The 71,311-nt window shown below is 52.8% G+C and overlaps 2 pseudogenes; one reads left to right on the forward strand and one right to left on the reverse strand.

Annotated features, from left to right (window-relative positions):
• The first annotated feature begins 39,738 nt into the window (after positions 1-39,738).
• LOC144279290 (glutaminyl-peptide cyclotransferase-like protein) lies at positions 39,739-42,684 on the forward strand (annotated as a pseudogene).
• A 1,742-nt stretch (positions 42,685-44,426) lies between these two features.
• On the reverse strand, positions 44,427-46,518 carry LOC144278912 (peptidoglycan-recognition protein SC2-like; annotated as a pseudogene).
• Between the last annotated feature and the right edge of the window lie 24,793 nt (positions 46,519-71,311).

Here is a 71,311-nt window from a genome sequence, read left to right on the forward strand (position 1 = left end):
CCAGGTTGGATATGAAGAAACACTATTTCACTAGGAGGGTGGTGAAGCACTGGAAAGGGTTACCTAGGGAGGTGGGGAATCTTCATCCTTCGAGATTTTTAAGGTCAGGCTTGAGAAAGCCCTGGCTGGGATGATTTAGTTGGGGTTGGATTAGATACCTCCTGAGGTCTATGATTCTGTGAGGTGGAGTGGGCCATAGGCAGGGCTCCGGCCCAGCTGGATGGGGTCAGTCACATGCCTGGGTCTGTCCCTTCCCCCTGACTCCTAGGGTCTTAATTTCTCTCTCCTGATAACTCTGGGCACAACAATCCCAGGAAGCATTGAAAGTAGTTACCATGGCGATATTGCTGGTGTTGGTGAACCAGGTGACCCAGAAGGTGTTCTCCGCTCGCCACTCCCTGAAGACCTGCAGATACTCTGCACTCTGCTTTGCCAGCGTCGTGCCTGAACCAGGGAGGGGAAACAGACAGCAGGCAATATAAATCAGAGGTTAGCTTTGGAAACGGGAGTTTTGCAAGGAAGTTTAGAGACAAGTACATCTAAGAAACATACTGTAAATTCAGGCCAATAAACTCCCCCTCCCTCCCCAACAAAACTAAACAAACTAACCCCCCTGGAACAGTAAAAATAAACCAGGCAGAAGTGCAGCAGCAGTGTGAGGCTCTCCAGTTGATTGCACTGAACGCAGCATGTAGGATTCCCAGCCCTGTGGGCAGGTAGCACATCTGGGCATTTGGCCCAAGGAGCTACTACCCTCGGAGACCAGGAGGCCAGAGGATCTGAACTGGTGGAGCCAAGGGAGACAGCGAGGTACATAGAGGAGACTTTTAGGGATGCAGTAGAGTGGTCCCACCCCCAGTCTGACAGCCTCTGTGCTGCTGAGGAGGGTGAAAGTTTCTGGGAAGGAGAACATCGAGCTGGAGCAGAGGGAGATGATCCCATAGCTGGGACCCACCTGCCAGATGAAGTCAGGATATCCTCTCACACTGAGCCTGCCCTCCTGAGGCGGGAAGCCCAGTTACAAAGAAAAGCCAGGTAATAGTAATGGGGATTCAATCAATAGACATATAAGCAGTTGGGTTTGTGATGAGTGGGAGAACCGCATGGTAAATTGCCTGCCTGGTGCAAAGGTTGCAGCTCTCACGAGACATCCAAACAAACTTATGTGCAGTGCTGTGGTATGTAAGCTAATGTGTAAATCGGCCTCTGTACGAGATAGAGAATGTGACAGTGAATTTTGTAGAAGTCTCCAGATGTGATCCCTGACAAGCCTGACTTCAGTACCAGGCAAATTGTTGAAATGATAGGAAAGAACAGAATTATCAGACACATGGGTGAACACAATTTTTTGGGGCAGAGTCAACATGGCTTTTTGAAAGGGAAATCATGGCTCACCAATCTACTAGAATTCTCTGAAGGGGGTCAACAAGAATGTGGAGAAGGGTGATCCAGTGGATATACTGTACTTGGACTTTCAGAAAGCCTTTGACAGGGTCCCTCACCAAAGGCTCTTAACCAAAGTAAGCTGTCATGGGATAAGAGGGAAGGTTCTCTCATGGTTCAGTGGTTAAAAGATAGGAAGCAAACAACAGGGATAAATGGTCAGTTTTCACAGTGGAGAGAAGTAAAGAGCGGGGCACCCCAAGGATCTGTGTTGACAGCAGTCTAGTTCAACATAGTCATCAGTGATCCAGAAAAAGGGGTAACCAGTGAGGTAGCAAAATTTGCAGATGATACAAAATGACTCAAGATAGTTAAATCCAAAGCAGACTGCGAAGAGCTACAAAGGGATCTCACAAAACTGGGGAGGGGACTGGGCAACAAAATGGCAGATGACATTCAATATAGATAAATGCAAACTGGACACCACAATCTCAACTATACATACACAATTATGGGGTTTAAATTACCACTCAAGAAAGAGATTTTGGAGTCATCGTGAAGAGTTCTCCGAAAATATCCGCTCACCGTGCAGTGGCAGTTAAAAAAGCCAACAGAATGTTGGGATCCATTAGGAAAGGGAAGGAGTACTTGTGGCACCTTAGAGACTAACCAATTTATTTGAGCATGAGCTTTCGTGAGCTACAGCTCACTTCCATGCTCAAATAAATTGGTTAGTCTCTAAGGTGCCACAAGTACTCCTTTTCTTTTTGCGAATACAGACTAACACGGCTGTTACTCTGAAACCTGTCATTAGGAAAGGGATAGATAATAAACCAGAAAAATGTCATAATGCCTCGATACAAGTCCAATGTGCGCGCCCACACCTTGAATACCGCGTGTAGTTCTGGTCGCCCCATCTCAAAACAGATATACCAGAATTGTAAAATGTGCAGAGAAGGGCGACAAAAATGATTAGGGGTATGGAAGAGCTTCCATATGAGGAAAGATTAAAAAGACTGGGGGCAAGTCTACACTTAAACCACTCTATCGCCATAGCTGCACCGGCGCTGTAGCGTTGAAGAGAAGATGGTCCTCTGCCAACAAGCTCTTAATCCACCTCCCGGAGAGGCGCTAGTTATGTCAGTGGGAGGGGTGCTTCTGCCAACAGGGGTGTGGATTTTTCACAGCCCTGAGCAATGGAGTGATAACAATATAGCTCTGCAGTGTAGACCTGGGACCATTTAGTTTAGAAAAGAGCTGACTAAGGGGGGAGATGACAGAGGTCTATAAAATCATGACTGGTGAGGAGAAAGTGAATAGGAAAGTGTTATTTACCCCTGCACATAACACAGGAACTAGGGGTCACTTTCTGAAATTAATAGGCAGCAAGTTAAAAGCAAAGAAAAGAAGGTATCTCTGCACACAATGCACAGGCAACCTGTGGAAATTGTTGCCGTGGCATGTTGTGAAGCCTAAAAGTATAATTGGGTTCAAGATAATTAGGCCATGCAACCCCAGACTCTGCATGTCCCTAAACCTCTGACTACCAGAAGCTGGGACCGGATGAGAGGGGATGGATCACTCCAAATTTCCCTTTTCAGTTCATTCTCTCTGAAGCATGAGGCACTGGCCGTTATCAGAAGACACAATACTGGGCTAGATGAACTGATCTGAGTCAGTATGTCCATTCTTATGTGAGTTATGAAGAGTAGAATATGGACAGGGGAAGCTAAAGACATCAGGGGAAACTCCATGGCTTGAAGGACTATGGATAGTAAGGAGGCTTTTTTAAAAAAGTGTATTAGGAACAAAAGAAATCCTAGCAATGGTGTAGGCTCATTACTAGATGGAGACTGTTTAAAAGGATGCAGAAAAGGCAGAAGTGTTCACTAAATATGTTTCCCATGTTTGGAAACCCCATGTCAATGTATTTAGGAAGGACAAGGGTCTCCAGTGCTCTTACGTTTTTGCCACAGCATGAAGGCGTAGAGGTGGTGAAGTCCCTCCATAGCCGATCGGCAGATCTCCTGCTCCTGCTCAGCACAGTGCAGAGTGAGACAGCCCACCAGCTGGCCCAGGACTCTGAACTCCTCCACTCCCTGACGGAGAGAGGGAGCAAGGGGAGTCACTCGCCCCTGCAGGCCCAGTGCAGCATGTCCCCCAGCATTGCACTAGCAACGGTCTAGAACCGGGAGAGGCAGAGCCCAGTGCAGAGAGACTGGGGACAATGAGAGCAGGAGGAGCCATGGGACCCATCACCAGGGACTGAGGGAAGCTCAGCAGGGACGGGAAGTCTGGGTAGCAAAGTCAGCAAACGTTGCCCTCGAGTGGGGACCTGGGTAAGGAATGAACTAACGTCCAGTCTCCATCTCAAGGGCAAGCTCCTAATCCCAGCCCCTTCTCCCATCCCCCTCCCTCCACTGACCTCAGGTCCAGGAGCGTGAGGTCACCTTGGACTCCTCTTCTCTGCATTCCGCCTCTCTCACTCCATCCTGGAGCTCCCCACAACCCCCACTTTCTGCGCTGCACCCATCCTGCCGGCTCTCTCCTGCCGGCTCTCTCCTGCAGCCTTGTCCTCTAGCCTCCCCCTCCTGCCAGACCTTCCCTTGCCCCTCCTGCAGCCCCTGCGCTTGCTCCCTGCTCTTCCCCACGTCGCACCGAGCCCCTTGCCCTCCTCTCCTGGGCTCTGCACGGCCTCCCCTGACCCACTCCCCATTGCTCTGGCTCCTTTGGCCCCTCCCATCCCTTTCACTGTGTCCCCTCCCACCTCCCTCCTTCTCTTCTGCTGCCCCAGCCTCTGGGGGGCATATCATCCAAGCACCCCGCTTCAGCTGCCGGAGGGGAGGCCCTGCCACAGGGGGGATGGAGCAGCTGGAGCAGCTCAATGGCCCTGAGCACCCAGAGCAGGGGGTGTTCATCTGGCAGCCTGGCAGGAGCTGATGCCAAAGCGTCCCGGGGGCAACTGACAAAGGGGGTAAAGAGACACCTGGGTTCAGAGGGTGCTCTCAAGGCGATCCTGTGTAAATCCGCTGACCCTGCGGAGCAGACTTTGGTCCTAGGGGAACAGCGGGGAGAGTCCTTGGAGATAGAATTATGGGGCTCCACCCAAGGCCCACTGGAGTCAGAGGACAGACCCGTCCACATCAGGGCTCATTAGATTGGACTCCTACCGAGGATCTTGCTGAGTCACTATTCCAGGCCCGGGTTTTCCCTGCCAGGGAGCGCTGCACCGCAAGCCTGCTCAGTGCAGTTAGGAGACGGCCAGAGTCACAGGCTGCTCACCTTGAATTTGTGTTGACCGGAGATGAATTTGGTCAGCCAGGTGATTCTTCCCACTGCCCTCAGCCGCACATGCACCTCCTTGGATGCGGTCCAGGGGAGCAGGACCTGAGAGAAACAGATTGGGACAAATTGCGAAGGAGAAGGACCAAAAAATAGCACAAGCACATAGAGTGAAAATCAGAAAGGCTAAGGCAAAAATGAGTTCGAACTGGCAAGGGACATAAAAGGCAATCAGAAGCAGCTCTCTAAATGCATTAGGAGAAAGACAAAGGAAAGTGTGGGGCCACTACTCAGCAGGGAAGCAGAGCAAATAATGGATGATACAGACAAAGCCAAGGTGTTTAATGCCTTTTTTGCTTCAGTTTTCACTAAAAAGGTTAATGGCGACTAGATGATGACCACAATATTAACAACAAGGGGGAAGAAATACAGGCCAGAGTAGGGAGAGAACAGATAAAAGACAATTTAGGTCAGTTAGATGTATTCAAGTTGGCAGAGCCTCATGATATTCACACGAGATGGAGCTAGACAAAGCAATCTCTGAACCTTTAGGAGGGCTGAAAGTCCCAGAGGACTGGAGAAGGGCAGCCACAGAGCCTATCTTCAGAAAGGGGAACAAGGAGGCCCCATGGAATTATCCACCTGTCAGCCTATCTTTGGTACCCAGAAAGATTATTGAACAAATTATTAAAGAGTTTGTAAGAACCTAGAGGAGATAATAGGGTGATAAGGAATAGCACCATGGATTTGTCCACAACAAACCATGCCAAACAAATCTAACTTCCTTCTTTGACTGGGTTACTTGCCTAGTGGATGGAGGGAGGCAGTATATGATGATGTATATGAAGTTTCATAAGGCTTTTGACACAGTTCCACAAGACATTCTCATAAGCAAACTTAGCCAATATGATCCAGATGAGACTACTGTAAAGTGGGCACACAACTGATGGCAAGGCAATCCTCAAAGAGGAGTTATCACTGACTCGCTGGCAAACTAGGAGGGTGTCTGAAGTGGGGTCCCCCAGGGGTGTGCCTGGGTCCAGTACTGCTCAATATTTTCATGAAGAACTTGGTTAACAGAGAGGAGAGTATGCTTGTCAAGTTGGCGGATGACACCAAGCTGGGGAGAATTACAAGCACTTTGGAGGACAGATTAGAATTCAGAATGAGCTTGCCAAATTGGAGAGTTGGTCTGAAGTCAACAAGATGAAATTCAGTCAAAACCAATGTGCCGTAACGCACTTAGGAAGGAAAAATCCAATGCATAAAAACAAAGTGAGGGATAACCGGCTAGGTGGCAGGACTGCAGAAAAGGATCTGGGGGTTAGCGTGAATCTCACACTGAATAGGAATCAAGAGTGTGATGCTGTTGTGAAAGAGGGAAATGTCATTCTGAGGTGTATTAGCTTGGAGCACTGTGTCCAGTTCTTGGCACCCCGCTTTAAGAAAGATGTGAACAAACTGGGGCCCGTCCAGAGGACAGCGACAAAAATGATCAGAGGTTTAGAAAACCTGACCTATGAAGAAAGGGTGAACGACTTGGGCATGTTTCGTCTTGAGAAGACGGAGGGGGCACCTCCTAACACTCTTCCAATACGTTAAGGGCTATTTCACAGAGGATGGTGACTAATTGTTCTCCACGTCCTCTGAAGGTAGGACAAGAAGTAATGGGCTTAATCTGCAGCAAGGGAGATTGAGGTTAAATATTTGGAAAAAGTCTAAGGGTGGCTAGGCACTGGAACAGGTGACCTAGGGAAGTGGTGGACTCCCCATCATGGATGTTTTAAAAAAACAGGCTGAACAAACACTCCTCAGGGACGGTGGAGGAATGCTTGGCCCTGCCTCAGTGCAGGGGGTGGAGTAGATGACCTCTTGAGATCCCTTCCAGCCCTGCACTTCTGTGATTCCCTCTTCCCAAGCCCTGGGATCGAGAAGACCGAATATCTGCTGAGGACATTTCCCTCTTTTTGGAGCACAAACCACCCACAGAATCGACTTCCTGTGGCCCCAGAACTAGAACGTTGGGGGAATCTAGCTCTGGGCTCTGGCCAGTATAGGTGGGGCCCATGGTGAACACAAATGAATCCCGGGCTCAGATGAGGCTCAGTGGAGAACACGGCAGATCCCGCCCTCCTCCACCCCCATGCCATGCAGACGTTTTTCAGATATAGCGGGGGCACTTGGTCCTCCAGCCCAAGAACCTTTGTCTAGAATGTACTCTGAGGAGCAGAAGGCACGGGGGTGTCCCATGCTTGGGATTAAATGGAGCCTTGGTCCCAGAGCCCCACCCCAGCTACAGGACTCGTCCCCTTCCTGCCCCCATGCCTCCACACCTCCACGATGTTTTGCAGCACCACAAGGTTGCGCTTCTCATCCTCACACACCAAGGCCTTCAGCAGCTCATCCATGGTGTTCAGAGTCTGTGTGCAGAGCAGAGGAGAAACCACAGCAAGTGGCGTTACCCAGCCAGGCGATGAACCAATGCCCTGGCGTGTGACACGTCCCAGGCCATGGCAGCCCCTGCTATTCCAGCTCACCTACTCACTTGTACCCGCAGGGGACCTACTGCAAACTCCTCCTGGCAACAGGACCCCACCCGCTTTTGCTGTCCCCAGGGAGGCCACTGCACACAGTCTAAAGCATTAGAAGAGTCAGGAAGGACTCCGCATTTGAGGGGGAGGGGAGATTTCCAGCCAAGCTTCACTTCCCCTGGCCTGTGTGCATCTCAAGCAGCCGATCGATCTCAGGCCTGTGCCCCCAGCCATGCACTGGGGATGAATGTGCTTGTGAAGGGAGTGTCTGTTCCCCACTAATTGCCGGTCCTGAGCTGAAGCGCTGCCAAGGAGCTGTGATCATTACACTCTTATGCCAGCGCCAGGTAACCCAGGGGGCAGGGACACAAGTGACTTGCAGGATTCCCCCTCGGTTTGGGGCGGCTCCTCATGGCTAGTTTGGGGCTTACGTTGTTGTAGAGAGCAGCCTCCACGCCCTGGTTGGTCTCTGCTGGAGGCAGGGAGAAGACGCTGGAGAAGCAGACGGTGAGCAGGCTGGATAGCTCCATTCCCCGCAGCAGTGGCTTCACTTTGCTAAGAGAAGAGACATGCGTGGATTGGAGGGCTGAGGCGAGACTGATGCACTGATGTTGGCCTCAGGCTCCCAGGACATGATGGGCAGGCTTCTGGGAAGCTGAGAGCAGGGCGCCAGCGGCACTGAGAGAGAGCCCCCCATGGCGCAGGCTGTGCCACGTGCCAGGGCTCAGCCTGCCCAGCCTCTGAGCCACAGGGAGTCGCTGAGCTGCCGGTGGATGCAGCTGGCACAGCTGGCGGCGACTCCGGTGGCTCCGCTCCGGCAGTGCCCAACTGCCCCTCTCCCCCCGGAGCCATCGCCTGCGGGTCCCAGAGGGGACCGGTCCAACCCCCTCGCTCCCTCCCCCACATCTTCACACGGCCACTTGGAGAGGTTGCCAGGCACCGAAGGATCCTCCACCACCAACCCATGGGTGCCACTTGCCCGGGGGAATCAGAAGACGGGGGAGGAGCAGAGGGGGCAATGCCCTGGAGAACTGGCCATGCCAAGAGGCTGGCGTGTCTGGCTGCACACAGCACTAGCTGGGGCTGGGTGGGCAGGCCGGGTACCTCAGCTCCATGATGGCGAGCATCGCTTGCTGACGCACCCCGCTGGTCAGGGAGTCGACGGACTCAAGATCAATCAGCTCCTGGGGAGACAATGTGGGGAAGTGCCAGCCGGGCTCCGAGCTCCCGTAAGGCTCCGACTGGGGAGCAAAGCGCAGGGCCTGCAACACGTGGCCTCGGCAGACAGGTCGTCCTACTGTGGGCTTGATGGTGTGCAGGGCTCCAGCTGGGGAGCGCAGTGCAGGGCCTGTGGTCAGTGCCCCAGTGTCATGCACCAGTGCACTGCAAAGGCTCCATCAGCATTAGCACCCAGGGACTCCACCTGAGATCAGGCTCCTTGTTCCACGTGCTGCACACACACGGTGAGAGCCAGTCCCTGCCCCAGAGAACTCACGAGCTAACTGGATGAGACAAGGCATGGGAGGGAAACTGAGGCACAGAGGGGGAAGTGATTTGCCCAAAGGTCTCACTGAGGAACTGAGCCCCAGCCCACTGGACCACCCACCAGCACACGCTGTCCCACGTTCAGGGAAGGGAGGTAAGCTCCGGAAAGCTTTCTGCAGCGCCGCAGAGCAAAGACTTTCCAAATCTACGGAGCAGATTTGTTGCTAGTTCCCTAGTGGGCACTGACTGCGGAGTGTTGGGGCTCTGTGCAGGGAGACTGGTGTATACAGAGCGACCTGGTGACTTGGGAAGCTGGGTGCAAGGGAACAACCTACGTTTCAATACAGTGACATGTTCAGGAACAAAGAACGCAGGCCACACTCACAGCATGGGGGGCTCTAACCTGGGAAGCGGTGACTCTGGAAAAGACTTGGCAGTCATGGTAATCAGCTGCACAGGAGCGCCCAGTGCGAGGCTGGGGCCAAAAGGGCTTATGCCATCCTGGGCTGTGCAAACAGGGCAATCTCCAGTTGTTAGAGAGCTTATTTTCCCTCGGTATTTGGCAGTGGTGCGACCTCTGCTGGGATCCTCTGTCCAGGTCTGGTGCCCACAATTCAAGGAGAATGTTGATAAATTGGAGAGGGGTCAGAGAAGAGCCACAAGAGTGACTGAAGGACTGGGAAACATGCCTTATAGTGAGAGAGTCCAGAAATCAATCAGTTCAGCTTCACAAAGAGAAGGTTACAGGGTGCCTTGATGACAGTCTGTAAGTATCTACACAGGGAGCAAATGCTTGATAATGGGCTCTTCAGTCTAACAGACAAACGTCCAACACGATCCAGCGATTGGCAGTTGAAGGTAGACAAATCTGCAGAGCTCTCCAGGCCAATCACTAAACCCGCCAAGTAACATAGCCCGAGTGTGTGTTTTACTCACCTTTATTTTCTCCACAAGGAGGGCTTTCCAGAGAAAAGCTGCCAGGTTTTGTTCTGGGTGCCTCGTGAGGGCGGCCCTGCTGATGGTGATGACACGATCCAAGAATTCAAGTTTCTTGGCCTCCTCCTATGCCCCGCAGAGATTAGACAAAAACAGGAAGGTTAGCGTGGAAAGGAGCTGCCAGTGGGAGAGATGTCAGAAAGCTTCCCCCCAGTGCTGCTCAGGCTTTGATAAGCCGAAGGCCAGAAGGCCATTCATCTCCCAACAGGAGTGACTATGTGGGGAGGGCAGGGCAGCTCTGTGTGAAACCAGAGCAGAGAGGGAGCAGATCTCACGGGGTAGGTGTCCAAAGAGGAACTGCAATATGTGGGCTAAGCATCCAGACAGTCTTACTGGGGGGCTTGATAGAGTGGGAGGAACATCTGGGTGTGACACCCTGACACCCCAATATTCGCCACTGTCATATAATTAGGATATGTTTGGTATCCAGTATGTCTTGTAAGGTATCAGTCTAAAAGTTTTTATCTGCTAGACATTAATGTCTCATTGGATTGCATGTGCTATCGTTGTATGTGACGTTCTGAAGTTCAGCTGTGTATGTGTTCCTGAAAAACACTGTGAGGTTCAAAACAGCCTTTCAGGTAGAACAGCAAAAAAGCCAAACACTGGCTCCTGGAGGAAATGCACAAGCATTAGGGCTACCCCAGGAACTGTGTGCAATAGAAACCTCCCCGAGATAACGCGACACAACGGGACCTGTTGGACCCAGGTCACAGCAAAAGAGTTTTCCAGCAGATGGGAAGAGAAGATAAAAGGGGAACAAGGACATCGCGGGGGGGATGGGACAGGACCTCAGACTCCCTGCAATAATATACCTGGAAACACCTGAGAGACAAAGATTGAACCATGAGAAGTGATGGTCTTAGGCTAGAGAGAGAGATTCCTAGCCTGTGCAAGAAAACCTGGGAAATCCAAGCTGCAAAACCAAGGCAGCTTCTGCCTTAAGAATCTGCCAACCTGTTTATCACTCGGGGAGAATTTGCTAATGGATATCCTATCTATCTGGTGTGTAAAGCTTCGTTTGTGTGTTTTCTTTATTTACTAGGGTAATCTGCTTTGTTCTGTTTGCTATCTCTTCTAACCCCTTAAAATCTACCTCTTGTAGTTAATCATCTTGTTTCTTGTTTGTACCACAACCCAGTTTGTAGTATAAATTAGTAAGTGGGAGGAGGGGCAAAGAGTTGTTCATACCTCTCTCGACATCGAGGGAGGGGGCGCATGTCATAAAACCTTTGGGTCCATACTCCAAAGGAGGTGGGCACCAGAGAACTGGGACAAGGCCCTTCAGCTGAGTCTTCCCAGAGCTGATCTCAGTGTCTGTGTCTTTCTGCAGCTGGGTGTGGCCCTGCCTGTGTGTATGGCTGGAAGAGGCTTGTGAGCCGAGCCCAACAAGACAAGGTAACGGGGGCCCAGGCTGGCAGAACAGGCGGGCTCAGTGATAAGCCAGTACATCAGGTGGCACCTCAAAGGGGGGCAACCCATCACGCTGGGGACTGGCCAAATCCAGTGGGCAAGGGGCATGGTGGGTGCCTTTTGTAACTCAAGACAGGATGTTTTTAAGATGCTCTAGTTTAAACAGGAATTATTTGGGGGAAGGTCTCTGGCCTGTGTTATACAGGAGGTCACAGTGGTCCCATCTGGCCTTAGAATCCATGCCTCATCCGGAGAAGGACGGATACTGCATGTGGACAGGGCAGTAACTGACAGATCAGAGGAGGGCTCTTGGTACCTGTTCATTGCCCTTGAGAAAGGCGTTGATGTAGTCTAGGGTGTCTTTCTCCTGCGAGTCTGGCCCCATAAAACAGGAGGCATTCCCAGGTGATGGTGAATCTGATCAAAGACAGAGCAGTGGTAATACCTGGGGCTGCCAAGCTGCAGGCTGGGTGACACAGATCTTAGCAGAAACCCTTGCCCCCCGCTCCCACCCCAGCAGGGTAGCAGCCCCGATGCACAACAGGGTCTGGCACAGCCATCCCTGGTTTCCCAAACTCTTTGCTGCTCAGCCCAGCAAAGATCCAGTCAGAGCCCTGGTTCCCAGCGGCCACCCCACTTCCCTGCCCGCACCCAGCATGCAGGCTGAGCCTGGGGATTTGGGGAGCGCCACACCTGGAAGGAGGCATGATGTCAGGCTATGAGTGGTGTCCCCACTCTCCGGGCCATTGCTGGAGGGGGCAGAGGGACTGGCAGTGAATCGCTCTGCTCCCCGCTGCGGGAGAGGGAGGAGCTACCCAGTCTGCGTGGGATACGGGGACCCAGGGCCTGCCTGTTCTGCTTCCTCTGACTGCCTCTCCTGCCATCGACAGCCACGGGGTGTAACCTGGGCAAGCCCTGGGGTCCCATCATTAACCCCCCCACCCAAATGCCCTGTGCTGTGCCATGCGTAACCCCCCTGCAAAGGAGCCAGCAGATGGGGCTGCAACATCAGGGGGCATCTCATGCTTTGGCCGGCGCCCTGCAATCCTAGGCTTAACAATCCACCGTGCACGGAGCATCCCCTTCGACTGGTGGAAGACATCTTCCGACCCTGTGTGTGACGGATCGGGGTGGGCAATTCAGTCAGTCTCCACCTGATGCTTCTGCTGCCGCCCCTAATGCCCGGTCAGATGTAGGGGCTGCAGCTGCTGCCAGCAGGAGGGGCTATTCCCCCCTGCCTGGGTTTTCCTGTCTCTCCATCTCATGGCAGCCCAGAGTTGTACAAAGGTGATAGAGTCTTCTCCCGCCACTGACACCCTGGTATTGCAATCCCAACCCCCAGAGGGGCAAGCCCCACCGCAATGCAGGGCCATGGCCCCTGCCATTTTTGCAGCCCCTCCGCCCACCCAGGAGGCACCCACTCACCAGCATGGAAGGGCTGAGGCACACACAGCTCCTGCTGCTGCTGTGGGCTCTTCTGCGGACTCTTCCTTCGAGGAGGTCTCGTCTCCTCCCAGGCAAGGATGGGCTTCAAGGGGACCTTGCGGACTTCCTCAGCCATCCTGCAAGAAGCCAGGACAAGGCATTGCTTGTGAGAGATGAGAGGCGACTGCCCCGTTCAGCATCAGGGCCAGTCCACGTATTGCTGTTCCACCAGTGCCTACAGCTGCCAGCAGGGAAACAAGCCAATGGATGTGCTCAAAGTCACCCAGGCAGTCAGCAGTACAGGCAGGATCAGAACCCAGGTCTCCGGACTCCCAGGCCCATCCCGCAGGCCAAACGGCCTCCCCCGGGTCACTCCCGCCTCTCCTTCTGCTGGTTCACAAACTGCCCAGCAGACAGGCTGCATCCAACCACTCAGGATTCTTCCTGCCCAGGGAAATTACCCTGATCCCTTCCCCCAGGAATATTGGGGCCGTGGCAGGTCCCAGGTGGGGGAGGAAAGTGGGGTGTGGTGCGGGGGGCGGGCTGGTGAGCAGCAGGAGTTGCTCTGACACCACCATGAAGGGGAAGGAGCAGAAGGCGGGAGAGCAGCAGGCAGGCAGGCTGTGCCGGGGCAGAGCTTTGTGGGGGTTTCACAGCTCGTCTCTCCAAGGCCTGTGTGGCAGCAGCCGCTGCAGAGAATCCCAGGCCTGATTCCACCCACGCTGGGTCTCCTGAATGGCCCCTGCCCTGGGGGGCTCCATTCCTCACCCCGTGTCAACTGCTGATTCTGCAGCAGCTGCACGGCAGGCGTCCTAAGGCACCTCTAGTCCTCTCCAGAGCTCAGGGGGACTATCCTGGCATCGGACTGTCCTGGTGAATGGAACAATGGCTCCGGGCAGACGGAGAATGCCTGTTCCCCCGGCAACCTCAGTGCCATTCCCTCTGGAAGTGATGGTGTCAGCAAAGGTGCTGGAGGTGGTCAGGCCTCGTGGTTGGAGCTGGACTCAGGAGGCCGGGGCGTGGGTGGAGCGAGGTTAGAGCGAGAGCAGAGCTGGAGTAGGACGAGGGGCAGGGCCACCAGCTACCTCCCGGTCTGGACACTTACCTGGCCCCACCATGCCAGTGGCTGAGCACACGGGTGTTGTGGTATTTAGGCTCTCAACCCCCCCGCAGAGCAAGGACCTGCTCTCCCTCGTTAGCTGAGGCCTGGGGCAGCGGGGACTCATCTGATCTCACACAGAAGACTTACAGAGGAGCTGGGAACTGAACACAGCTCTCCTGGGTCCCAGCCCAATGCCTCATCTAACCACCTGTGCCGCCTTCCCGTGCCGTGCCACCAGCCCTGCCAAACCCTCCTCCTTGTCTCCGTCCCCTCCGGGCTCAACTGGTGCGACCCCTTCTGTCGAGCTGCCCCGGGCTCCCTCCTGTGCGCATGCCGGTGCCCACTTCCTCACTGGCACCAGGCTAGACGGCCGGCACCCAGCCAGGAGCTCGGGGAAGGCTCGGTGTGGTTGGCGATGCAATGGAAAAGCAGAGGTGGGCAATAGAAGATTCTCCTACCTGAAGTCAGGAGTGGGCAGAAACCTGCACGTAAATGGGCCACCCACTTTCTGCTGCCGGTGGCGGAGCTGGATCTGCTGGCTCAGCGTTCCCCAGCGGCACCTGCCAGCTCTCGCTCTGCCAGAGCCAAGCCTGGCAGTGAGGGGATGAGGCTGTGCCAGCCAGCAGGGGCGTGTCACAATGGGCAGGCGAGTCACAGACCAGCCAGTGTGTGACTCCCCAGCCATGGGATGCCCCAGCCCAGACTTGCTCTGGCCTTGCCAAGGCTTTAGAGCTTGTCCTTCCGCACCGGGGCCATGGGAGGGACCTTCCGTTCCCCAGAGTCACAGACGTTAGGCCGGAAGGGACCGCTGGGCTCCTCTAGTCCCAGCTCCTGCAGACCCCAGGCCAGAGCCCCTCCCTGCATCCATGCTATTGGAGCCAGGGGGTCTCTGGATCCCCGAATGGGAGAATCACTTCCATCCCGGTTCCTCCTTCTCGTAACAGTGCAGAACGGGGATTCATGAACTCTCCCCACCCATAGCTCCCAGCCCACATGGGAAGCTCTTTCCACTTTCCCAAGCTGCCGGGTGCTTTGGCCATGGGGTGTAAAATGGTCCCATCTCTGCTTCCTCTCCCACCGCTGCAACGACACAGAAGCTGCTTTAATAGCAGCCCCCCCACCCCGCCCAACTGAGTCTCAGACCTTGCTAATGCTCAGTGCCATGACAGCCCCAGGAGATGATTGCTGTGGCATGTGACGAAGTGGGACTGTTCTTAATGTTTCCTCTAAATAGTGTGGGGGTGCCTCAGTTTCCCCTATGCAGGTCTTAAGTATCTAGGTGGTGGGTAAGGGTGTATGATCATTGCAGAGCCCTAGAGGGCAGGTATGTGCAGGGGTCTGGACACAGAGAATGGCCAACACCCTATTTCCTGGGTGCTGATGGCCTGGCCCATCCCCCCTACAAGGTGAGAGCTAAAAGGGTTGGAGAAAAAAGGAATCAGGTGACCTCCTGGGACGGGAAAGGGACAAAGCCCAGAGGAGGAGGGGCTGGAGAGAGTTTCAGTTGAGGCTGGCTGGGGACATGGAGTCAAGTACAGACCTGGTTGTCTGGCTCACTACCTCCCAAAATGGACTCAGCTGAGGGCTCCTGTTCTCTGCACCTACATGCTCTGTGTTAGACCATGTTCCTGTCATCTAATAAACCTTCTGTTTTACTGGCTGGCTGAGAGTCACGTCTGTCTGCGGAGCTGGGGGGCAGGACCCTCCGGCTTCCCCAGGAGCCTGACTGGGCGGACTCGCTGTGGGAAGCTCACGGAGGAGCAGAGGATGCTGAATGCTCAGAGGTCAGACCCAGGAAGGTGGAAGCTGTGTGAGCTGTTTGCCCTGCAGACAGGCTGCTCACAGAAAGGAGACTTCCCCAGAGTCCTGACTGACTTCGTAGGGAGCAGTTCCAGAGCATCGCCCGGGGATTCCGTGACACGGGGGTCTCGGCCCAGGGGGAGGCAGTGACTCCTAGAAGCAGGGAGAGCAGCAGCACTGTAGATCAGGGAGGTCTTGCAATGCCAGTGGCTGTCTGGGGTCTGGCACCCCAGGCACTCAGAGCAGATTGTCAAAGGCCAAACCCCTCTCACCACCGGCTCTGTAGCTCCCCCTTGCTTTCGGTCTGTCTTAGGCACCATCCTGGCCCTCATCCCCTAGCATCCGAGCACTGCCCAACCTCGATTGCATTTATTCTAACTGCACCCTTCAGGGCAGGGTCTGGCAGCAAACTCCACTGCACAGACAGGGAACTACAGCACAGAGGGAAGAAGGGACTTGCTCGAAGACAAACAGAGCATCTGTGGCAGAGCTGGGAAATGAACATGGGTCTCCTGGGTTCCAGGATGGCACCTGCTCTTTCAACCTCTTGCCCCCTTCATCCCTGGTTCAGTGGGAGCTGTGGGAGCTCTCTGGGGCACAGGAGCTGGCTGGTGCCCAGATGGAGCTACGTTGCCTATTGCACAGATCTCGCTTTTCCCCAACATTGAAAATGCTGCTCCAACCATACCAGGGCCCGCCAGGATCCTTGCAGCTGGTCCGTACTAAATTGTGAACTGTTCCCTGGCCTCCCAGAGCGGGGCAATGGGAGAGGGTGGGGCTGGCCCAAGGCCCTGCTGGATTGCGGCTCACGCGTACAGGGTCCCAGTGCTACAGAGCTCTGTGCGGGGGCAGAGCTTTGTGGGGGTTTCACTGCTCCTCTCTCCAAGGCCTGTGTGGGAGCAGCCGCTGCAGGGAATCCCAGGCCTGATTCCCCCCACGCTGGGTCTCCTGAATGGCCCCTGCCCTGGGGGGCTCCATTCCTCACCCAGTGTCAACTGCTGACTCTGCAGCAGCTGCACGGCAGGCGTCCTAAGGCACCTCTAGTCCTCTCCAGAGCTTAGGGGGACTGTCCTGGCATCGGACTGTTCTGGTGAATGGAACAATGGCTCCAGGCAACCGGAGAATGCCTGTTTCCCCGGCAACCTCAGTGTCTGAGCACTTACCTGGCCCCATCATGCCAGTGGCTTAGCACACGGGTGTTGTGGTATTTAGGCTCTCAACCCCCCCTCCGCAGAGCAGGGACGTGCTCTCCCTCGTTAGCTGAGGCCCAGAGCGGCGGGGACTCACCTGATCTCACGTAGAAGACTTACAGAGGAGCGGGGAACTGAACACAGCTCTCCTGGGTCCCAGCCCAATGCCTCATCTAACCACCTGTGCCGCCTTCCCGTGCCATGCCACCAGCCCTGCCAAACCCTCCTCCTTGTCTCCGTCCCCTCCGGGCTCAACTGGTGCGACCCCTTCTTTCGAGCTGCCCCAGACTCCCTCCTGTGCGCATGCCGCTGCCCACTTCCTCACTGGCACCAGGCTAGACGGCCGGCACCGGGGCACTTGGCAGACGTGCGCCACCCAGCCAGGAGCTCGGGGAAGCCTCGGTGTGGTTGGCGATGCAATGGAAAAGCAGAGGTGGACACTAGAAGATTCTCCTACCTGCAGTCAGGAGTGGGCAGAAGCCTGCGCGTAAATGGGCCACCCACTTTCTGCTGCCAGTGGCGGAGCTGGAACTGCTGGCTCAGCGTTCCCCAGCGGCACCTGCCAGCTCTCGCTCTGCCAGAGCCAAGCCTGGGAGTGAGGGGATGAGGCTGTGCCAGCGAGCAGGGGCTTGTCACAATGGGCAGGTGAGTCACAGACCAGCCAATGTGTGACTCCCCAACCATGGGATACCCCAGCCCAGACTTGCTCTGGCCTCGCCAAGGCTTTCGAGCCTGTCCTTCCCCACCGGGGTCATGGGAGGGACCTTCCGCTGTTATACCAATAAAATAAAAACCAACAGGATCTCATGAAAGGGAAAAAGGCAAAATACCACATTTATTGTGAATACAGAAAGAATCATAGTAAGCACTTAGTTATAGCTATAACATTCCATTCAATCTCATATTTATTCACACATTCATTCATACAAACACACACACAGAGGTTCTGCAAGGTTGTTAATATAGTTACCAGCCTTAGAGTTGCTCATGCCAAGCCACCGGCCAGGTGGCCTGGACATGAGGAGGGAGCAGGGCCTTGTCAGATGCTCATCTGATGCTCCTGGAAGTTGGTTTGCAGAATCAGACCCCAAAGTTCTCACTTTTTAGAGTCTATTTTTATAGGAATTTCTTCCTATGCCAGTCTATGGGAATTGCTTCATCATGCTGTTGCTGAATCAATCAGCAGATAGCACATCCGCGCTGCTAGATGTTATCTTGTTCTTTGGTTCTCCCATTCTTGAGGCTGTTGGGTGGATTCCAGTCTGCCCTCCGGGGGTCCTCTGGTTCCATCCCGGTTCCTCCTTCTCGTAACAGTGCAGAACGGGGATTCATGAACTCTCCCCACCCCCAGCTCCCAGCCCACAGGGGAGGCTCTTTCCACTTTCCCAAGCTGCCAGGTGCTTTGGCCATGGGGTGTAAAATGGTCCCATCTCTGCTTCCTCTCCCATCGCTGCAACGACACAGAAGCTGTTTTAATAGGAGATGCTGCCAGCTGCAGGGTGAGAGGGGGGAATGGCTGTGGGGAGACAGATGGGTCTCCCTCAGCTGCGGACGCTCCTATATGTGCTATTCCCCTCCCCATACACCCTGCTGTGCGGGAGGTTGGAGAGGGGCTGCTCAAGGACTGGCCTAGAACAGGACACCTTCTCCCAGTTCTGAACATAGGAGTAACCCGGCCCACTGGACTCAGTGCTAGGGTCCCAGGGATGCCGATGGGCTGTGGGTCAGGGGGTGGATCCCAGCGGAGGGGCTGGGAAAGGCATTCGGCTGCAGGCTGGGGCCGGCAGGGTTAACCCCCGGCAGCAGCCTCTGCGGTGGCCAGGGGTTCCCTGCAGAGCGGGCACTGTGGCCTTTAGGAAGTGCCTTCAGCACCCTCCCTACCCGGCCCACTGCTCCCGAGCTGTTGGGAGCTGAGAGAGGAGGGGTCAGCCACCTGTCCTGGGTCCCACAACCTGCTCCCTGTGGGGCTACTGTGCTGGGTTCAACTCGGGACCATGCAGCCAGCAGGTAAGGGGCTGTGGGCAGGTCACTCTCCTCCCGGGGATGAATGGGCTGTGTGGAAGCATAGGGTAAAATTGGGCTGCTCTGCTTGGGAACGGGTCCGAACAGAGTCGGGCAGCAGCTGAGTGTGGAGGCCCCAGCCAGCAGCCGGGCTGTGGGGGAGAATGAAGGAGAGGGGTTGGGGGTCACTGCAAATGGTAGGAGGAGGAGGGGGGCCTGCATCAGCTCTCTCCCTAGAGCTGCTGTGATTTGCACTATGCTGGGGGAGCAGCGAGCCAGGGGCAGCAGTGGGGTGGGTGTGTCACTAGCGGGGAATTCTCTCCCCCCCCGCCCCGACATTCCAGAGAACAGGAAAAACTTTTGTCCTCACCGAGCCAGATGTCCAGGATTCATGGCTGTTAGAGCAGCCTCTGACACCCGGGAAATGCCAGGGCCGTGCTGGTGTGGCTGCTATTTAAGGGGTCACCTGACATCAATGCCTCCCAGACCCCCACAAACCACACCAGCCAGAGCCACCCAGAGCCTGCCCTCCAAGCCCCCTCCCGGGCCCCAACCCCCTGCAACAACTCAGAGCCCCCTCACACACCCATACTCCCTCCTGGAGCCTGCACCCCACATTCCCTCCCACACCCGAATTCCTTCCCGGACTCCACACTCCTCTCCCACACTCCGAACCCCTTGGCCCCAACCTAGAGCTCCCTCATACACCCCAAGCCCTTCATACCCAGCCCCACCCCAGACCCCGCACCCCAGCTGGAGCCCTCATCTTTCCCCCCACACCTCAACCCCCTGCCCTAGCCCAGAGCTCCCTCCCGCACTCCAAACCCCTTGGCCCCAGGCTGGAGCACCCTCCTACACCCTGAGCCCCTCATCCCTAGCCCCACCCAGAACCCACACCTCCAGCTAGATCCCTCACTCCCCCACAAACGCCAATCCCCTGCCCCAGCCCTGGTGAAAGTGAGCGAGGGTGGGGAAGAGTGAGAGACGGAGGAGGGGGGATGGAGTGAGTGGGGGTGGGGCCGTGGGGAAGGGATGGGGTAGGGGGAGGGGCTTCGGGGCAGCGGCGGGCCAAGGATGTTCAATTTTCTGAAACTAGAAAGTTGGCAACCCTCGTCACTCACCTTCCTGAGACGCTGGATCCTCAGGGCTGGGGCCGGTGCTCGGGATCAGCTTCTGGCCTGGGCAAAAAACACAGACAACATCAGGGACGTTCAGCGGTTCAGTGGCCAGCCAAGCAGAGATCATCCCAGAGACGCAGCTGCTACAAATCCCTAGACGATGTCTCTCCAAAGGAGCCTCAGACACACTGGGCCAAATCCCAGCTGGGGTAAATTGGTCCCACTCTACTGGAGTCAATGGGCCAGATCTCCAGCTGGTGCAGATCAGCCCTGCTCCATTGACATCAGTGGGCCAGATTCCCAGCTGGTGTAATAATAACTAATAATAATAATGCACTAGCCATGACAGTCAAATCCAGGTCAGGTCTCATTGAGCTGGTAGCTTTACAGACAGGATAAATGTCAATCCCTGCCCACAACGATCATGAGTGGATGAGAAAGAGAAACTGGCCAAGAGGTGGGCTTGGAAAATGGAGTTAGAAATCTAATAAGAACATAAAAACAGCCAGACTTGATCAGACCAATAGTCCATCTAGCCCAGTATCCTGTCTTCTGACCGGGGCCAATGCCGGGTGCTTCAGAGGGAATGAGCAGAACAGGACAATTCATGAGTGAGCCATCCCCTGTCATCCTCTCCCAGCTACTGGCAGTCAGAGGTTTAGAAACACCCAGATCATGGCTAATAGCCATTGATGGACTTAACCTCCAGGAACTTATCTCATACTTTTTTCAACCCAGTTATCCTTTTGGCCTTCACAACATCCACACGTTCCATGGCAGAAGCCCACACAATTATAAAATGCCTGACACCATCCGGCTGTTCCCTTCCCCCTCCTCACATTGTGTTGGGGTCCAACAACTCACCTGGTATATTCAGTGTCTGGAGGAGACTGAGACGAGAATTTTTCACCTGGTTCTGGTCGTTCCTGTACTGGTACATACATCGAAACTCGCCTGAGCTCTGCACAGAGATGTCATGTTGATACAGTGACCGGCCTGGCATGACCTTTTGGCTTGATATTTCTTTACCATCCTGACAGAAAATAACTAAAGCAGCTAAAGTCTTGAGACGAAGGTGACACTGAGCCGAAATGCAGTCCCCGACCTGAGCTGAAGAGGTGCTCAGAGACAATTTAGGAGAAGGGAAGTCACCTGCAACAAGAAAGAGAGACTAAGGGTACATCTCCATGGCAAAAACCCAACGTGACAGCAAGTCTCAGAGGACAGGGCAACTGACTCAGACTCATAGAGTCAGGCAAGGGGGCTGAAATTGAAGTGTAGACACTCCCGCTGTAGTGTGGACACAGGCTAGCACCACTTGAGTACCACGAGTACCACTAGTCCTCCAGTGCCTTCCCACAGTTCCCGTCGTGTGCCCAGAAACGTCAGACTGGCAAAGAATTCATAGCACATCTCCGTTTTCTGCAGCTCTCCGAGCCGTGGGCCGTGCCCCAGGAAGCTGTACCTAGCCCCACACTGGAGGGAGAGCAGAGTCCGTGTGGGCCCAGCAGTGTGCCTGTTCTCGCACGAGCTCGGCTCACTCGAGAGGAGTCGCTGAGTGCGGATAACTCGAGTTAGCTCTGCAGGGAAGGCAGAGCCAGGCAGGGAACGAAGCATTAGTGATGGATTCGTGAGAAGTACGCTTGGCTGATTGAAAGAGTCGTTTCTCTTCACGTTGGAATGAAGATAAATACAGTGCAACACAGGAGATTGAAGACAAATTCATTCTAACAGGTTTCAGAGTAACAGCCGTGTTAGTCTGTATTCGTCTCGAAGGTGCCACAAGTACTCCTTTTCTTTTCGCAAATTCATTCTAGTGCAGTGCCCTGGTCTCATCAATACACTCCTCTATTAGCTCCAAGCCTGCCAAGATTTACACATGGAAAGTTTGTTAAACATGTATCTCAGTGACACTGGGCCAGATCCCTGGCTCATGTAAATCAGCCCTGCTCCATTGGAGTCAACAGAGGGATTCTGATTTATGCCTGCTGAGGATTTGGCCAAGATGGGTTTCACTTCCAGTAAAGTTTAAGGTCTGTCACTGTGGGAAGTTCCATTTACAGTGCGATTACCAGGATTTCAGGCAGGAATCGTGCAAGAGGCATTGCCCACCCATCCGCCTCCTACACCTCCCCAGCCGCCCTCCCGTTGCCATTGTCTGGGGGTTTCACTCCTTTCTGTCTCCCCTTCTTCCATGTCTCTTGTGCTCTCACTCACCTGGGGAGCTGCAGGGCTCCTGGCCTGTGACCCCAGCACCTGCACCAGACAGGAGAGGGGGTGAGTGGCAGACACAGCAGCTCTAACTATATTAATGTCACCCCAGCTACACTGGGGTGACATTAATATTAATAATTAAGCCAAGACAATCCAGAAAATCCCAACTCATGATCATGTTGCAAGAGCCATACACCCCGATCCCACAATTGGAGCCATCTGTGGGTCCTGGGTCTCACCATGGCTATTGATGGAAAGCCCCAAGTGGGAATCTTACAAAGTTTGAATATTTGCAAGGCAGGATTAAAGTTTCCATTAACGTCTAAGAAATTTGTTCTAATAGTAAAACGCTCCTCACCATGTAACCTGCTGAAAACAAAGAACACGAACATTCATGATCTTCAAAACATTTTCTCACTCTCTTTACTTTCCTAATCAACTTCAACTCTTTCTCCTCATCCCTGAAATGAGCTCCACACAGCCAGTCCTAACCCTGTCATTTCCAGGTTTGTAACCTCAATATCATCCTTTTAATGCAGGTCCATTCTATGTACTATTAAAGATCTGCTCACCGGCTCAGACTTTCAGAGCTGTATAGGTGATTTGGATGCTCAGTTGCCATGAATTTGAACAAAGTGTCCAAATCCCATAGGCAGCTTTGAAAATCTCAGCCATAGGTTGTAATATATATGTGAGTACAATACACACACACAGGGACATTAGACATTAAATAAAATAGCTAGATATCAAAACAATGTTCTGAGCATTAAATATTCTCTCAGAAATTGGTAAGAAACTTTGGCTATGAATTTCAAACCAGTTTTTAAACCCAACATGAAATAACTGCTTAGAGCTCAGTAGAACATCAACGTGCAGCTGTTCGTTTAAACCATTTTTACCATAACTTCCCCTCCAGGCTGTTCCCCATGTCCCCCTAGCACAGGCAGACCTATAAACCTGCCTGCCCCTAACCGCTAGGCAGAGGGCTCACTGCAAACTCACAGAGCAGTCACAGCAGGATCATGGGGTGATCGAGAGCCGGCGACTCAGCCTGAATATCCCACAGCAGCATCGAGTCTACATCTCTGATGAGCACCCACTGGGGCTCTGTGCCCCAGGTCCCTCCTTCTCCCTTCCTTCTTCCGGCCCGGACAGGCTCTGCCAGGGCGGGCTTTGTGTGTGGGGGTGAATATATCACAAAATGATGCACAGGGGTCATTAACATCTGTTCTGAGCTCCCAGCCTGCTCTGGTAGTGTGAGCTCTCACTCCACTGGCCTCTTCACTGCACACCCTCAGCCCTGCCCCCAGGGGCCGTGTGTCCCTGTCACACTGACCCAGGCCTGCCCGGCCCAGGCACAGGGCTCAGGCAGACACTGTGCCTGTAGAACAACCAGACATGGAGAGGGAAGGAATGAAAACCCACATGCCCCAGGTGTTCATGTGAAGGGGACCTGAGACACTGGCATCACATGGAAAATGGGGACCATGCCGGTAACACCAGGACGTGGTCTGTGTACAGCATTCCCTTTGGTTGGGGGTGATACAAAGGCCAGGAATTGGCTGGGCACAGGACCTTAGCACTGGAAAGCTAATGTGCCAATATATAAAAAGGGTAAACGGGATGACCCAGATAACTGGAGCACTGTCAGTCTGATGTGGCTTCCCGGCAAGATAATGGAGTGGCTCGAATTAAAGGAGGGTAAGATAAGAATGTAAGAACGGCCATACTGGGTCAGATGGTCCAGATTGACCCACCTCAAAGAATTCTAATAGATTGGTGAGGCATGATTTCCCTTTACAGATCCCATGTTGACTCTTTCTCAACAATTCAGGTTCATCTACGTTCCTGATAATTCCGTTCTTTACTGTAGTTTCAACCTACTTCTCTGGTACTGTAGCTAGGTTTTCCAGCCTGTAATTGCCAGTATCACCTTTGAAGTCTTTTTAAAAAATCGGAGTTACATTAACTAAGCTCCAATCATATGTACAGAGTCTGATTTAAGCAACAGGTTACATACCACAGTTAATAATTCTGCAATTTCACATCTGAGTTCCTTCAGATCTCCTGTATCAAGTGGGAGTGTTTCCAGTGGGGTCCTACAGGGATCAGTTCTTGGCTGTAAACTATTTACCATTTTCATTAACACCCAGAAAAAAACATAAAATCATCACTGAAAAAATAAGGTGAGGTGTAAATAATCACGAGCACAGGTCACGGACACAAAGCACATTCTGAATGGCTAGGGATAGAACCACCGAATCTCAGGGTTGGAAGGGACCACAGCAGATCACCTATTCCAACCCCCTGCTCAAAGCAGGACCAATCCTCAACTAAATCATCCCAGCCAGAGTTTTGTCAAGCCTGACCTTAAAAACCTCAAAGGAAGGAGATTCCACCACCTCCCTAGGTAATGCATTCCAGTGCTTCACCACCCTCCTAGTGAAAAAGTTTTTCCTAATATCCAACCTAAACCTCCCGCACTGCAACTTGAGACCATTACGCCTTGTTCTGTCATCTGCCACCACTGAGAACAGCCTAGATCCATCCTCTTTGCAACCCCCTTTCAGGTAGTTGAAAGCAGCTATCAAATCCCCCCTCAATCTTCTCTTCTGCAGACTAAACAATCCCAGTTCCCTCAGCCTCTCCTCATAAGTCATGTGTTCCAGTCCCCTCATCATTTTTGTTGCCTTCCACTGGATGCTTTCCCATTTGTTCACATCCTTCTTGTAGTGTGGGGCCCAAACTAGACACTGTACTCCACATGAGGCCTCACCAATGTCAAATAGAGGGGAACGATCATGTCCCTCGATCTGCTGGCAATGCCCCTACTTATACAGCCAAAATGCCGTTAGCCTTCTTGGCAACAACGGCACACTGTGGACTCATACCCAGCTTCTCGTGGACTGTAACCGCGAGGTCCTTTTCTGCAGAACTGCTGCCTAGTCATTCGGTCCCTAGTCTGTAGCTGTGCATTGGGTTCTTCCGTCCTAAGTGCAGGACCCTGCACTTATCCTTATTGAACCTCATCAGATTTCTTTTGGCCCAATCCTCCAATTTGTTTAGGTCCTGCTGTATCCTATCCCTGCCCTCCAGCATATCTACCACTCCTCCCAGTTTAGTATCGTCCGCAAATTTGCTGAGAGTGCAATCCACACCATCCTCCAGATCATTTATGAAGATATTGAGCAAAACCGGCCCCAGGACCGACCCCTGGGGCTCTCCACTTGACACCGGCTGCCAACTGACCATGGACCCATTGATCACCACCCGTTGAGCCCGACAATCTAGCCAGCTTTCTACCCACCTTATAGTGCATTCATCCAGCCCATACTTCTTTAACTTGCTGACAAGAATACTGTAGGAGACCGTGTCAAAAGCTTTCCTAAAGTCAAGATACAATACATCCACTGCTTTCCCTTCATCCACAGAACCAGTAATCTCATCATAGAAGGCGATTAGATTAGTCAGGCATGACCTTCCCTTGGTGAATCCATGCTGACTGTTCCTGATCACTTTCCTCTCATGTAAATGCTTCAGGATTGATTCTTGGAGGACCTGCTCCATGATTTTTCCGGGGACTGAAGTGAGGCTCACTGGCCTGTAGTTCCCAGGATCCTCCTTCTTCCCATTTTTAAAGATTGGCACTACATTAGCCTTTTCCCAGTCATCCGGGACTTCCCCCGTTCGCCATGAGTTTTCAAAGATAATGGCCAATGGCTCTGCAATCACAGCCACCAGTTCCTTTAGCACTCTCGGATGCAACTCGTCCGGCCCCATGGACTTGTGCACGTCCAGCTTTTCTAAATAGTCCCTAACCACCTCTTTCTCCACAGAGGGCTGGCCATCTATTCCCCATGTTGTGATGCCCAGCGCAGCAGTCTGGGAGCTGACCTTGTTCGTGAAGACAGAGGCAAAAAAAGCATTGAGTACATTAGCTTTTTCCTCATCCTCTGTCACTAGGTTGCCTCCCTCATTCATTAAGGGGCCCACACTTTCCTTGGCTTTCTTCTTGTTGCCAACATACCTGAAGAAACCCTTCTTGTTACTCTTAACATCTCTCGCTAGCTGCAGCTCCAGGTGCGATTTGGCCCTCCTAATTTCATTCCTACATGCCCGAGCAATATTTTTATACTCTTCCCTGGTCATATGTCCAACCTTCCACTTCTTGTAAGCTTCTTTTTTATTCTTAAGATCCGCTAGGATTTCACCGTTAAGCCAAGCTGGTCGCCTGCCATATTTACTGTTCTTTTGACACATCGGGATGGTTTGTCCCTATAACCTCAACAGGGATTCCTTGAAATACAGCCAGCTCTCCTGGGGACCTTGCTATTTACCTCTCTCCACTCCGAAAACTGACCATTTATTTATTTAGTAGACTAAATCTGCGATGCACAATCCTTCACAGTTAACAGAGATAATAATGTGCTAACCTACATCTCCACCACTGCCAGGCTGAACCCCATAGTGCACTGGTGGCTTGCAGAATTAGCTGATTTTAACTTCATACAGTAGAAAACCTGAGTTATGAACATCAGAGTTATGAACTGACCAGCCAGCCATGCACCTTATTTGGAACCTGAAGTACACAATCAGGCAGCAGCAACACAGAGAGAGAAAAAACAAATCCAGTACAGTAGTGTATTAAACATAAACTGCTAAATAAAATAAAGGGAAAGCAGGATTTTTCTTCTGCATAGTAAAGTTTCATAGCTATATTAAGTCAATGCTCAGTTGTAAACTTTTGAAAGAACAACCATAACATTTTGTTCAGCATTACGAACATTTCAGAGTTACGAACAACCTCCTTTCCCAAGGTGTTCGTAACTCTGAGGTTCTACTGTAGTTAAATATCATCTAGGGAAATCTAATGCTTTATCAGGAATTCCCCTTGATAGTGACAGGATGCACAGAAGAGACGAGAACACAGGTGTTGTTAAAGCAGTCAAACTCCTTGGATATACAAACTGATGGCAAGGTGTTCAGGTTAGTAGTTATTACTACCAATCCTTTGACAGTAGAAGTCTCCTTCAGGGGCATTACATCCACCATAAAACTTATTCCAGGAGAAGACATTTTGGCAACTCAGAAGAAAGATCCAGCTATTGCTAAAATGCCTCAGTATAAGTTTTTGGGGCACAAACCAAATAACCAAGAGAACACAGGAGGATGTTGTACATCGAACATTGTGTCACTAGAGTTTGTATGTGCACAAAGCAAAAGAAACCTCACCAGCGTACCAGATTTCATCTAACTACCATAGTTACAACAAGTACCGGGGGTAGCCGTGTTAGTCTGTGTCCACAAAAACAACAAGGAGTCTGGTGGCACCTTACTTCCTTAGTTACAACAGAAGTTACCTTACTTCCTTAGTTACAACAGAAGCATTTGTAACCATAGGCTTCTTCCATCTAGGAAGAAGCGAAGAAAGATATGAATACATCTGAGCCTCGGTGGATCACTTTACTTGGTTTGTCAAAGTCTACCCTACCACCAAAAACTCAGGAAAGACAGTGACAGACAAGATCTTCAATTAGTTTGTTTTAAGATTTGATTTCCCCGAAAGAATCCATCATCAATAAGGAGCAGAGTTTGAAAATAGTTTTTTCCAAAGGGCAGAGTACTACAGTAAGATTTAAACTTCTCCCATAACCCCATGCCACCCACAGGGCAATGGGCAAGTAGAAAGGCTGAATCAAATTCTGCTGGCTACATTGATAACCCTGCCAGAAGAACAAAAATCAGACTGGAAGGACTCCCTTAATAAGACCATAAGACCATCGATGCCTATAACTGTACACAAAATGATGCTACGAGTTCCCACCCTTCTATTTATTATCTTGAAGATAATCACATTTATCTATTGTCGTTGCATTTGCTCTACCTATGAACTCTGAATCTGCACCTAGGAACCATAAAGAATATACTGAGAGATAGAAACAGCAATTGAAAGATGTTTATGAACTGGCCTCAATATGTTCTCAAAACTCTGCTATTCGTGGTAAGAATCATTATGGTCAGAAAGTGTATGGTGCTGCCCTCTGGCCAGGGGACAGGAGTACTTGTCAGGAAGGCGACCAGGCAAACTAACATCCTATTGGGAAGATAAAATTCATGTTAGAACATGAAAGGAAAGGGGAGAGTTCACAGAGTAAAGGCAGAAGGTGGAGAAGGAGGTGATAGAGTTTGTCACCACAAGTTTTGGCTTCTCTGGGTTTTCTTGCCCTTGGATATGACACTGTGCTGCACAGCACCACTGCAGAAGATACAGAGATCAAGGTAAATAAGCAAAACTGGAAATCTAAGGGCGAGTCTCTGCTAGAAGCGCTACAGCAGCACAGATGCACCGATGCAGCTGCTCCACTGTAGCGCATCTGGTGAAGATGCTCTATGCTGATGGGAGAGCGCTCTCCTGTCAGCATAATAAGTCCACCCCTGCGAGAGGCAGTAGCTATGTGGGCGGGAGAGCACTGTCTACACAGGGGGTTAAGGTCGGTATAACTATGTCACTCAGAGGGTGTGGATTAATCACACCCCTGAGTGACGTAAGTGATACTGAAGTAGGCTGTAGTGTAGACCAAGCCTCTATAAGGACAGAATTTGGACTCCAGTGATTCTGACAGTGAGAGCGAAGACAAACAACATGGTACCCATGGCATGGTGACTCTGAATTCAGAGGCAGAAACATTCCTTCCACGGCTGGGAAATGGTGTTGTTGATCTTGTAAACTTGAAGACAGATGACTAGTCTGATGTGACATCCACATCAGCCAATGAAAGACATGAATGGCAAAATGTGACCATGGACCCGGAAACCATCAGTGCACAAGAGGACAGATCTCGAGAACAACCCATTGTCACATGAGGTCCTCTGACTAGAGAGGGAAGAGCCCCCCAGACACTGACCTATGAACCTACTCATCAGTGTCTAATTCCAGCTACTGGTGAATGCATCATGGCTTTATCCTTGTGTTTACATGCTGTACCTAGTACCTATTCCTGTATCTTATCCTGCATTCTCTCCAAGATTAATGTAAATGAAGAGACATTGGCTTCTGGTTTGGATATTGCTCTAGAAAAGGGGTCGATAGCGCTACATAGTTAGTTTTATGTTTCTTGAGTAGATGTTTTTTATGTCTAATGACTTTGTCTTATATGGTTATACCACTTACCATGTGGGAGCTGGTATTTCATAAGATTTGAGGATCTCTGGGGATTTAAACTGTTCAGAACTGGCTATTTGGTTGGGCAATGGAACAACCCTTGACACAGACATTTCCTGCTTAATGTGAATTAAACCAAAGAGAGATGCAAAAGTTTCCAGATCTGATGAAAAAGGAGCAAGACAAAAGCTCATCTGAGACCGAAAGCACGAGCTTGTGGAAGTTGTAGGTGTCTGCTAATAAGCCAAATGGCTGGACGGAATGTTTTATATTCTGTTAATGGGAATATTAGGGGATATTATATTTCCACAGGAGGAGTGTAGCACTGATATGGGAATGTCAGGGTTCTACATACCTGCATCCTGTATCTCTAAGGCTGTGCCCTGTCCCTTTAAGGGTTTGGAGATCTGGTAGCGAGGCTAAAGAGGAACAGTGGGGATGCAAGCTGCACCCCCAGGAGGGTTTCTGTCGTTCTCCAGGGGGACCCAGCGGGTTGCAGCCTGTGTTTGTTTGGGGAGTTGGACATTAAGTTTAATAAAATTCCATTTTTAAAACCATCCCTGGTCTGGCAGTGTAACACATGCTCTGACCACCAGACCCCTACAGTCCCAGATCCAGCAGAGTTGGGGGTAACAGCTTGCACCCAGATTCTGGTCTGGTCAGGTTGGTGGAATTAACACAGCTCATCCCCCCAGTTCCCCTGGGTGTCCCCTGTGCAGCACAGAGACGTGGGCAGCAGTTGATGGGGATGTGGTTTGTTGGGAGTGGCAGGGACCTTGGTTTGCTCTCCCTGAGCATCACAGGCTCCCTGTGCCTGCCGCCCCCTGCTCAGTTCCTCATTTGAGCTCCTGGGGCATCAGGCTCCATGGAGCTGGGGACTGGGGTATTTGGAGCAGCACTGAGGGGTCCCTCGCTGTCCCATCATGTGGTGTGAGCTCACTGCCCTTTTTCTCCATGAGTGCCAGCTTGGGCGAGGGTCTGAGGCCAGCACTTGTGTCAGTGGGGCAGGATCGGAGACAGGAGTGAGTTGGCTGTTCAGGCAGCGTGAGAGGCTGGGTGCTGAGTACCAAAGGGGCCAGAGGGCTGGGGGAACGTTTGTATTAATAATGGGGAGCTGAGTCAGGGAAAAGAGGAGCTGAGACCTGAACCTTCACTCCAAAATGGAAACAATATCCTGCACCCTGATCAGGTTGCCCGGGGTCAAGCCAGAGTCACTCATCGCCTGCAAAGGCAACAGGGCTAGAGTCTGATCTCAGCTCCCCTCAGGTTTCAGAGTAACAGCCGTGTTAGTCTTTATTCACAAAAAGAAAAGGAGGACTTGTGGCACCTTAGAGACTAGCCAATTCATTTGAGCATAAGCTTTCGTGAGCTACAGTTCACACATCTGATGAAGTGAGCTGTAGCTCACGAAAGCTTATGCTCAAATAAATTGGTTAGTCTCTAAGGTGCCACAAGTCCTCCTTTTCTTTTAGCTCCCCTCAGGTCATTCTGGAGTCCCTGAGGGCTGCAGTTAGATCAGGGGCTACATTCGCATCTTTCATCCCAGAGTAAATAAAAATAAATATTGCAACCTAGTCAGGGTAATTGGATATTAGACCTTGTTTTGACTGATGAAAATGTGACTAGGGTTGTCAGGTACCCAATTTTCAACCAGAAAGTCCGGTCAAAAAGGGGACTTGGCAGTGTCCAGTCAGATGTACTGACCAGACACCAATAGTCTGGTTACTGCGGGCGGGAAGGGAGAGGTGCCGGGTCATCAACCCGAGCCAGACCCCGCTCAGCTGAGGCCGCCTCCTACTTGCATCTGGGCAGGCAGGAGACTTCATGTCAGGCTGCAGCTCTGTGACAGAGGGATCCCAGTGGGAGTAGAGAAGGGAAGTGGAGAGGAGAGGAGCCAGTTACAAGGAAGGGGGAGGAGAGAGAGCAGCGAGGGGCGGGATGGGGAGGAGAGGAGCGAACAGGGGTAGGGGCTTGAGGGAAAGGATGGGGCAGGGGCGGGGTCTTGTGAAAAGCGGTGGGAAAGGGACAGGGACTTTGGGAAAGAGGCAGGGAAGGGAGGTCCGGTTGTCTGCAAATAGAAAGTTGGCAACCCTAAATGTGACCAATGCTGGGGCGTGGTTTAAGATGTATCAGATGCCCCCAAAACACAAAATTCAGCAAATTGTGAAAGTGGCTTCTTCAGCTAAACCCCCATCCTGGTTATCAGTGGAAGTGAAAGCAGAAATAACAAATAATAATATTAAACAACTAGGAAATGGGGAACTTCATCTCAATAGGTGCAACTGAGGAGTTAGGAATTGTAGACACTTGATAAGAAAAATCTAACAATATCAACGAAAAATCTATGGCATTTTAGGATAAGGACAATAAGGAGTTCTTGAAACATATGGAAAACAAAATATCCTAGCAATCAGTTTTAGTGCAGCTGGAGATGAGGATGGTACAACTGTAAATCATGATGCAGAAAAAGGAGAAGTATTACAAATATTTTTGTTCTGTATTTGGGAAGAAGTGGAATGACGTACCCATATCCTACAGTAATAGTGAAATACTTTCTATTCCAGCTGCACCTAGCGAGGATGTTAAACATCAACTATTAAAATGCAACTCTTTTTAAAGGTATAACAAGATGCATTGGCTGGAAGTTGAAGCCAAACAAATTCAGACTGAAAATACAGCAACAATTTGTTAAGAGAGAGAGTAATTAACACTGGAACAATGGACCAAAGGACGTACTGGAGTCTCCATCCGAAGACAGCCGACATGACAAACTTTGGATTGGATACCACACAGTCATTTTACAAGGATGAAAATGGGGGTGTAGGATGTTCCCCCGAGGTACAGAGCATCACCCCACACACACACCAGCTCGTGCTGCCATGGCTCAGCAGGGTTGGGAAGAACAATTCTGCCCCCGATGGCCTGAGGGGCAGCTCCATCGGTAGGGGCAGGAGCCACCCAGGGGATATATAGGGCAGAGAATGCTCTGGAAATTCTGGGAGGATTCTGGGGGCTCTTCAGAGACTGGGGTGCTGGGAGACACTCCCCCCCAGGCTGAGGAGGGGTGATGGAGGGGGGGTGGAGAAAAATTCTTCTGGTGACCCAGCAGGGCCCAGGAGAGCTGGGGAGAAGGTCCGAGGGGGCAGATGGGATCCAGGACTGTAGGGTCCATCCCTACAGAGATGGGATCAGCTACTGGGGAGGGGGTGAGAGCTGGGGGAGGGAGCCGGGTGATGTATAGAGTGGGGGACCCTACTGCAGGGACTGAGGCAACAGAGAACTGAAGCTCCAGAGAGAGACCAGGACAGACAGCCTGGGGTTGGGGGAGCAGTAAATGACTTTATTTCAGTGCCAGGGGCCAGACCTCATGTCCCCATGCACAGGGGGCTGGTCACTCTATCTCAGGAGCTGGGATTCTGCAGTGTCGGTGCCCATCCAGGAAGGGCTGTCTCCGACTCTTCTTTGCCCCATCCCATTCCCAGGTGGGTGCTGGGTCGTGCTCACACATTGGCCGAGGTGGCTGTTTTCCCTGGAGGTGACAGATTGGCTGCATGTGCACGGAAAGCCACATGTTGGGCTGGACGGTGCCGGGCTCAGGCCAGCAGATCCCTTCTGGTATCAGATTTCAGAGTAGCAGTCGTGTTAGTCGGTATCTGCAAAAAGAAAAGGGGGACTTGTGGCACCTTAGAGACTAACAAATTTATTTGAGCATAAGCTTTCGTGAGCTACAGCTCACTTCATCGGATGCTTATGCTTAAATAAATTTGTTAGTCTCTGAGGTGCCACAAGTCCTCCTTTTCTTTTTTCTGGTATCAGAGCGATTCCTGAGTCTGGGGAGAAATGGCCCCGGCATTAACATGTCCCCGAGGTGTCTCCTGTCCCCTTCTCCCTGCACCCAGATCCCCTGCCCCACGCCCCCGCCCCCAGCAGACAGGACACTGGGCTGAACAGACCCAGTATGGCCATTCTTATGATCAGGGAATCTCGCTCTGCTCCACCCCCTTAGTCTGACATTGGCTCCGGGGCATACTCAGGGATCATAGAATCATAGAATCATAGAATATCAGGGTTGGAAGGGACCCCAGAAGGTCATCTAGTCCAACCCCCTGCTCGAAGCAGGACCAATTCCCAGTTAAATCATCCCAGCCAGGGCTTTGTCAAGCCTGACCTTAAAAACTTCTAAGGAAGGAGATTCCACCACCTCCCTAGGCAACGCATTCCAGTGTTTCACCACCCTCTTAGTGAAAAAGTTTTTCCTAATATCCAATCTAAACCTCCCCCACTGCAACTTGAGACCATTACTCCTCGTTCTGTCATCTGCTACCATTGAGAACAGTCTAGAGCCATCCTCTTTGGAACCCCCTTTCAGGTAGTTGAAAGCAGTTATCAAATCCCCCCTCATTCTTCTCTTCTGCAGGCTAAACAATCCCAGCTCCCTCAGCCTCTCCTCATAAGTCATGTGTTCTAGACCCCTAATCATTTTTGTTGCCCTTCGCTGGACTCTCTCCAATTTATCCACATCCTTCTTGTAGTGTGGGGCCCAAAACTGGACACAGTACTCCAGATGAGGCCTCACCAATGTCGAATAGAGGGGGACGATCACGTCCCTCGATCTGCTCGCTATGCCCCTACTTATACATCCCAAAATGCCATTGGCCTTCTTGGCAACAAGGGCATACTGCTGACTCATATCCAGCTTCTCGTCCACTGTCACCCCTACGTCCTTTTCCGCAGAACTGCTGCCTAGCCATTCGGTCCCTAGTCTGTAGCGGTGCATTGGATTCTTCCGTCCTAAGTGCAGGACCCTGCACTTATCCTTATTGAACCTCATCAGATTTCTTTTGGCCCAATCCTCCAATTTGTCTAGGTCCTTCTGTATCCTATCCCTCCCCTCCAGCGTATCTACCACACCTCCCAGTTTAGTATCATCCGCAAATTTGCTGAGAGTGCAATCCACACCATCCTCCAGATCATTTATGAAGATATTGAACAAAACCGGCCCCAGGACCGACCCCTGGGGCACTCCACTTGACACCGGCTGCCAACTAGACATGGAGCCATTGATCACTACCCATTGAGCCCGACAATCTAGCCAGCTTTCTACCCACCTTATAGTGCATTCATCCAGCCCATACTTCCTTAACTTGCTGACAAGAATACTGTGGGAGACCGTGTCAAAAGCTTTGCTAAAGTCAAGAAACAGTACATCCACTGCTTTCTCTTCATCCACAGAACCAGTAATCTCATGATAAAAGGCAATTAGATTAGTCAGGCATGACCTTCCCTTGGTGAATCCATGCTGACTGTTCCTGATTACTTTCCTCTCATGCAAGTACTTCAGGATTGATTCTTTGAGGACCTGCTCCATGATTTTTCCAGGGAGTGAGGTGAGGCTGACTGGCCTGTAGTTCCCAGGATCCTCCTTCTTCCCTTTTTTAAAGATTGGCACTACATTAGCCTTTTTCCAGTCATCCGGGACTTCCCCGGTTCGCCACGAGTTTTCAAAGATAATGGCCAATGGCTCTGCAATCACAGCCGCCAATTCCTTCAGTACTCTCAGATGCAACTCGTCCGGCCCCATGGACTTGTGCACGTCCAGCTTTTCTAAATAGTCCCTAACCACCTCTATCTCCACAGAGGACTGGCCATCTCTTCCTCATTTTGTGATGCCCAGCGCAGCAGTCTGGGAGCTGACCTTGTTAGTGAAAACAGAGGCAAAAAAAGCATTGAGTACATTAGCTTTTTCCACATCCTCTGTCACTAGGTTGCCTCCCTCATTCAGTAAGGGGCCCACACTTTCCTGAGGTCGGGAAGCAAATGCTCTGGCTAAGGAAGCACTAACGGCCTTCCCTCATCTTCTCAGGTCATATCCCCAGCAGGGAGCAGGAGGAGCAGGGAATCTGGCAGGGAAGGGGTTATTTATTGAAGAGGCCCTATACAGCGCCCAGCCCCCCACACCCCACCCTGGGCTTCCCACAGAAATAGGCAGCACCTTCCCTGCACGGGGCTCTGCTACAGCCCTGCTTCCCCACCCCCTGGGGCCCTGGCAGGTGCTCCCTTAGCTGGTGACACAGGGGCTGGTGTGCTCGGTGCCGGGCGTCGAGGGTTTGCTCCCAGGGGTCCAGCTGTTGAGTTGGGAGCACCATGGAATAAATGTGGATTCCCTGAAGCAGGGATTTCCTGGGGGAAGGGAGAGTGGCTTTTCTGCCCTGTGGAGCCCTCCAAGCAGATAGGGCTCTTCCCCCAGGGAGATCTTCATCTCTGCATGGCTGGATCAAGGCTCCCCTGTAAGCACAGAGAGACGGCGGGTTAGAGGGGCCAGTGTCACCCCACAGGCCCAAGCCCCCTGACTGGGATGGGATTGAGGGGAGGGGAGGACAAGACAGCTGCCCAGGGTGGGTAGGTTTCCAGGGGCTGGAGAGGTGGGAGCTGCTGGCCAGAAAGAGACCTAGTGTCTGTGTGCACTGCCCCCCACCCCCCCACCCGCCACCACAGACCTACCCACTTGGGGCACTCAGAGTGGGGTAGGGTCAGGCATTGGGGTGGCTCCAGCTCACAGTGGGAAGGGGCATCTCTGGACATCACACACCCTTCATAGCAGCCTCAGTGTGTGCAGGGGACACCCTGGTCTGACTCCTCCCCCCACTGACAGGTGGTACAGGAGCTGGGCCAGCTGCCCAAGGGTTATGTGCAGATGAGCTACCCCCATGTTCAGAGGGGCTTGGCAGACTTGGGGGGCCTTGTCCTGGGGTGGGGGAAGGGATAAGAGAGGGGGGTCATGTCACCTGGAGTCTCCTTCCAGCAGTAACCAGCCTCGGCCATGATCAGCACCAGGGCCAGCAGAACCCCGGAGACCAGACCCAGATGGAGGATGTTGCCCCAGGTGAAATCCAGGCGCTTCGTGAGGGCTGTGAAAGGACAGCACAGGTCTGTGGAGTTCTTGGAAGTATCAGGGCTGGATTCTGAACTCAGCTCCTCCACGGTTAATCCAGAGTCACCCTCTGACAGCAATGGGTTGAGGGCCGGATTCTGATCTAGCTACCCATTTAGCTATTTAATGAAGGATAGATGGAAGAGGCCAGCTGGGCAGCCTCTGAGCCCCAACTCCTCTGTGCGCCCCCAGAACAGGAACAGACCTGAAAGACCTCTCTGCTCTGCAGCTAACCCTGGGGTCAGGGATCCCGCCTCCGCCTCCCTCAGATCTAGAGTTGCCCCTTTAATCTGTGATTCCACAGAGTCCCCATCTCATAAGAACATAAGAGTGGCCATACTATGTAAGACCAAAGGTCCATCTAGCCCAGTAACCTGTCTTCAGACAGTGGCCAATGCCAGGTGCCCCAGAAGGAAGGAACAGAACAGGTAATCAACAAGTGACCCATCCCATGTCACCCATTCCCAGCTTCTAGCAAACAGAGGCTAGGGACACCATTCCTGCCCATCTTGGCTAATAGCCATGGATGGGCCTATCCTCCATCAATTTATCTAGGGGAGTTTTTTGGAACCCTGTTATAGTCTTGGCCTTCACAACATCGTCTGGCAAAGAGTTCCACAGGTTGACTGTGTGTTGTGTGAAGAAGTACTTCCTTTTGGTTGTTTTAAACCCGCTGCCTACTAATTTCATTTGGTGACCCCCTGGTTCTTGTGTTATGAGAAGGAGTAAATAACACTGCCTTATTTACTTTCTCCACACCAGTCATGATTTTAAGGACCTCTACCATCCCCCCGCCCTCGTTAGTTGTCTCTTTTCCAAGCTGAAAAGTCCCTGTCTTATTAATCTTCCCTCATATGGAACTGTTCCATGCCCCCCAATCATTTTTGTTGCCCTTTTCTGTACCTTTTCCAATTCCAGCATATCTTTTTTGATATGGGGCAACGTCACCTGCACACAGTATTCAAGATGTGGGCATACCATGGATTTATAGAGGGGCAATATAATATTTTCTGTCTTATTATCTATCCCTTTCTTAATGATTCCCTAAATTCTGTTCACATTTTTGACAGCTGCTGCACATTGAGTGGATATTTTTCAAAGAACTATCCACAATGACTCTACGATCTCTTTCCTGAATGATAACAGTAATTTAGACCCCACCATTTTATATGTATAGTTTGGATTATGTTTTCCAATGAGCATTACTTTGCATTTCTCAACATGGAATTTCATCTGCCATTTTGTTGCCCAGACACCCAGTTTTGTGAGATCCCTTTGTAACTCTTAATGGTCCGCTTGGGACTTAACTATCTTGAGTCGTTTTGTCTCATCTTCAAATTTTGCCACCTCACTGTTTACCCCTTTTCCCAAATCATTTATGAATATATTGAATAATATTGGTCCCAGTACACATCCCTGGGAGACACCACTATTTACTCTCTCCATTCTGATAATTGACCATTTATTCCTACCCTTTGTTTCCTATCTCTTAACCAGTTACTGATCCAGGAGAGGACCTTGTCTCTTATCCCATGAGAACTTACTTTGCTTAAAAGCCTTTGGTGAGGGAACTTGTGAAAGGCTTTCTCAAAATCTAATTACTCTATACTCACTGGATCACCCTTGCCCACATGCTTGTGGACCCCTTCAAAGCATTGTAGTAGATTCCTGAGGCATGATTTCCCCACTCAGGTACCTGTCTGTGTGGTCCCTGGCCTGATTGGATACGGTGATGTTTCAAACCCAGTGAGGTTGTTTCCACCTGTAGGTTTAGAATGAGAGCTGTCAGGGCAGGGGATGAAATGGGCAATCAGGGGGAGCTAAGAGGTAGAAAAAGCGACTCAGCAATTGGGCCCCTCCCCCCTGGACTCAGCCTTTATGATCACTCTAACCTCCAAGGGGTTAGTGGATTTTATCAGCTGGGGAAGGGACTGGTTCTGCAGCTGCTGGCCCTGACTTCTCTGGGCATACTCTGATAGGGAGCATCCCCCTGGGAAAGGCCTCACTGTTCTGCAGCTTGCCCTGGGGGCAGCGTTCCCCCTTCCCTCTGCCTTACATCAACAGCTGCTGCTGCAGCTTCCCCCGGCTGCATGACAAATCCACTGATTTCCTGATCCCACACTGGGCATCCCCTCTGTAAGGCCCCAGGCAGATCCTGGCTGTGAGCATCTCCTTGGGGCATAGACTCTGTGAAGGCTGGGCTGGGTACAGGGCTGAGAGCGGGGACTCCAAACCAGGCCCCTCACCTCTCACCACCAGCTCCACAGGGTCACTGGGATCTGACCAGATGAAGGCTTGTGATGTGCTCCCATAACGTCAGGTGTAGCTCCTGCTGTCATCCTGTATAACACTGCGGATGGGAAACGCAGTCATGTCTGCAGGACTTTCCATGTGATGCAGCGTGGCGTGGTCTCCTCCTTTGTACAGAACAACCCTCAGCCCTGGTACCTACACTCACGCTGGATGGTCACGGTGCACCCCATGGCCATTACCTCCCTGGGGCTCACAGAGATGGAGGGTTTGGGATAGAACTCTGCATGCACAAAGACACAGGACTTCTATGGGGGAGACATATACCCTTGCTCCTCAGTCTGTCTGTCTGTCATTTGATCTCTCTGTGCCCAGCCCTAGGGCATTCAGCTGCCTCCCCTTGTCTAATGTTCCCTGCATTATAAATCTGTAGACCTGGGCTTTGAGATTTGTGGCTGCTGGTATTTTTTGCAACGTAGCCATAACCTAAGAGCTGAGAACACTTGGGGCTGGAGCAGTGCAGAAACTTCAGAAGGTGACAGCAGTGTGCAGTGGCAGAGTGGGCAGTGACCGGAGTGGGCAGAGGCATCATTTGATTTGCCTGCATTCCTCCCCTAAGGCTGGAGCTGAATGCACCTAATGGCACCCCTAGACCCTAGGACTTCACTTATGGTGGTCAGCAAACTAAGAGTGCGGTGTCATGGACAGAAAGGGGAGTGGTGTGTTAACGGGACATTTGTCCACTGGTCTTTCAGAAAGGGGGAAACTGAGGCAAAGCCACTGCTCCACCTGGGGCCAGGGATTTACTTGCTGTTTGCATACTTTTGAGTCATTGTTGTCATGTTTTCTCACATTAATGCCATTCTTCCTTCTCCCCTTAATAAAATATTTCTTTTGTCGCACACAGACTCAGTGCTTGCAAGACAGGAAGTATTGCTTCTTAGAAACACCCAGGGCTGGTGTTTAGTTTTCCCAGATTTCTGGGTGGGACCTCAAGCCAGTGTTGTGTTGTAATTTTGAGAGGAACCCCTATATATTGAAGCCAGAGCTTGTTGCTGCCCACAGCAACTGGAAGAAGGGTTACATATGTATTGCAGAGTAGTTTAATCTTCTCCTTTGTGCAGAGCAACCCTTATGCCCTGGCACCAACTCTTTTAGAGGATGGTCACAGCTCCTCCCAGGGCCATCATCCGCCCTGGGGCTCACAGAGATGGTGGGTTTTGCACAGAGCTCTGCATGCACAAAGACACAGGACTTCAAAGCAAGAGACACAAACCCTGCCCCTCAGTCTGTGATTCTGTCCCACAGAGGGGTATTCTGGTGCCTCCCCTTGTCTAATGTCCCCTTGGTAATAAATCCAGTGACAACACAGGTCTGTGGAGTTTTTGGAACTGGCGGTCTTGGGTTCTGATCTCATCTCCCCCAGGGTAAAACAAGAGAAACCCGCTGAGTGCAATGAGGTGAGGGCCAGATTCTGATACATTACCCTGAATCTATCTATCTATCTATCTATCTATCTATCTATCTATCTATCTATCTATCTAATGAACACAGTACTGATAAGGCAGCTGCTGGCTGGGGAGCCTCCTCTGTACAGCCTCAGATCAGAGTAAGCCTGGGGAATTTAGGAAAGACCTCCCTGCTCTGCAGCTAGCCCTCCATCCCAAATGTAAAGGTGCTCCTTTAATCTGAGATTCCACAGAGTCCCCATCCCAGCCCCAGTACTTGTCCATGTGGTCCCTGGGCTGGATGGAGCTGGTGATGTTTCAAACCCAGTGGGGTGGCAGCTTGGGAAAGACAGGGCCGCACCTTCCTGGGGGCCACTGACCCGTGCCCTGTGCCATCTTGCTGAAACTGGCCACGGCCTTGGACGTGGAGCTGCTGAAGGCCAAGGAGCAGGTGAGAGTTTCCCAGGTTGGGGGTTCTACTCTTGTCTTGGGGAAAGGAATGGAGACTAGTGTGCAAAACCAGGAGAGATGGGAGCCGGGACTCCTGGGTTCTATCCCTAGCTCTGGTGCTGTCCTGGGTGCAGTCCCCTCACCTGTCCAGCAGTGCCAGGTGTTGAGTGAGCCCCGTGTCTCTCCCCAGGGCTCTGAGGTGACGCTGCAGCTGCTGTTCCTGGACGGTAAGGAGGCCTTCTGGGAGTGGAGTGAGAGGGATTCCCTGTACGGGGCTGTCCATGGCCAAGGTTCAGCACCAGCCGGGCACCAGCCAGCTCCAGGCTATGGTGAGAGCCGCCCGCCTGCCCCTCTGAGGAGTTCTGCATGGGGGATCTTTCAGGCTGGAGGGAGATGGTGGGGGTGCCTGTCCGGGGTAAGCGGGGGGCTCAATCTGTCTGCACTGGATCTTGTACCAATCCCTCCCTCAGATCCTCCTGGGGTGACTGGGCCCCTACAGATTTAACCCCTCATTGCCTCCTTGCAGAGCCTGTTTGTCTTGCTGGACCTGCTGGGGGCCCGCCACCCGACCATCCAGAACCACTTCCCCTTCACCGCCTCCTGGTTCGACTGGCTCGTCGGCATCAGTACCAAACCTTCCTTTCTTCTAGGGGTGGGAGGGGGCTTGCCCCCCCAGGCACCTGTAGCGGGACAGCTACCTCCTCCCTCGCCCGCCAGTCCTGATGGTCCTGCGTCTGTCTGACAATGAATAAAGGTGCCTGGGTTCTAGGCCCAGCTCTGGGAGGGGAGTGGGGTCTAGTGGTTAGAGCAGTGCGGCTGGGAACCAAGACTCCTGGGCTCTATCCCCAGCTGTGGGCAAGAGCTGGGAGTTGGGGGATTCAGTCCCCGGGGCTGTTGACCTGGCATCTTTCACCAACACTTTATTTCCCTCAGACACGACTTGTCAGGTTTGAAATCCCCCCTCCCTCCCCGGCAGCGTCTCCGTGTCCTCAGGGAGCTCTGTGTGAGCGGCCAGGTGTGGCCCCATGTGGGGCTCGTCCTGCCGTGCCCCAGCCTGGCAGGTCCCAGGAACCAGCCCATTCCTCACTCTCTTCTCTGTGTCGCCCAGAGAAGCGTCTGCACTGGCTGGGCCTGCTGCAGTCCCACCCCCGGGAGCAGACATACTTCCAGAGGGAGCCTGTCTATGGGCCTGTCGAAGAGGACCACGTCCCCTTCCTTCGCAAAGGTACCTGTCCTGCCCCATGCTACCGGACATCCAGGTGCAGAGCAGTGTGGGATGGACAGCTGGGGAGGCCTCCCCGGGGGAGCCAGGGCAGAATGTGTGCAGACAAAGCGTGGTGAGACTCCCCCAGGCTCCCACACAAGCCTGGCCTCATGAGTGGAGCAAGGGACTGAGACCTGGGTTCAGATCCTGGCTTTGCCACTGCCCTGCTGGGTGACTTTGCTGCTGTCTTCCTCAGTTTCCCCATCTGTGAAGTGGGGGGAATCATTCTGACCCCCTTTGTAAAGTGCTTTGGGATCCCCTGAGGACAAGGGCTATGCAAGAGCTAAGTGTTATTTACAGGGGTAAAATGCTTTATAGATGATGTTTGCCTGCCTGGCACACTTCACCCCAGAGGTGGCTGCATTTTGAACTTAGGCTCTGGGATCCTTGGGAGTGAAAGACTTTATAAACATATCATTGCTATCTAGCCACTTGGCCCTGACTCGCTTGATGTCTCTGGCCAATCTGGTTCCCATAATGCACCTGGGCCAGCTGCTCGTTGCTAGGTCAGGGGAGCACACGGCTCCTAGATGTAAGGTCAGGTCGTGCCTGAGGGCCTGGCTCCATCTACTGAGACAGTGTGCGCATTTAGAATGTCGCCCGTCGCCCGCTAGTGGCTGGGCCACATGGGGATAATAGTCTACTACTGCTGACAATAGTGGAATTACTCTTGTAGCTCCAGCAGTAGAGGCTGGTGCTTGCAGTGATGCAGATCCTGGGTTGGATCCCTGCTGACTATCCATGTATCTGTCTGGCCGCAGGAGTGCTGGTGCTGCACCTCATCGCCACCCCCTACCCGTGGGTCTGGCACACGATGGAGGACACGGAGCAGAATCTGCACCCCCCGACTGTGGAGAACCTCTGCAAGATCCTGGCTGCCTTCCTGGCCGAGTACCTGTGGCTGTGGCTACCCAGAGCCTCCCCGGCGAGGGAACCAACCCCCCCCGGGTCTCACAGGATCCTTCGCCCCTCCTGGGCCAAGCTCCATGGGGCCAGCAGCCAAAACACCCTAGGGACCAGGCAAGGTGGCTTGGGGGGCCCGGGCTGTGGCAGCCCCACAGGGTCTTGGGGAGGTGTTACAATGCTGGGAGGATGGGAAGGGAGATTGTGCTGAGTCTGTTCCGGGGCTGCAGCGGGGCCGTGGCCAGCCCAGGAGTGAAACCTCTTGCTTGAGCCCCTTGAGCCCCTTCCTGGGCTTTACACGCTCCCCAGAGCTCCAGCCGCCAGGGCCTGAACTAGCCTTTTCCCAACAGGGAGCCTGGATCCCAGCTGGTCGCGTCCCCCAGGGTCCACGGCTCAGAAGCAGGAATAACTGGGCTGAACCTGGACTGTGCCAGGGGCAGGACACCGGGGGCTGTGGGGGGGCCAGACCTGCACTCTCTGCAGCGCGGACTCCAGCTGCCAGCCCACCAGGGGTTGCTCCTGTTTACGGGGCCCGTCCAGCCCTGGGGTGCTGGGCTCCCAACCTCGCTCAGGGGCTGCTCCACAGCGACTCTCGAAACAAAGAGCTGCCCTGTCAGTGCTGCTGCCCCCTTCCCACATGCTGGGCAGCCCTGGGCACTGTGGGGCTGGGACACTGCTCCTGGCATGGCTGTTCCCTCCGCTCCGGCCCCTCCTGCCAGTTTCCAGCCGCAGCCCCAGCTCCCATCAGCAGGCGCAAACCCCAGCTCCCCTCCCCTTCCTTCAGCTCAGGGCTGCCGGGCCTGACTGTGTGTGACCCATGCGGAACCAGCACCCCCTTGGTTTCGCTCCACCTCCTCCCTCTGGATTGAGAGGCAGCACAGCCTAGTGGGCAGAGCACTTGACTGCACCCATGGGATCTGTTCCACGCTCTGCCACTAACTGGCCCTGTGAGTTTGGGTAAAACCCTTTTCCCCTCCCTGTGCCTCAGTTTCCCCTCCCATCCTTTGTCTAATTAGACTGTGAGCTCTTTAGGGCAGAGACTGTCTGTCTCATGTTCTGTGTATATAGCACCTAGCCCAAGGAGGCCTCTTAGTGCTAATCTGACAGACCATAATCACACCCTCTGAGCTCGCCCAGCCCAGCCCAGCGGCAGGGTGGTTATGGTTTAACAGGAGATGAAATGATTCCCGGCGCTTCAACTTTTCATGTGCTAGAAGCTGGTTTATTGTCACTGCTCAGTAGCTCCCAAGCAAAGCAAGCACTAAGCCGCGGGGCGCTGAGGTAAAGGCAAATTGCATTTGAACTAAAAACCCCTTTGTGGGAATCTACGACCCACCCGACGGGTCCTTCCCCGTCCAAACACTTTGCCCCCCTCGGTAAGAGAGGCTCGTGGGAACGGTCTGTCGGGGGGAAAGGGGCGAGGGCTGAAAGCTTTGAGAGGCAGACCCTGCGGGGGCCAGGCAGAGCCGAGTGTCAGGGCTCAGGGACACTTGGGTTCCCTTTGTGGGGGGTTAACTAGCGACCGGTTTCTGGGGGATTCCAGATGAAATCTTCGCTGCAGAGCTCGGGGGGGCTGGGGGCAGAGGCGGATTTGACTCTGGAATTGATAATTGCTCAGACGTTTCACACGGGAATGGAGGCGATGTTTCCTGCGCTGCCCAGGGATTGGCAGGGCCGTCGCCACAGACCTCGGCTGAGGCTTGGCCTGACCCCCCTGGACGCTGTAAGACCCTGGGCGTGGCTGTATGTGGACCTGGGCTAAGCTGACATGCCCGTTGCGGGCTGGAGCAAGGGGCTAGGCCTGGCGTCTGCCGAAGGAAGTAGCCTGGGGGAGGCAGGTGGCTCCCAGGCGCCATTAGAAATCTGAGCCCCTGGGGGTAGGGGAGGCAGCAGAGCCCAGGGGAGACGGGAGCATAACCCCAACTCTCAAAGCCCTGCTCTCCGGGCCCCAGGAGGCAGCAGGTGGGCGAGAAGCGGGAGGCCACCCCCTGCTGGGGGGCAGAGGTGCTGCTCAAGCAGGCAGAAGCCGTAGGCGGGGTCAGCGATGGGTGCAGGGGCTGCCCCGAGGCTGCAGGGACTCAGGCTTCAAACTCAGACCACTGGCTTATGGCCTCATAGAGGGCGTCCCCGGGGCATTGGGTTGACTTCACGTTGCGATGCCCCTTCAGGGTGTAGCTTTCACTCAGGAAGCCCCCGGAGACAGCACACTGGATCAGGCTCTTGGCAACGGTCAGGGTGGTGTTGTCAGGGGCTGTTTCTGCAGGACACCAGCAGCCCCCTGTTAATTTCACACACGCCCCTGGCCCCTCTCTGCTGCTCAGGGGATGTGAATGTGGCCTGAGTAAATAAACACCCTCTAGCCCTGTTCTTGATTGACCATGTCAATGTCTCTCTCCCCCACCCCACTGCATTTGGTAATGCATCTCCCCGCCTCCACACACACATTTGCTTCACCACGCTCCCCCTTCCCCTCCCTTTCCTGATCCTGTGCCCCAGCCCAGTGCCCCACCGTGGTGGAACCAAGAGCAGCTGTGAACTTCCTAGTTCCCCTGGGGGCCTAGCAGGGAAATCTGTACAGACGGGAACCACGTACTGGAGAAGCTGCCCAGGAAGCTGATTCCCAGTGACTTATCGTTCCAGTTCTTGACATGGGCCCCCATGGTGCTCCAGCCTCTGCCCTTGTAGACTCTCGTCTTCACCGATCAGGAAGCTGCAGGCAGAGCGCAATGTGAGATCCACAGGGGCACGTCTGCCGCACCCTCCCCTCCCCATCGCTCTCGGCAGCTCCCCCAGGATCATCGCTGGCCCGGCCCGGGTTTGAACCTGGGACCATCAGAGCTAGAAGCTCAATCCTCTGCCATGGAGCTAAAGACCCACTGAGGAAAAGGACTGGAATGGAGGGGCCCTAACCTGTATTGCACTCTTTGGCCATTAGGTGGCGCTGTGTGTAATACCCCTTATGGAAGGCACCAAGGGCCCCACCTGGACAGAGCTGGGGGTCGAGTGAGGGCTGTAGTGGGCCCAGATGTGGGGCAGGAGAACAGCACTGGGAGCCGCTGCTCTGCAGGAAATTCCCAGCTGGGTTTCCATCTCCTGACATCACCATCTCAAAGCATTTCACGGAGCAAAATCTCTGGCCAGGTTTTCGTTGCGGGACGTCAGGCCGGCTGCAGGGAAACGTGTCAATAACGCCGGCATGGGGCGGTGTCACAGAGGCCTTTGCTGGCCCCCACCCCACCCCATTGCCACAGCTCCAGCCCCACACACAAATGCTGTAGGAGTGTAACTGTCCCAGGCTAGTTAACACATTACAGCCCCGGTGGGGGGACAATCCTCGGTGCTTACGGTGACAGCACTGCCGAGAACACATGTTAAACCAATCAGCGAACCCACCCGCCTGCTAATGGGCTTACCAGGGATCCCTCTCCTGACTCCAGCCAGGGCTCCGGCCGGGGTGCAGCCCGTCGAACCCACCCACGGGCTTTCCAGTGCTTCCAAGCTCAGCACAGCTTCTGCTGCGAACACGACCCCTAGGAATCTGTGAGTGCCGCAGGCCGGTCCCTCGATCTGGGAACAGGTCATTCGCAGCCAGTGTCTCGCTTCCCAGGGCGTCGCTTCAAAAGGCTGGGGGCAGAGGTGGTAATTTGCATCCCCGCCTTAGCTGGTCGATTGTTTAACAAGTGTCCTGTGATGGTCCTGACCCTTCCCAGGGTTTGCTGGAATCACATCTCCCCCAGAAGAATCACGTCCCATCCCCCCAGACTCCAGACCCATTTGCATTTGTAATACAATGAACTCCGGAAATACCCACACTTCGTCCAACCAGCTTTGTGCAGGGTCTGGGAGGGAACTGCCGTCTCTGGCCCATTTCCCCCTACAGAACTGGGTGGAACCAGGTGCTGTCCGGCAACTTGGGGAACCCATTGACTTAGTGCCTGGACAGGTTTCTCCTCTGCCTGGCATTTCTGCTATAGCCTGTCACAATGTCACGTTTTGACGTTGCATTTAAGAAGCATTCTGCCATCACGCCAGCACCCGGTCATCACAAACCCGCCCGGTCGGCTGGCAGCCTCCTACCCCAGTTCTCTCTAGAGCCCCTGGGCCAATCTCTCCCACGCCCCTCCTTACTCGGGGTGCCCCCAAACCTTTTCCTTCCAGAACGCAGTTCATTTTCTTAACTTCCGACACGGCTCAGCTGCCTTATTAACGATGAGGCTTGTCCTGCTCCATCACATCCTCCGGGTCCTCCTCGCACTCAGCCGGCTTCCCCAGTGCTCCCAGTGTCACCTCAGCCAATTGGTCCTGTGCTGGCCGATGAGCACTTCCACCGTCCTCTGCCCGTTTCTGACAACCCCACGTCTTCACCGTCTCCTCAGCTCCTTCCCCTCGCCCGCCTTCCCCTTTCCTTGCGGCGCTTGCCAGCCGCCCATTGACTTCCCCATTCTGCGACTTCCCTTTCTGAGCATTTTCTGTCACTTCCTTAAGCTTCTGATTAAAAGCCTCGTGTGCCCGATGCTGAGCTGCCGCCCCAGGTCACGCTTTCCCCTCCACTCTCTGGTCAGCCTCAGAGACAAGCAGCGCACACGTGTGATCCCACGGGCCGGCCGGCCGCTGTGCAGCCCCAGATCCTCCATGCATAACAGCACATTTCTTTACAAACAATCCAAGCCCTCCTTTACTATTTCGGCCATTCTTTGCCCGCATTTTACTCTTGATGGAGTTAACGTTTCGCTGGATCTAGTCTTACATCTCTTCTTCAAACTTTTCCCCTCCCCTGTAGGCCCCTAGACCGTCCCAGCCAGAGTCTCCACACACGGCTAGGTCTTTACTCCCAACACAGAGGTTGTTACCCTGCCTGGTCCGGTTCCAGCCGGTAAACTTGGGTTGGAGGATCCCCCAGGGAAGCAGATTTACTACCAATTCAGCTTCGATCTTACTTCCTACTTAAAGAGACCTCAAGGACCCAAGCCCCAGCCAGTATTTATTAGTTATTAGTACAGCGCTCAAACAGAAAGGCAGATCCATTACCAAGTCTGCTGAACCAAATTTTGCAGCCGTTGACGTAAACGACAGACTGAGCCCCGTGATGTCTTTTGCCGCGGCTTGCATACAGCCTTGCATTGGGAAAGAGGAAGAGATAAGCTGGAACTAAGTTACCTATAAGTAGTCCAAGCAGTATGCAAGCCGTGGCAAAAGACATCACGGGGATCAGTCTGTCGCCTGCAAAATTTGTGTCTGGTAAATACCATAGACTTCCCAGCACACAATCACACATCTGCTGCTTAAGCATAAACTTTTACCATCACTATGTTATTTATACATTTCCATTTGTTTGTGGTTAGTACATTTCTCGCACAGTTGTGTGGCAACGCAAATAACAGGGCGCTAGGCTACAAATTTTAGCAAACTGGCATTTTTCACTGCCTGTGAGAGTTTAGCAGCATTCCCAAAGCATCTCAGGAGTTTGGGTCACCAGTTGGCCTGAGGTCTGATAGTAATTTGGCCTCTACCAGTCAACAAACCTTTGTACTGGTATAACGGCATCCCCATGGATGGGGTGGGGGGGTGTTGTAATGTTTTAACTAGACCGGTCCAGTTAAAGTCCTCAGGCTTTTGCATACAGACATGGCCGGCCTGTGGAGTGACCTTGGTTAAGTTACGTCCCCCTTTTGTGCTTCAGTTTCCCCATCTATAAAGTGGGGATAGTGATGCCAACTTCCTTTGTGAAGGGCGTTGAGATCTGCTGGAGAAAGGGGCTAGCTCAGGGCCAGGTGTTATAACTGGGGAGCAAGAGGGTCTGTCGCTGCCCCAGGCAGGTCATGGGAGCTTTGTGGAGCGGAGAGATGGTGGCAGACATGGGTAGCAGAGGGCGCTGTGCTGGGCTCCAGTGGGGCAGGTTGGTGGCAGAAGGGGAGGTTTCTCCAGAATCCAGCAACACACCCAACAGCCACGTGCCCTGATGCCTGACCCCACTGTCATCGCCCCCAGCACAGCCCCCAGCACCTCTCTCATGTGTGTCGGGGGGGGAGGGGATTTCTGCTTGGGCCGCCCCCACGCGCTGGTGCTTAAACTCCAAAAGGAAGCTTACAAGCAGTGGAAATTTGGACAGATGACTAGGGAGGAGTATAAAAATATTGCTTGGGTATGCAGGGGTGTAATCAGGAAGGCCAAGGCACAACTGGAGTTGCAGCTAGCAAGGGATGTGAAGGGGAACAAGAAGGGTTTCTACGGGTATGTTAGCAACAAGAAGAAGGTCAGGGAATGTGTGGGCCCCTTACTGAAAGTGGGAGGCAGCCTAGTGACACATGATGTGCAAGAAGGTGAAGTACTCAATGCTTTGTTTGCCTCAGTCTTCACAGACAAGGTCAGCTCCCAGACTGCTGCACTGGGCAAGACAGTATGGGGAGGAGGTGAGCAGCCCTCAGTGGTGAAAGAACAGGTTAAGGACTATTTAGAAAAGCGGGACGTGCACAAGCCCATGGGTCCAGATCTAATGCATCCAAGGGTGCTGAGGGACTTGGCTGATGTGATTGCAGAGACATTGGCCATTATCTTTGAAAACTCCTGGTGATCGGGGGAGGTCCCGGACGATTGGAAAAAGACAAATATAGTGCCCATCTTTGAAAAAGGGAAAAAGGAGAACCCGGGGAATTACAGCCTGGTCAGCCTCACTTCAGTCCCCGGCAAAATCATGGAGCAGGTCCACAAGGGATCCATTTTGAACCACTTGGAGAAGAGGAAGGTGTTAAGGAACAGTCAACGTGGATTCACCAAGGGCAAGTCATGCCTTCTATGATGAGATAACTAGCTCTGTGGATATGGGGAGAGTGGTGGTTGTGATACATCTTGACTTTAGCAAAGCTTTTGATACGGTCTCCCAAAGTATTTCTGCCGGCAAGTTAAAAAAGTATGGATTGGATGAATGGACTATAAGGTGGATAGAAAGCTGGCTAGATTGTCGGGCTCAATGGGTTATCAACAGCTTGATGTCTAGTTGGAAGCCAGTATCAAGCGGAGTGCCCCAGGGGTCGGTCCTGGGGCCAGTTTTGTTCAACATCTTTATCAATGACCTGGATAATGGGATTAATTGCACCTTCAGCAAATTCACAGATGACACTAATCTGGGGGAAGAGGTAGATACACTGGAGGGTAGGGATAGGGTCCAGAGTGACCTAGACAAATTGGAGGATTGGGCCAAAAGAAATCTGACGAGGTTCAACAAGGACAAGTGCAGAGTCCTGTACTTAGGACGGAAGAATCCCAGGCACTGCTACAGGCTGGGGACCGATTGGCTAAGCGGCAGTTCTGCATAAAAGGATTACAGTGGACGAGAAGCTGGATATGAGTAGCAGAGTGCCCTTGTTGCCAAGAAGGCCAAAGGCATATTGGGCTGCATTAATAGGAGTGTTGCCAGCAGATTGAGGGAAGAGATTATTCCCCTCTATTCGACACTGGTGAGGCCACATCTGGAGTATTGCGTCCAGTTTTGATCCCCCCACTACAGAAGGGATGTGGACAAATTGGAGAGAGTCCAGCAGAGGGCAATGAAAATGATTGAAAATGAAAAGGGGCACACGACGCACGAGGAGAGGCTGAGAGAACTGGGGTTATTTAGTCTGCAGAAGAGAAAAATGAGGGGGGGTTTGATAGCAGCCTTCAACTACCTGAAGGGGGGCTCCAAAGAGGATGGAGCTCGGCTGTTCTCAGTGGTGGCAGATGACAGAAGAAGGAGCAATGGTCTCAAGCTGCAGTGCGGGAGATCTAGGTTGGATATTAGGAAACACTATTTCACAAGGAAGTTGGTGAAGCACTGGAATGGGTTAACTGGGGAGGTGGTGGAATCTCCATCCTTAGAAGTTTTTAAGGCCTGGCTTGACAACGCCCTGGTTGGGATGATTTAGTTCGGGTTGGTCGTGCTTTGAGCAGGGGGTTGGACTAGATGACCTCCTGAGGTCTCTTCCAACCCTGATATTCTGTGATTCTATGAAATGCAAGTGGTGCAAAATAATAGCGAGATGGCGCCCTGGTGATGCAAATCCAAGGCAGCATCCACACTGGGGCGGTCAATTTGAGCCAGGGGTGGTGGGTTTTGTGATATGGTGACATATCCAGGTAGGGGTTTCCTATCCCTTTTCCAGGGCTGGGATAGAACCCAGGAGTCCTGGCTCCCAGTCCCCCATTCTAACCACTAGACCCCACTGTCATGGGGCCCCCTGGTGATGCTCTGGAACTGCTCCAGACGAAGCCAGTCAGGACTCTGGGGAAGTCTCCTTTCTGTGAGCAGCCGGTCTTCAGGACACACAGCTCACACAACTTCCACCTTCCTGGGTCTGACCTCGGAGCATTCAGCATCCTCTGCCCCTCTGTGCGCTTCCCATGGCGAGTCCACCCAGGTGGAGTCCTGGGGAAGCTAGACGGTCCTGCCCCACAACTTCGCAGTCAGACGTGACTCTCAGCCAGCCAGTAAAACAGAGGTTTATTAGACGACAGGAACATGATCTAACACAGAGCTTGTAGGTGCAGAGAACAGGACCCCTCAGCTGGATCCATTTTGGGCGGCAGTGAGCCAGAGAACCACGTCTGCCCTTCACTCAATGTCCCCAGCCAGCCCAAAGTGAAACTATCTCCAGCCCCCGCCCTCCTCTGGGCTTTCTCCCTTTCCCGGGCCAGGAGGTCACCGGATTCCTTTGTTCTCCAACCCTTTCGTTCTCACCTTGCAGGGGGGAAGGGCCCAGGCCATCAGTTGCTAGGAAACAGGGTTTTGGCCATTCTCTGTGTCCAGACCCCTGCACACACCTGCCCTCTAGGGCTCTGCAATCATCAAACACCCTTATCCCACCATCTAGATACTTAAGAACTGCCTAGGGGAAACTGAGGCAACCCCACAATATTCAGAGGAAACATTAAGAACAGTCCCGCTTCATCACACCTACTCCCCTCCCAGGGCTGGTGATAGAACCCAATGGTCCCAAGCTGCCGGGTGCTTTGGCCATGGGGTGTAAAACGGTCCCGTCTTTGCTTCCTCTCCCACCGCTGCAACGGTGCAAAAGCTGCTTTAATAGCACCCTCTCCCTGCCCCCCCCCCACGCCCAACTGAGTCTCAGGCCTTGCTAACGCTCAGTACCACGGCAGCCCCAGGAGATGATTGCTGCGGGGGTGTCAGCCCAGGGGGAGGTAGTGACTCCTAGAAGCAGGGAGAGCAGCAGCACCGTAGATCAGGGAGGTCTGGCAATGCCAGTGGCTGTCTGGGGTCTGGCAGCCCTGGCACTCAGAGCAGATTGTCAAAGGCCAAACCCCTCTCACCACCGGCTCTGTAGCTCCCCCTTGCTTTCGGTCTGTCTTAGGCACCATCCTGGCCCTCATCCCCTTGGCATCCGAGCACTGCCCAACCTCAATTGCATTTATTCTAACTGCCCCCTGCAGGGCAGGGCCTGGCTGCTACCTCCACTGTACAGACAGGGAACCACTGCAGAGAGAGAATAAGGGACTTGCTCAAAGCCAAACAGAGCATCTGTGGCAGAGCTGGGAAATGAACATGGGTCTCCTGGGTCCCAGGATGGCACCTTCTCGTTCAACCTCCTGCCCCCTTCGTCCCTGGTTCAGTGGGAGCTGCGGGAGCTCTCTGGGGCACAGGAGCTGGCTGGTGCCCAGATGGAGCTACGTTGCCTATTGCACAGATCTCGCTTTTCCCGAACATTGAAAATGCTGCTCCAACCATACCTGGGCCCGCCAGGATCCTTGCAGCTGGTCCGTGCTAAATTGTGAACTGTGCCCTGGCCTCCCAGAGCGGGGCAATGGGAGAGGGTGGGGCTGGCCCAAGGCCCTGCTGGATTGCGGCTCACGCGTACGGAGTCCCAGTGCTACAGAGCTCTGTGCGGGGGCAGAGCTTTGTGGCGATTTCGCAGCTCCTCTCTCCAAGGCCTGTGTGGCAGCAGCCGCTGCAGAGAATCCCAGGCCTGATTCCCCCCACGCTGGGTCTCCTGAATGGCCCCTGCCCCGGGGGGCTCCATTCCTCACCCAGTGTCTCCTGCCTGTTCCCCCGGCAACCTCAGTGCCATTCCCTCTGGAAGTGATGGTGTCAGCGAAGGTGCTGGAGGTGGTCAGGCCTCGTGGTTGGAGCTGGACTCAGGAGGCCGGGGCGTGGGTGGAGCGAGGCTGGAGCGAGAGCAGGGCTGGAGCAGGACGAGGAGCAGGGCTGGAGCAGCCTAAGACTGTTGCCAATGTCAGGCAGGAGCGAGTTCCTGGCCCTGGAGTCATGTTGAGCAGACTGAGCTGCTGTGAGACTGAAATACTTGCTCCGGGAGTCACGGGCCTGTTCCTGGCTTGTGGATTGGCGGGAGCCCGGCACAGGAGGGACTCAGGGCCTGACACATGGCTCCAGGGGGTGCTTGGCTCCGGCCCCGCTGGGCACTGACAGGCCAGGTGCAGGGGGCCAGGCGCAGCACCAGGGAGGACATTGGGGAGGCAGGAGCGCTGAGGTGGGGCTGAGCGGACAGGTGCTGAGGAGCTGCAGCCGGCTGGCCAGCAGGGAGGAGGAGCAGCACCCAGCTGTGGAGGGCCCAGCTGCAGCTCCACACGGGGCGCGGCCAGAGCCTGGCAGGCAGCTGGCTGAAGTGGCACTTTGTGATCTGGTGCAGGCGGGAGCTGGCTCCCCACATCTGAACGCTCTGCAGCGCCGGCGGATTCACATCTAAACCCGGATCTGGCTCCCAATTCACAGCTGGCCCCTCCCCCCGATCTGGAGTGGCTGAGACTCCAGCGCTCTGGGGAAGAGGCCAACAAATGCCAGCTCCTGGGGTGGGCTTCCCCCAGAGACAACCCCGTCCTGGGAAGGGAGGTTCCAAGAGCCGGCAGCTCCACCACTCACACTCCCAGCTTCCTGGGAATGAGCCAGGAGCAGAGTCCCAGTCCCCGTCCCCCGGCATTAATCCAGGGACTCCGCACTGGGGATGTGCACCTGGCAGCACGCAGCCTCCTGAGGACACACAGGCCAGGGTGCAGGGCGAGGGCTCCCAGAGAGAAACGGCAGGAGGGCAATGCTGGGAACCCCCAGGCCGTCTTCAGCTCAAGCATGAGGGCACCCCAGCATCCTGGAGAGCAGGAATCTAGCTTCAGCTCAGCCTTTATGTCCCCCCGTTCTCTGTGCTAGATGGGTTGGTCTCCCGGAGGGACGAAAGAGCCCATCAGGAGTTCCTGGCTTATCCAATGTCAGTTTCCCGCTCTTGTGAAAAAAAACAGTGACTTCCCTTACACAGGAGCTGGTGTTCTTCAGGCTGGGCTGGGCCTGTACACATTCCCCTGTAGGGGTGTGTGCACCCAGGGCCCGTGAGTCGCAGACGTTTGCCAACGAACATTTGCCAACAGACATTTGCCCCCTGCTCTCCCCATGTGCTCAGGGACCGCCATCAAAAGGGCACGTCTGCCACCTCCCTCTCAAGTCCTTCGCACCTGCATACTGCCAGGGGAACATCCCCATTTCTACTGAGGCCTCAGGGACAGGGTTTATGATGAAGCGGCTGGAGTTGATCTCCCCCCCCCCACCCCCCGTGTTGCACCCCAACGGCTAGCTGGAGATCCAAACTGACACTCCCCGGTTTGAGCCCCTGCCTAGCCAGGCCCTGTTCCCTCCCCCCAGGCAGTTGTTGGCCCTGAATTCCTGCAGGCAGCCATGACACACAGGTGCTTGGGGGCTTGAGAGAAGGGCTATCACCAGCTGAATGACCCCTGCCTGTACGGTGGGGACTGAGGCCACTTTGCCAGCAGGTGTCCCCCAAGTCCTGTGCTATGCTGAGTCTGGGGAGATGGGCAGGTTCAGCCTCATTAGAAGGGATCGGCCAGACAGAAAGGCAGAATCGGGTCCCCGCACAGAGCCCCTCTACTTCCTGCCTGTGTCCTAACCACCAGGACAGTGGCCGATCCCACCTTCAGGTCAGGTTCCAGCGTCGGGCCCTGTCCATACCCACAGCGCGTGGCACCCAGCATGCGGTGATAGACTCCTGTACATGCAGTAAGTTCACAGACACTAGAAACTGCCTAACGCCAGGCTGGGGGCTGGGGATGTGTAGGGTACAGAGCACAGCATCCCCTAAGGCCGGGCAGGAGGGATGAGAGATGCGGGGTGTAGGGTACAGAGCACAGTGCCCCCTAACGCCGGCCAGGGGGCCTGGAAACTGGGGGAATATGTAGGATCCAGAGCACAGCATCCCCTAACACCAGGCTGGGGGGCAGGGAGAGGGGGGATATGTGGGGCACAGAGCACAGCACCCCTAACACCAGGACACGAGGTCTTGTCCATCTCAGGGCGGAAATGATCACACCCTTCGAATGGCAGGAGCGCGCTGCTTTACATTAAGGTTCTTTGGCTGATGGGCGAACCTCACCCCGCCCTGCGTTTCGAGTGTGAACAGCTGTCGATGGAAACCCAGACAGCAGAGATGCAGCAGGACTAACCGGGGTCACTGGGTGTCGCCCTCACCCCGTGTCTACACTGTACGAGAATGGGAAATAGCAGGTGCCTTTTCTTGCCCTGATATGATTTTGGAGATGCCGACGCTTGCAACAGCTTTCTCCCTGTGTGGGTTGTGGGATCCAGGGGAGCCGTCTGTGTGCTCTGTACAGGACAAGGCATGTAGATCATTTATACCTCAATGGATCACAGTAAATACAGTTATTTAATATATCAAATAAAAGCAGAACAATACATCAAAAAGCATCAAAATGAAACAGAGGATTGCTATGTACAGGGGGGATTGCTATGTACAGGGCGGATTGCTATGTACAGAGGGGTTTGCACGTGACTAGTTAACTGCTCGAGAGCTTTCATCACCGTGTACTTTCTGACAGGTTTCCACGCCCTGTGTAGGGTTTACGTCCCGCCCTCCGTCCCCGTTTCCGGTCGTGTACGTTTTTGGCGCCGTCGGCCCTTTTGAACATTTCTTTTGTATTGTTTTCTGTGTTTGGCCTGGGGAAGGTTGCATTCTTGTGTTTTGACATATTTAGAGAAAAAGTATGAACAAGTAGAAAGAAAGGCTGTAAGGGGTTTGCGGCTCCCTTCCCGTCCATCAGGGTGGGAGACCACACCCCTTGCTACGATACTTCCGGGGTACCTTGGTTCAGGGGAAAATTAGCCCAGTGTTAATGGTTCAGGCCTGCAGTCAGGCTGAGCAATGGTAGAGAGTCTGTTTGCCTGGGGCCCTCATTCAGGGCAGGGCTGCAGTCAAGTAGGGGCTCTGGCCTACAGTCAGGCAGGCAGAGCAGCAGAAGGTCCATTTGCCTGGCCCTTGATCAGGGCGGGGCAGCAATCAAGTAGGGGGGCTCTGGCCTACAGTCCGGCAGAGCCGTCGCCGTCTAGGGGAGGTTAGCTCTCTGGTGGGAGAGTCAGCACAACCATCTGGCGTCCTGATTCAGGCGGGTGCCAGACCAATCAGGCCTCCTGACAACCAGGTGGGGAGCCTGCCACTCCTGACGGTGGCGTGGCGGTGGTAGGGGAACCCAGGCCCTCTCGCTCCACTGAGTCCCCACCCAGGGCCCTAAACAGCAGCGGAGTGGTCTGCCACTGGGTCAGCGGGGAAAATCTGATCACAACACGCTAGCCGGCTTGTAGTCAATAATACAGCTGAACCCGATTTGGCTGCCCTGGGCTCCTTCCTACACACCCATTCCGTGTGTACATGGGTTCCAGGGTTGTTGTTCGCTTCACTGGGGTAGACGGCTAATGGCAGCCCCACCAGCTCCTTGGAGTCCCCGGCATCTGGCAGCTCCGGCAGCCCCTCTGGCTCTCTGTCAGGATAGCGCTCTCCATTAGGGGAGCAGGGAAGAGACGTTCTGCTCCTCCAGCAGCTCTCTCCCAACTCGGCTGGAGGGGCGGCCTTTTATAGTTCCGCTTCCTGTCCCACCCCTCTGCTTCCGGCAGGGTGGCATGCGGTGGGAGACAAGCCTGCTTTCTGCAACCCTCCTGCCCCCAACAACCCACTTCAGCGAGTCCCAAAATCAAATCCACTTACCAGGGGCCTCCTCTCCTCTTTGTGCTTCGCCAACATCCGGGGTAGAAAAGAGCTCCTGGCCGCATGCCTCTCTGACCTCCGAGTCATCTTCTGCCTCTGGGTCCCCCTCCACATCCTCGTCCAAGATTTTCTCCTCCTGGCTCGATCCACTCTCAACTGACATGCGAGCCACCGAAGTATCCACAGTGGTGTTCGCAATGGAGGTGGGTTCGCCGCGGAGTATCACGTCCAGCTCTTTGGAGAAACGGCAGCTCATAGGCGCAGCACCGGAGTGGCGGTTTGCCTCCCGCGCCCTGTGCTCGGCATTCCGCAGCTCCTTCACTTTGATCCTAAACTGCCGTGTGTCCCGGTCATCGCCCCTTTCTGTCATGCATCGTGAAATCTGTCCGTAGGTGTAATGATGCTGGTTCTGGCGGGACCCAACTGAGAGTGCCAGTTCAGGACAAACTGCTTCAAGCAGGGCAGTTACAGCCGAAGGCTGGGGCTTTTCCATCTCTAAGGCAAACCAAACCAGCCAAACAGAGCAGACTTTGGTCTCACCCCACTGGCTCACCACAAGTCACACAAGCAATTCCCTTAGACACTCCAGTTTCCCAGGATCACCAATTGTTATGGGGACAAATGGTTATGAAAACCAATACCCCAGGAAAAGAAAAAAGGCTCTCTTGATCCCAAAGGACCAAGCCCCAGACCCAGGGGGCTGTATACAATATACAAATCAGATCTTGTCCCAAATCAAATTGTTGCCAATCCTTTAGAATCTAAAATCTAAAGGTTTTGTTCATAAAAGGAAAAAGCTATAGATGAGAGCTAGAATTGGTGAAATGGAATCAATGACATACAGTCATAGCCAAGTTCTTGGTTCAGGCTTGTGGCAGCGACAGAATGAACTGCAGGTTCAAATCAAGTCTCTGGAGAACATCCACAGCTGGGATGCGTCTTTCAGTTCTTGGTTCAAAGCTTCAGTGTAGCAAAGTCCCTCCAGAGGGATGAAGCAGGACTGAAGACAAGATGGAGGAGCTGCAGCAGCTTTTTATATTCTCTTGCCATGTGGTCCTTCTTTCTTTGTCCCAAAACAAGCTGTCCATCACGTGGCCTGGAAAAACCTCCGAGTTCTGTCCATAGGCAGGTCCCTGCACACCGTGCTGAGTCCCAAGGCTTGTCTGCCTTCTTTCAATGGATCAGTTGTGTAGCTGATGGTCCTTAATCGGTCATCAAGCAGGCTAGACATTGCATCCGATGAAGTGAGCAGTAGCTCACGAAAGCTTACGCTCAAATAAATTTGTTAGTCTTTAAGGGCCACAAGTACTCCTTTTGAACTTGTCTGGGGTGTCACCCAGAAGCATAGTACAAGTTTGAACCACAGACAGTACAGAGTCAATACTTATAACTTAAAATACAAAAATGACACAAACATATAGAGAGCATAATCATAACCAGCAAACCACAACCTTGCCTTAGACACCTTATTTGGCCCCCCTTTATACAAGATTTGGTGCCACTACAGGACCTTGGTTGCAACAATGATCTATATGGTCCCAGTTCAAGTCAATAAAGTCACAGTAGGTATCATAATTGCTACGTCCGGAGTGCAGCTGGGACTGTACAGCCTCCTCTCCCCAAATGCTGATGAGGTCCAGCAGCTCAGCATAGCTCCAAGCAGGGGGATCGCCTGGTACGTGGAGCAGGCCTGGCCACCTGGAAAGATGCGCTGCACGCATCACTGAGCAAACAGGAAGAGGACTTTCAAAATGGCAAAGGAGTTTACGGAGTGGGGATGATGGATGGTCACCTGAGGGCCGGGCAGTAGAGTTCAAACCGATGACCAGAGAGGCGAGAGCAGGCATTGTGGGACATCTCCCGGAGGCCAATCGCAGCACCGTAATCGACCTCGGTGTCTACACTGGCACCGCAGCCTTGTAGCCCCGGTGCAGAAAGTTTTTTAAACTGTGCAGGGCTTTTTTTAAAGTGCTGCAACTGCCCTGTTTCCGCGCCCTGAGTGGCGTGGCTCTGCGTACACCTCACCAGTTGCAGCACAGAAAGCTGCTTTACCGCGCTGCAACTTGCCAGCGTAGACAGGACCTAAGGAAACAGTGCCATGACTTTAAACCTCCTGTTCACCGGAAAAAAACAAGGCTGTGTTTTGGAGTGGAATAAAATGCACCTTTTAAAAATGCAGTAACAGTTTTAACACATGATGAAAGTTATATTAAGCTTATTAAACATTTTAGATTTTTGTTGCATTATCAGACTGCTTTTGTTCTTAAATGTTTGCAGCCCAAGGGCTGAGACATAAATGCATGCTTCTGTGTTTGTTTTGGGTCTAGAGGCTGTATTAAAAGTAATGCTTTATAAAAGCAAAAAGGCTTTTTCATTTGTACTTTGTGTTTCTAAGAAGACAAAAAGCATTTTAGTAATAAGTTTGACAGGGGCATTTTTGAATTAGCCAGTTTGTTTTCAAAAGATGTCTAGTTACCATTAAGCAAAAGCCAGGGCCCTAAAGTTAATTAAAGGAAACAGGCATGTACATTTCAAAGCCTTCTGGTTACAGAAATGGGAATGGCCATATCACCATTTACAAAATCTTTTTATTAACTCTTTAAATAAACTTACTATATAAAAGAATACAAAAAGAGACCCAAACCAAAACAGCTTTACCTTTAAATTGTAAAGAAAGCTTTAAAAATCAGGGTACAGTTAAAACCCTCATGTTTTTAAGGTTTGGATTTAGACAAAAAAGAAGAAAAAGCAGCTGATGTGAAAAAGTTCTGACAGAGATAAGGGGCTTGTTCTGTTCCCAACATACACACACATACGTTCTTCTTCTTTTCTCATGTTTTTTTGAAATGTAAACCAGGACAAACAAGTTTGCTTTAGGCCTGTCATAGAAAATCTGCATGAAGCAGGATTTAAAAATAGCTGCCTTCCCCTGTTTAGCTCGCATGTCCTGTGACCAAAGTTGTTTCACTGTAAAGATGGCCAGAACATGTATGAATTTAAAACAAACAAGAACCCACAGCAGATTGCTTTTCAAAAAACACCCTTTGAACTTATTAAGAATGTAAAATAAAGAAGCATCTCGGGGTTAAAACCACAGGCAGTTTACAAAAGTAATTTGTTGAAGTTAAATTAAGTTTTTATTGACTTAGGGATTTTAGTATGATTTTTTGTTGCATGATCAGACTGTCTTTGTTTCTAAATGTTTGCAGTCCGTGTGCTGAGACCCAGGTACAAGCTCTTTTTTAACTGTTTAAATGGACTTAATATATCAAAGAATGCAAAAAGAGAAAGTTGGTTTTTTTGGTTACCTTGAAATTATAAAGAAAACTTTAAAAATCAGGGTATAGTTAAAAACCTCACCTTTTGAAAGTATGGATTTCTACAAAACACAAGAAAAAGCAACTTATGTGAACCAGTTAGCTTTTTTTTTTAAACCAGAGATAAGGTATTTGTCACCCCCCCGCTCCCCCCCACATTTTTCTTTCCTAGTGATTTTTTAAGTGTAAACGAAAGGCCAAATTTGACCTATTTGAAGCAGGCCCTTCTGCTTCTACATTTTTTTTTGCAGCAAAGGCAGAGGATTAAAACTAAATGTAAACCTAAGGGGCTGCCAAGTTTTACTGAACACTAGTAAGATCAACACCTGTTTACAGCAACGTTAATGGTAAAGAGAAAGCAATATTACCATTCACAATCTATTTAACACATTTGTAACCCTTGAAATGAACTCCCTTGTTCTGTAGTGAAATAAAGAGGTCCCTTTGTAACACGAACAGGTTTAAACTCTTAAGAAGGTGTCTACACTGCCCACGTGAAATCGCTGCCGCGACAACGCTTTAAGGTGGCAGTGTCCTCGCGGCTCCAGCTGAGGAGGGTGTTTTTTCACACCCCTGAGCGGGGCATGTTTCAGCGCTGTAAGTGGCAGTGTAGACAAGCCCTAATTGAACTGTGGAATTTTAAAACAGGGAACACTCTCTAAAAACCCCGCAAATTATTTTTGTTGTTTGTCAGCCCCAGTGGGAAAAGTCCCATAAAATTTAAAAGGCCTTAAAGCCAATGGGGTTATCTATCTATCTATCTATCTATCTATCTATCTATCTATCTATCTATCTATCTATCTATCTAGTGGGAAAGGTGCTTGGGGCCTGTTTTTTTAGATAAGAATAAGGCAGTTAAAGGGGGTGGGTAGTGAGGGGAGGGGCGGGGAGGGGAGGGAGAGGGCTCTTGTTTAAAAATCTTGGGTTGATAGGATTGGTTCACGAAAATGCATTCTATGATGCAGCTGTAGAACAGTTTCTGATTGGTCCGCCCGAGAGGCAGAGATAACCATGCTGGGGGCTGTGAGCCTTGGAAGCTCCCTCTTTCCCCGGGGGCAGCCGCAAGGGAAGAATTAGTAGGGGAAGCAAAAGTGGATGGGAACCTGGGAGGCAGTGACCATGAGATGGTCGAGTTCAGGATCCTGAAACAAGGAAGAAAGGAAAGCAGCAGAATACGGACCCTGGACTTGAGAAAAGCAGACTTTGACTCCCTCAGGGAACTGATGGGCAAGATCCCCTGGAAGAATGACATGAGGGGGAAAGGAGTCCAGGAGAGCTGGCTGTATTTTAAAGAATCCTTATTGAGGTTACAGGGACAAACCGTCCCGATGTGTAGAAAGAATAGTAAATATGGCAGGCGACCAGCTTGGCTTAACAGTGAAATCCTTGCTAACCTTAAATACAAAAAAGAAGCTTACAAGAAGTGGAAGATTGGACAAATGACCAGGGAGGAGACAAAAATATTGCTCGGGCATGCAGGAGTGAAATCAGGAAGGCCAAATCACACCTGGAGTTGCAGCTAGCAAGAGATGTTAAGAGTAACAAGAAGGGATTCTTCAGGTATGTTAGCAACAAGAAGAAAGTCAAGGAAAGTGTGGGCCCCTTACTGAATGAGGGAGGCAACCTAGTGACAGAGGATGTGGAAAAAGCTAATGTACTCAATGCTTTTTCTGCCTCTGTCTTCACGAACAAGGTCAGCTCCTAGACTACTGCACTGGGCAGCACAGCATGGGGAGGAGGTGACCAGCCCTCTGTGGAGAAAGAGGTGGTTTGGGACTATTTAGCAAAGCTGGACGAGCACAAGTCCATGGGGCCGGATGCGTTGCATCCGAGAGTCCTAAAGGAGTTGGCGGATGTGATTGCAGAGCCATTGGCCATTATCTTTGAAAACTCATGGCAATCCGGGGAAGTCCCAGATGACTGGAAAAAGGCTAATGTAGTGCCCATCTTTAAAAAAGGGAAGAAGGAGGATCCTGGGAACTACAGGCCGGTCAGCCTCACCTCAGTCCCTAGAAAAATTGTGGAGCAGGTCCTCAAGGAATCAATTCTGAAGCACTTAGAGGAGAGGAAAGTGATCAGGAACAGTCAGCATGGATTCACCAAGGGCAAATAATTCCTGACTAATCTAATTGCCTTCTATGACGCGATAACTGGCTCTGTGGATGAGGGGAAAGCGGTGGACGTGTTGTTCCTTGACTTTAGCAAAGCTTTTGACACTGTCTCCCACAGTATTGTTGCCAGCAAGTTAAAGAAGTATGGGCTGGATGAATAGACTATAAGGTGGATAGAAAGCTGGCTAGATTGTCGGGCTCAACGGGTAGTGCTCAATGGCTCGATGTCTAGTTGGCAGCTGGTATCAAGTGGAGTTCCCCAAGGGTCGGTCCTGGGGCCGGTTTTGTTCAATGTCTTCATAAATGATCTGGAGGATGGTGTGGATTGCACCTCAGCAAGTTTGCAGATGACACTAAACTGGGAGGAGAGGTAGATACGCTGGAGGGTAGGGATAGGCTACAGAAGGCCCTAGACAAATTGAAGGATTGGGCCAAAAGAACTCTGATGAGGTTCAGCAAGGACAAGTGCAGAGTCCTGCACTTAGGATGGAAGAATCCAATGCACCGCTACAGACTAAGGACCGAATGGCTCGGCAGGAGTTCTGCAGAAAAGGACCTAGGGGTTACAGTGGACGAGAAGCTCGATATCAGTCAACAGTGTGCCCTTGTTGCCAAGAAGGCCAATGGCATTTTGGGATGTATAAGTAGGGGCATTGCCAGCAGATGGAGGGATGTGATCGTTTCCCTCTATTCGACACTGGTGAGGCCTCATCTGGAGTACTGTGTTCAGTTTTGGGCCCCACACTACAAGAAGGATGTGGAAAAATTGGAAAGAGTCCAGCGGAGGGCAACAAAAATGATTAGGGGACTGGAACACATGACTTTTGAGGAGAGGCTGAGGGAACTTGGGATGTTTAGTCTACGGAAGAGAAGAATGAGGGGGGATTTGATAGCTGCTTTCAACTACCTGAAAGGGGGTTCCAAAGAGGATGGTTCTAGACTGTTCTCAGTGGTAGCAGATGACAGAACAAGGAGTAATGGTCTCAAGTTGCAGCGGGGGAGATTTAGGTTGGATATTAGGAAAAACTTTTTCGCTAGGAGGGTGGTGAAACACTGGAATGTGTTACCTAGGGAGGTGGTGGAATCTCCTTCCTTAGAAGTTTTTAAGGTCAGGCTTGACAAAGCCCTGGCTGGGATGATTTAGTCGGGGATCGGTCCTGCTTTGAGCAGGGGGTTGGACTAGATGACCTCCTGAGGTCCCTTCCAACCCTGATAGTCTATGATTCTATGATTCTATGAAGGGTAAGTTCTCTTCTCCCTCCCCTCCCCCCCTGCAGCTTGCTATACTTTCCTTGTATAATGACAGGTTTCAGAGTAGCAGCCGTCTTAATCTGTATTCGCAAAAAGAAAAGGAGGACTTGTGGCACCTTAGAGACCAACGCATTGGATGCTCATGAAAGCTTATGCTCAGATAAATTTGTTAGTCTCTAAGGTGCCACAAGGACTCCTTTTCTTTATACTTTCCTTGTCTCACTAACCAAAAAGGATCTCTTCCTGTTTTCTATATTCTCCTTCTCTCACTAACCAAAAAAAGGATCTTTCTCTCTGTTGCACAGCTCTGTGTTCTCCTTAGTAACAGAAAAGGATCTTTCTCTCTCTTTCTGTTTTCTGTACTTTACACAGCCCTGTGTCACTGACACAGGATCTCTAGCTCATTTTTCGGCCGTGTGATTTCTTTCACCCGACCTTCTCAACCTTCCTTTAGAGTTTCCTCTTTTCTTTAATGAGCCTTTGCTTTTTAAAATTGATTTCAATTTTTTTACTCTTATTATTTTTTAGTCCCAACAACAATAACCTTTTACCACGTTCTTACTAATCTATAAAACATACTCTTCTCTCTTGTTGCTTTCTATAGTTTCCCCTCTTCCTTCTATTTAAAATCACCTTTCTTTCCTTTTTTCTTCTAAGGCTAAGCAATCTTTCTTTTTTTAAAACTCCTTTCCTTTAAAACTCCTTTAAGGCCTCTGTCATGAGGGGGCGTGGCCTCCTGCCCTGGCAGCCTGGGAGGGAGCCGCGAACACCCCCTGGTGGGCAGAACCGGGACACCCATGGCAGCAGAGGGGCGGGGCAGGAAGTGGCACTATAAAAGGCTGGGTCTCCAGCTCAGATGGGAGAGAGCTGCCAGATGAGCAGCACGTCTCTTCCCCGCTGTGGAAGCACGGACCGAACAGAGAGCGCTATCCTGAGAGAGACCCAGAGGGGCTGCCAGATGCCAGGGACACTGAGAAGCTGGTGGGGCTGCCACTCACTGTCCTCCCCCAGAGCTCGCTGTTGCCGGCAGGGAAAGGGCTGGGGGGAGTCCTCCTCTCTGGCCGCTATCCCGGAGCAGCCTTCCTGCACCCCAAACTCATCCCCAGCCCTGCCCCACCCCAGAGCCCACACCCCCAGCCAGAGCTTTCACCTCTCCACCACACCCTCAACCCTCGCCCTGAGCCCCTCCAACACCCCAAACACCTTATCCCCAGTCCTAGCCAGAGCTCTCATCCCCCGACACTCCAACCCTCTGCCCCAGCCCTGAGCCCCTTACAACACCACAAACCCCTCATCTCCAGCCCTAGACAGGGCCTCATCCCCCCAGACCCCAACCCTCTGCCCCAGCCCTGAGCCCCCTCCAACACCACAAACCCCTCATCTCCAGCCCTAGACAGAGCCTTCATCTCCCTACATTCCAACCCTCTGCCCCAGCCTTGAGCCCCTCCAACACCCCAAACACCTTATCCCCAGTCCTATCCAGAGCCCTCATCCCCCTCACACCCCAACCCTCTGCCCCAGCCCTGAGCCCCTTCCAATATCACAAACCCCTCATCTCCAGCCCTAGACATAGCCCTCATCCCCCCAAACCCAACCCTCTGCCCCAGCCCTGAGCCCCTTCCAACACCACAAACCCCTCATCTCCAGCCCTAGACATAGCCCTCATCCCCCCACACCCCAACCCTCTGCCCCAGCCCTGAGCCCTTTCCAACACCACAAACCCCTCATCTCCAGCCCTTGACAGGGCCCTCATCTCCCTACATTCCAACTGTCTGCCCCAGCCTTGAGCCTCTCTAACCCCCCAAACCTCTCAGCCCCAAACAGAACCCTCACCCCCTACACCCTGACTCTTGCCCTGAGCCCCTCCCAAACCCCTCAGCCCTGCACCCCCTCCCATCCCCAAACTCCCTCCCAGAGCCTGCAGCCTGCACCCCAATACTCTGCCTAAGCCTAGGGCCTGCACCCCAGACGTCCTTCCTCACCCAAACTCCCTCCCAGAGCCTTGGGCAGGGGAGCGAAGTAGGGGAGGGTTCTGGGCACCACCAAAATTTCTACAAACCTGCCACCCCTGAACCCATGTACACACGGAATGGGTGTGTAGCAAGGATCCCAGGGCAGCCGAATTGGGTTCAGCTGTGTTATTGACTACAAGCCGGCCAGTGTGTTGCTGTCGGATTTTCCCCACTGACGCAGTGGCGGACCGCTCCACGGCTGTTAGGGCCCTGGGATGGGACGCAGTGGAGCGAGAGGGCCTGGGTTCCCCTACCACCGCCACCCCACCGTCAGGAGTAGCAGCCTCCCCGCTTGGTTGTCAGGAGACCTGATTGGTCTGGCACCCGCCTGAATCAGGACGACAGACGGTTGTGCTGACTCTCCCACCAGAGAGCTAACCTCCCCCAGACTGCAACGGCTCTGCCGGACTGTAGGCCAGAGCCCCCCTACTTGATTGCTGCCACGCCCGATCAAGGGCCAGGCAAATGGACCTTCTGCTGCTCTGCCTGCCTGACTGTAGGCCAGAGCCCCTACTCGACAGCAGCCCTGTCCTGAATGAGGGCCCCAGGCAAACAGACTCTCTACCGTTGGTCGGCCTGACTGCAGGCCAGAACCATGAACACTGAGCTATTTCCCCTGAACCAAGGTACCCCGGAAGTATCGTAGCCAGGGGTGTGGTCTCCCGCCCAGACGGATGGGGAGGGAGCCGCGAACCCCCTACAGCCTCTCTTTCTACTCGTTCATACTTTTTCTCTAAATATGTCAAAACAGAGCACGCTGTTAGGGCCCTGGGCGGGGACGTAGTGGAGCGGGAGGACCTGGGTTCCCCTATCCCCGCCACCCCACCGTCAGGAGTGGCAGCCTACTTGGTTGCTGCCCCGCCCTGATCAAGGGCCAGGCAAATGGACCTTCTGCTGCTCTGCCTGCCTGACTGTAGCACAAGCACGCAACCTTCCCCCAGCCAAACCCAGAAAAATAATACAAAAGAAATGTTCAAAAGGGCTGATGGTGCCAAAAATGTACACGACCGGAAACGGGGACGGAGGGCGGGACGTAAACTCTACACGGGGCATGGAAACCTGTCAAAAAGTACATGGTGATAGAAGCTATTGAGCGGTTAACTACTCACGTGGCTGGGCAGGGCAGGCGGCCAATGGGGAGAAAGCCATGGTGCGGCATGATGTGTTCCACCGTGCTCCAGGCGGGCTCTGGTGCACCAAACCCCCAGAGTAGGGAGGCTGGCTTTTACTGGGGCAGCTGGGCAACTTCAACGACTGGGTTCTCCCTTGTATGCGTCAGTCTCATCCTGTGCAAGAGTGTCCGTAGGCTGGTGCGGGCTGGACGGTGTTTCTTGCAGGCCTTGAGGATCAGCATGGTTTGCAAAGCCAGGCACCTGACAGAGGACTTGCTGTCATGCTGAAAGCCTTTGAGGACTAAGATTGAAAGGAAGGAAATGGAGGTCAGAGCCATGGTGTTCTGGAAAGCCCTGGCAGAGCAAGCCAGCGCTGTACCTCTCAGCCCGCGACAAGAAGGCAGCAGCCTGGGAGGCGGGAGGCAGGGGACTAACAGGAACAACCACCAACCCTCACTAAACATCCCCACTGCCCTCCACAGCAGGGGGAGCCCCCAGACACAGGCAAGAAGTCACAATGAACCCCATTCACTCAAAAAGAAAAGGAGTACTTATGGCACCTTAGAGACTAACCAATTTATTTGAGCATCAGCTTTCATGAGCTACAACTCACTTCATCGGATGCATACTGTGGAAACTGCAGAAGACATTATATACACAGAGACAATGAAACAATACCTCCTCCCATCCCACTCTCCTGCTGGTAATAGCTTATCTAAAGTGATCACGCTCCTTACAATGTGTAAGCCCTCTGCACCAACATTCCACACAAAGATGGACTACAAGCCGTCAAGAACACTATCCCCGATAATGTCACGGCTAACCTGGTGGCTGAACTTTGTGACTTTGTCCTTACCCATAACTATTTTACATTTGGGGACAATGTATACCTTCAGATCAGCGGCACTGCTATGGGTACCCGCATGGCCCCACAGTATGCCAACATTTTTATGGCTGATTTAGAACAACGCTTCCTCAGCTCTCGTCCCCTAATGCCCCTACTCTACTTGCGCTATATTGATGACATCTTCATCATCTGGACCCATGGAAAAGAAGCCCTTGAGGAATTCCACCATGATTTCAACAATTTCCATCCCACCATCAACCTCAGCCTGGTCCAGTCCACACAAGAGATCCACTTCCTGGACACTACAGTGCTAATAAACAATGGTCACATAAACACCACCCTATACCGGAAACCTACTTACCGCTATTCCTACCTACATGCCTCCAGCTTTCACCCTGACCACACCACACGATCCATCGTCTACAGCCAAGCTCTGCGATACAACTGCATTTGCTCCAACCCCTCAGACAGAGACAAACACCTACAAGATCTCTATCAAGCATTCTTACAACTACAATACCCACCTGCGGAAGTGAAGAACCAGATTGATAGAACCAGAAGAGTTCCCAGAAGTCATCTACTACAGGACAGGCCTAACAAAGAAAATAACAGAACGCCACTAGTCGTCACCTTCAGCCCCCCAACTAAAACCCCTCCAATGCATTATTAAGGATCTACAACCTATCCTGAAGGATGACCCAACACTCTCACAAATCTTGGGAGACAGGCCAGTCCTTGCCTACAGACAGCCCCCCAACCTGAAGCAAATACTCACCAACAACCACATACCACACAACAGAACCACTAACCCAGGAACCTATCCTTGCAACAAAGCCCGTTGCCAACTGTGCCCACATATCTATTCAGGGGACACCATCACAGGGCCTAATAACATCAGCCACACTATCAGAGGCTCGTTCACCTGCACATCCACCAATGTGATATATGCCATCATGTGCCAACAATGCCCCTCTGCCGTACATTGGTCAAACTGGATAGTCTCTACGTAAAAGAATAAATGGACACAAATCAGATGTCAAGAATTATAACATTCATAAACCAGTCGGAGAACACTTCAATCTCTCTGGTCACGCAATCACAGACATGAAGGTCGCTATCTTACAACAAAAAAACTTCAAATCCAGACTCCAGCGAGAAACTGCTGAATTGGAATTCATTTGCAAATTGGATACTATTAATTTAGGCTTAAATAGAGACTGGGAGTGGCTAAGTCATTATGCAAGGTAGCCTATTTCCCCTTGTTTTTTCCTACTCCCCCACCCTCAGACGTTCTGCTTAAACTTGGATTTAGGCTGGAAATGGCCCACTTTGATAATCATACACATTGTAAGGAGAGTGGTCAGTTTGGAGGAGCTATTACCAGCAGGAGAGTGAGTTTGTGTATGTATGGGGGTGGGGGGGTGAGAAAACCTGGATTTGTGCTGGAAATGGCCCACCTTGATTATCATGTACATTGTAGGGAGAGTGGTCACTTTGGATAAGCTATTACCAGCAGGAGAGTGAGTTTGTGTGTGTGTGTGTTTTTTTGTTTTGTTTTGGGGTGGGGGGGGGGCGGGGGGGTTAGAAAACCTGGATTTGTGCTAGAAATGGCCCACATTGATTTTCATACACATTGTAAGGAAAGTGGTCACTTTGGATGGGCTATTACCAGCAGGAGAGTGAGTTTGTGTGTGTGGTTTTTGGAGGTGGGGTGGGGGGTGAGAAAACCTGGATTTGTGCTGGAAATGGCCCAACTTGATTATCATACACATTGTAAAGAGAGTGGTCACTTTGGATGGGCTATTACCAGCAGGAGAGTGAGTTTGTGTGGGGGGGGCGGAGGGTGAGAAAACCTGGATTTGTGCTGGAAATGGCCCAACTTGATTATCATACACATTGTAAGGAGAGTGATCATTTTAGATAAGCTATTACCAGCAGGAGAGTGGGATGGGAGGAGGTATTGTTTCATGGTCTCTGTGTATATAATGTCTTCTGCAGTTTCCACAGTATGCATCGGATGAAGTGAGCTGTAGCTCACGAAAGCTTATGCTCAAATAAATTGGTTAGTCTCTAAGGTGCCACAAGTACTCCTTTTCTTTTTGCCAATACAGACTAACACGGCTGTTACTCTGAATCCCATTCACTCACTATTTCTAGGACTGCCCCGTCCCTGCAGTATCTGATGGCCTCATCCCTGCCTGTATTTACGCTCCCCCTTTCCCCCAGTGCACAGATGGGCACTCAAGCCCAGAGAGGGGGAGATTCACAAAGGGGGCTTGGGCATTGTTAGGCTACGCCTAACTTCCGGTGCCCTGCTGCCCTCCAGCAAATGCCGAGGAGGGAGCTCAGCCATTCTCTAGCTCTGGTTGGGGCCCAGCTGTGAACCTGCTCTGGGAGTGAGGAGCCTGAGCTGTCACCCCCCTATCCCCCTTTTCCCCAACAAATGTGGAGGAGACGCTGCTCTGCCCTGCGCAGGCCCAGGGTTCCGGGCACGCAGCAGGGAGGTAGATGACCGGACGTCACCTCAGTCTCCTTTGGAGCAGTGGCTTGACACCAGGCACCCCACTTGGAGGTGACTGCAACAAACCCTGGGCTAGTGAGTGCAAGGGGGGGAGGCAGGACCCCAACTTTGCTGTGTTGCGGGGGCGGGGAGGGGACAATCGTCTGCGAAGGCCAGCCAGCTCAGGCCCAGTTTGGGGATTTGCCAGGCAACAGCTCTGAGGTCAGGGCTAAGTGCCTGGGCACATGCCAACCAGCAGACACCACAGGGTGAGGGGGAAGCTGATCAGGGGTTTGGGGATCTACAGTTTGCAACCCTTTGTGGCTCTCGCCCAAGATCACATTGCTGGCGTCGGAGATTGAACCCAGCCCGCAGCCCTGGGCCATTCGTCCCTCTAGTGCTCAGTGCTCAAAGCAGATACCACTCACTCTTGCAGATGGCATCCAACTTCTCCTGGCTCTGCTGGTCCAGCTGCCGGGCAGTGAGCCCTACACACACAAACAGCTCGTCACATCCCTGCGTCCCCAGCGAGGGTATCAAAGCGTCTGTCACCCTCCAAGCAGTGGGGCTTTCCCCTGCCCCTCGCTGTCCAGGACGCACTCCTGAGTCCCCAGGGGAAAGGGCGAGTCCCCAGGGATGGCTGTGGGGCTGGTTGCCAAAGGAGAGCATAGCGCCTTGAGGTTCCACTACCAAGAGCCCATGGTGGGGTGGGGGTGGGGGGGATGGGGACTGCATGGGGAGCAGTGGGGTTCGAGGGGGCCCATCAGCCAATCAGGACAGTTTGGGGTGAGCTTGCTCCTGCGGGTTTCTGACACCCCTGAGCCTTCATTCGGCAATCAGGAGCCCAGGGGTTACTTCTCGCTGCCGGAGGGACTGAGGAGAGCCTGGGACTGGATCCAGCCCCTCTGCTTAAGGGACCCCTCTGCTCTGTGGTTACCTAGAAACCTGATGGCCGCTTCTCTAATGGGAGCCTGCAGGTTTTCCACAAAGGCCATGGCCTGGCAGAGGAAGGTTTCTGCCCTCTCCTTGTAGCACGCCACCTAGGAGCCAGAACAAGAGAGCACAAGGTTATTAAAGGCCTTTCCATCCTGCAGGCCAGGTTCCAGATCTGTGGAGTGTCCTGCTTTCAGCCCTCCTTCCTGTGCCGGGGGGATCACGCAGAGGGACTACAGCCAGGGCCAGGTGTGGTCCCGGGGCTGGGGCTCGGTGTGGGAATGGAGCCAGGCAATGGAGGGCTCACTCACCAGGCAGTCACAGCCTCGCCAAAGCTCCTTTTTCTGGATGAGAGCACTGAGCTGGCTCCACCTTAGAAATTCCACCGCACTCCTGAGGGTGTCCCAACACACCTGCAAAACAAGAGGGACAATGGTTACAGGAGCTTGAAGCCAGGGCCGTCCCTCGGCATACGTGCCTGCGTAGGGCACCATGAAATTTGGGGCACCAAATTGCCCCAAATTTGGTGCCCCAAATTTCATGGTGTCACTAGGCGGCTGCATGCTGCACATGCAGCAGCCCCAGCCCCAGTGATCCGCCCTATACCTCAGCCAGGCCCGCCGCGGGCTGCACCCACTACAAAGGGCAGGGCCGTCCCTGGGGGGGCCCAGACAACTCCCTCCGCCCTCCCTCTTCCCCTTCCCCCCCGCTCCATCCCCAGCCCGCCCCCATTCCACCTCTTCTCCGCAAGCCTCTTCCCCCAGCAACCCCACACTCACTGGCAGTGGCAGGAAGTGGAGCAACCTGTCCCAGCCCGCTCTACTCCAAAAGGATTGCCTCCCGCACTCACCGGCGGTGGGAAGTGGAGTGCTGTGGC

Source organism: Eretmochelys imbricata, chromosome 23 (assembly GCF_965152235.1).
Source record: "Eretmochelys imbricata isolate rEreImb1 chromosome 23, rEreImb1.hap1, whole genome shotgun sequence".
Lineage (NCBI taxonomy): Eukaryota > Metazoa > Chordata > Testudines > Cheloniidae > Eretmochelys > Eretmochelys imbricata.